This window comes from Cupressus sempervirens, chromosome 7 (genome assembly GCF_028749045.1).
Source record: "Cupressus sempervirens isolate cs-2001-9-10 chromosome 7, ASM2874904v1, whole genome shotgun sequence".
In the NCBI taxonomy this organism is placed as follows: domain Eukaryota; kingdom Viridiplantae; phylum Streptophyta; class Pinopsida; order Cupressales; family Cupressaceae; genus Cupressus; species Cupressus sempervirens.
In genome coordinates, this window is record NC_143124.1 from 467901044 (window position 1) to 467973132 (window position 72089).

Consider the following 72089-nt stretch of genomic DNA (forward strand, 5'->3'; position numbering starts at 1 on the left):
TCACCCTCGGCCTCACCCTCCACTATCTCTTCATATTTGAAGAGCTTTATATAAATCACTAGATGCAATCTATGTATGTAGGGTATTTCGTATTAAATAAAAAAATGATTCCCTACATAAGAGTGGATGTAGGAAATTGCAAATTAGTTTAAAATTGTGTCTCTTTATTTTCTTTTGATTTTTTATTTTAATTTTTGTTTCTTTGCTTGTTTTAAATGGAATTTCTAAGTACTTTTAGGGATAGAGTCTTGCAATAGAATTTCTCTCTACCTTCTTATTCCACTCAATATTTTCAAACTCTTCTAATGCTTTCATTCAACAATTTTAGAATAATATTGGTTTGTAAATTTCTTTAACTTTTTTAATGTATTGTAAGAAGAATGGTAAAGAAAAGTTATTGGTTTTATTGGTTTTATATGCTCAAATGTCTTATCCAAGCTTGATCATAGTATTTGGCACATCTTTATTTTTTATTTACTAAAATAAATTAGGTATAAGATCCTCCTTACTAGGTATACCTCATTTACACATCTATGTGTAGTTCATCACCATTACCAGTTACAGTTGAATCAACTTGAGAGATCTACTTTGGTGGCTCCTATTTCTAGTGATAAGAGTGTTGCTGCAAGAAATTCAAACAACTTTGCTAAATCTAATCATTTTATCAAAATCAAGTTAACAAATATAGTTGATGATCAAGTGGATATTACATCTAGAATTACAACTAGTTTTTCCTCTATACTTCATCTTAAGCATCAGTATACTCATACATATGAGCCTTTGGTAGGGTGACGAGTAAGTTGATTAATGGTCATGGTCTGAATATTCCTCTTCTTTGTCCTATTGACCCTATTTAATCTTTGACTAAGTATTTTGATTAAAATAATTTCTATCAATATCACCATCAACTAGGTCATGATACTTAAAGGTGTTATGGTTTGAATAATTATATTCAGGACCTTATTGATTCTTAGGGTGTATCTATTAATGCTCAATTTAATAACATGAATAAATATCTCCCTCATTAGAATTTATAGATTTACACTAATCCTTTAACTTCTTACTTAACAATGTTATTCATCAACCTTCTTCTTTTGATCACCAAATTATTTATGATAAGAAGATACAAGAAGAAAATCAAGTTGGAATTCTTTATAATAACTAACGAGGTGAGGGGGGGTAAGTGAATAAGTTATCCAAGATCCAAATGTACAAATAAAACTTTTCAATGCTTAGTAGACCCATACCAATAAAACCTTAACATACATGCATCCATTTGATCATACAATCAATCAACTTTGTAGATTACTATCCTAATAACTTTCCAAAAATGTGAACATGAAATACCATAAGAACATTCACACAATTTGACACAAGGATTTTACATGGAAATCCAATTTGGGAAAACCCACCATTAACATGCTACTAAGTCTCACTCTTCTAAAGTGATGCCCTGTGAAAAGCTAACCCTATTAAAGGTTACAACGCACACTATTAAATATGACCTAGTTAGAGGATTTAGTCATCCTATTAGGAGTGAGCCTAGTTAGAGGACTTTAGAAAATTCCATTAGAATGTCACCTTGTTAGAGGATTTACAAATAACTATTAGGTCAACCTTAGTCCAAAGGATTTATCTACACTGATGCAGTTGTTAGAAATAAACAACAAGATTTGATTTGATAATACACTTGCAAATTACAAATTTCTATTTTAATCCTCCATTTTTCTTTGCATTCATACACTTCAGCTCTAATAGCTTGTTCACCCTTTAAGCATTCATTCCCTTCAGCCTTCTCACTTTGTATGCCAACTATAGTCTCATCTATTCGGCCACTACATGAAGCAATAGACTTTCCAGTAACATGCTACTAAGTCTCACTCTTCTAAAGTGATGTCCTATGAAAGATAAACCCTATTAAAGGTTACAATGCAGACTATTAAATGCAACCTACTTAGAGGATTTAATCACCTTGTTAGGAGTGAGACTTGTTAGAGGACTTTAGAATATTCCATTAGAATGTCACTTTGTTAGAGGATTTACAAATGACTGTTAGGTCAGCCTTAGTCCAAAGGATTTATCCACACTGATATAATTTTTAGAAAGAAACAATAGGATTTGATCTGATAAAACACTTACAACTCACTTGCAGATTACAGATCTCTATTTTTCTTGGCATTCATACACTTCATCTCTAGTAACTTGTTCACCCTTCAAGAATTCATTCATTTCATCCCTTTCTCTTTGTATGCCAACTATTGTCTATACTATTCAGCCACTACATGAAGCAATACACTAGACGTGTTGTCTTCCTTAGGTTCCCACACATGAAAACTATTGATTTTGGCTAGCCATCTTTATAAATAGAGAATTTAGATCTTTTTTCATTTAACAATGATTGTCCATTTTAGGGGTAGGTAGGATTAGGTAGGATTCAATAAATCTACCCAATTTTTGATTTGGTTCCTCTAGAAAATTCTTCTACAATCTTTCTTGAATTCACCTCAAAATGGTCTAACTTGAAATTTATGCCACAAGCTCATCACAGTTATCTTCCACATGCTTTATACAATTTCAAAAAACAAATTAGTCAGATCAAATTCATCAAATCTTCGATCAAAATTGTTTTGCTATCACTTGTAATCAACATGTTGTCACTCTACATAAACATGCTATCACTCAACACTCACAATTTTCTATCATTCGGCCAACACTAGTTCACCCAATGACCACTAAAGTTTGTTGATGCTCGGCACCAACAAAACTTTACTTAGTATATACTAACATTTACTCAACTTGTACTTCTTTCCTTCTTCACCTGGCATCTATTGATTTTAACTTGACTTCCACTATTTTCTACTCAACTTTCACTAATTTCTTAGCAAGGCTTGGTAGACTCTATTCTCACTTGATATTCTTCCAACCTTTTCTTGAGTAATATTTCATTCCAGACTTTAGTAGACAAACAATATACTATAGTATCAATGTCTTACTTGGTCTTCATGCTCTGTTTATATACTAAATAACTCAACCTTTCTCTAGGTGCTCCTATTATCTTCTCTTTTCAAATCTTATTCATCAATTAACTAAATGATATCTTTCAAACCAAAAAGAAATTATCTCACCAACAAGTAGAAGGCTTGACATCATTGAAAAAATAATGATTGTTTCATTACAAATTACATACTTCAAAACAATCTCTTTCCAACAATCTCCTTCTTTGGCATTGATGGCAAACCAATACCAACAAAAATACCAAAAGGAAATTAATATCTTAAAAAATTTCTCCCTCTATCAATAATGTAAGAATTTTCAATCTCCATTGAAATGTATCCTCTCCCTCTGACTTATTACTCCCTTTTTGATAATTATCTTTATCTGATTTTCTTTCTCATTTAATTTCTCCCTCATAGATATTTCTCCCTCTTTAGCTTACTTGTCCCTCATATATATTTCTCCCTCTTTAGGTTACTTATCCCTCTTTGACAACAATGTCAAAGACTTGACATCTGTTCATGTAGATATAATCAATTCAGGTTCTCCCTCTATCACCTTGCATGTGACTGTAACTCTTCTAATTTAGATCCTTAATTACTTTAGGCAGCTCCTAAAATAAGATCCATAACATCAAGTTGTAAGATACAACATTTAGCTTGGTTGGTGCAAGACACTACTCATGCTTCTTAAGTAGCTTTGGATAGGGGTATCATCCCTTATTTAACTCTAATATATTCATGTGCATACTTAGGTAAAGATTTTGTGAATATATTAGTTATATGTTCTTTTGTATTCACATATTTCATCCTTACTTCTTTGTCTTGAACCAACTCTCTCAAGTAAAGATACTTGATTGCAATGTGCTTTGTCTTTGTGTGCATCACAGGGCTCTTTGATATATTTATAGCACTTGTATTATCACAATAAAGTACCACTTGTTCAGTAATTTCTTCCTTCATACCTTTTAGTAGTTATTTGATCCAAAATATATTTGTACAATTTACTGTAGTAACCACATATTTAGCTTCAGTAGTAGATTGAGATATGTAATTTTGTTTTTTGTTGATCCATGTGACCAATCTCATTCCCAAGAAAAATGCTCCACCACTTTTACTTTTTCTATCATCAATGTTTCCAGCCGAATTAGCATCTGTATAGGCTCTTAACTCAAATTTGTTACTTTTCCTATAGTATAGACCATAATCCTTTATTCCTTTCAAATATCTCATAATTCTCTCAACAACCATCAAATGATTCTCCTTAGGATTGCTAGAAGACCTTGTAACAATCTCAATAACCAATGCAATGTCAAGTCTTCTAGATGTACAACATATTGTAACTTACTAATCATAGACTTGTACAATGTTTGATTTACTTTAGTAGAGTTGTCAGACTTAGAAAGTTTGTGTCCTTTCACTATGGGAGTGCTAATTGGTTTTGGATCTTCCAAACCAAAAAAATTCAGTATTTCCTTTACATACGTAGAATGAGTGATTTAAATACCATATTTCATCTCATATACTTGTCAACCAACAATGAACTTGATCTCTCCAAACATAGACATCTCAAGTTCTTTCTTCATTTCATTTGCAAATGACTTACATAATGTATTTTGACCTCCAAATATGATATCCTCTACAAAAATCTCAGCTAGTAATATACATTTACCTCCTTTTGTCTTCAAGTACAAATTATTGTTATCATCAGTCTTCTCAAAACCAATCTTCACAAGATAATTGTGAACCCTCTCATATCATGCTCTTGGGGTTTATTTAAACCATATAAAGTTTTGTGTAATCTAAATACCATGTTCTTGATGTTTGGATCAAAAAATCCTTCAAGTTGTTCTATGTAAACCTATTCTTCTAATATACCATTTAGAAATGTTGACTTCACATTCATTTGATAAACTTTGAAACCTTCGTATGCAAAGTTTAAAAGTAGAGTTCTTACTCCTTCCAATCTTGCAACTGGGGAAAATGTTTCTCCATAATCAATTCCTTTTTCTTGTGCATACCCCTTGAAAACTAGTCTTTCCTTATTCCTTATGACTTCACCAATTTCATCTAACTTGTTTCTATACACCCACTTGGTTCCAATCATGTTCTTGTTCTTTGGTCTAGGTACTAGAGTCATGTTTTTTTCTTCTCAATCTAGTCAATCTCTTCTTTCATGACTTTACTCTAGTCTTCATTCTCTAATGCATCTTTTATTGAGTTAGGCTCATGCATGCTAAATAAACATGTGTCAATTCTCAACTTATTCCTAGTCATTAGTTTGGCATCTTTATCTCCAAGAATTTATTCAGTAGGGTGATGTCTTCTAACATATTTTGACAATCTTGGTTCTCCTCTTTTATCTTTAATTAGTCTATCAACTTTAGAATCTCTATGTACTTCTCTATCAAGTAGATTGACATTATTTTCATGTACACTTATTTAAGAATCAGAATGTACCTTAGCTTCTATCTACAACTCGGCTCCTAAATGCAGCTTAGTTCATGAATACAACTCAACATCTATTGCATGTGACTCGATAGTCATTGATACTTGTTGTTGTGTATTTAAATCTTGGTTAATAGAACCTTCATCAACATGCATATTTTCATAAAAGTATATAAAGGATTTTTATTCTTCAAGTTCCTTCATAGGTTTAGTTTCATGTACCTCTGTATATTCGTCAAACTTCACATTTGCACTTCCCACAACTTTGTTAATATTAGTATTTAAACACTAATAAGCTTTGCTTCTTGTGGAATAACCAAGGGATATACCTTCTTCACTTTTACCATCTAGTTTACCATTCCTAAAATCCTTAAGAATATAGCACTTGCTTCCAAATACCTTAAAATATTTTACATTAGGTGAGTATCTATACCCTAATCAAAAAGGTGTTGAATGAGTACCTTTCTTGATTGTACTTGAATTAGGGTGTAGACAGTTGTACCTATATCTTCTCTCCAGTATTTCAAAGCAACATTCTTCTCCATCATGAGTGTTCTAGCATAGTCTATTATAGATCTATTCCTCCTTTGAACAATCCCATTTTGTGGAGGGGTCCTAGGTACAAAAGTTCATCTCTTGATTCCTCTATCATTATAGAATATTCCAAACTCATTTGATATAAATTCTCCACCTTTGTTAGATCTCAAACATTTGAAACTTTTGTCAATCTCCTTTTCAACCCTTTCCAAGTACCACTTAAACATTTGGAAAGCATCAAATTTATGTTTTAGAAACATAACTGTCATCATCCTCAATTAATCAACAACAAATAGGATAATTTACTTGTCACCTTTTTTATCTTTTCACATCAATTTATCCACACAAATCAATATGAACTAATTCTAGAATTTCTTTAGAGAGGTGAGTCTTATCTTTAAAACTAGACTTTTTCAATTTGCCTAATTGGCATTGTTTGTAAATCACATTATTATGTTTCTTCAGTTTAGGAAAACCTCTGACTCTTTTCAAGTTACTGATATTGACTAAGTTATCAGAGTTAACATGACATGACCTTTTGTGCCATAACCACAATCATCTAATTATACAACAAGACAAGTAGCATCATTCATGTTAAGATAAAATAAAATACCTTTAGTCTGATCACCTTTCCAATTAGTTTCTCATCAGTGTCATCGATCTTTTCTTTCTTGTTCTCAAATTCAACTTTGCAACCTAAACTATTTAGTTGTAACACACTTAACAAATTATAGTTAAGAGCTTCTACATAATAAAAATTGTCTCACATTATCTTTTCTATTAGTTTGATTGATCATTTACCTTTTATTAGACAAGATGCATCATTACCAAATCTTACACTATTTCCATTGTAATAATCAAGGGTAATGCACTTACTCTTATCTCTAGTCATATGATGTGACTATACACTCAAGTCATCTATCTAGTTCATGCCAAATAGGTAACATACACTGAGCACAATATAAAAGAGAGAGTATGTCTAGTAAACAATGAGTATTGAGTCACTCGTGTTGAGTCACTCAAGTACCGAGCAGATAGTATATGCTGAGTGATTCAGGAACTGAGTAAGCAGTGCATGCCAAGTCATTCAGATGTCAAGTGACAATATTGAAGTTAGTATATGTGCAAAGCACTAGGGACTTCAATTGGCAAGTAACACAGTTTTGTCATAGTTCTTTGTATTGGCACAAACTACTATGTAAACCATTTTTGAGCCAACTTTAAGATTGAATTATGATATTTTGGTCACAAGGATGAATCTTAAGTTGGAATCCCTATGCATCCAATCAGGTAAAGGGAAGGTCCAAGCTACAATATGGGTAAATCTTAGTTGTTGATTCATACCTAACCCTCAGTCACCCAAGTCTTCTTAAGGAGGAAAAACCCTAAACTTTTAAAGCACATGAAAGGGAATGAATGAATGATCAAGGAGAGTTTTGCATGTGCAAACTAGGAAATTCATGGTGACCAAGGTATTATGATCTAAATTGTATTGCAAAATTAGTTAAAGGAGAATAGAGGAACAAAATAGTGAGCAACAGAGAGACATCTGGTCAAGAAGGATCAAGCATACATTAGTTTAGAGGTTATCTATCATCAAGCATAAGAGTGCTAACTGCAAGATCATTCTTGAGACATTCTAACAGGTGAATTAGTTAAATCTCTTAATAGAGTAGTCCTAATAGGTTGCATTGAAATCCTCTAACAAGGTGCTTACTTAATTGTGAGTCAAATTCCTCTAACCAGGCACACTTCTAATAGGGTGTTGAAATCCTTTAATAGGGTAAGACCTAGTAGACTTTGTAAGATTTTAATAGGGTAGACCTTTCATAGAGTAGATCAAGGTTCATGATCAAACATTGTAAACTTTATTGGATACACTTTATTACTACAACAATGAAGATTTTTGGGTGTCATCCCCACCCCAATTTTACCTTCTCATTGGAGGGTTTCTAGGTAGTCATATCTAGTGTCATATATGTATGGATGCTTAGTTGTTTACATGATTTAGATGTATTTCCTTTATATGGTATTTTAGTTTTTTTTTTGAATGTATGAGATGGATGTGTGGTGAATGTTTGATCAGTCAAAGTTTAAAGCACTAATTCACACCCCCCCTCTCAAAAATTTAGCTTTCCTATTGTAATTCCAATAATGGGTATCAAAGCTTACTTCTCTAAAAGAGAAGCTTTGCAGCTTTGCAGAAAGATCTTGGAAATGGAAGTCTACAAGCTGGGAAAGATTATTGAGAACTAGGAGATTGAAATACATCTTTTTCCACATCAATTGAATGAATCAAGAGAAGATCTAAAGAAATCATTAAAGAGAAGGAAGGAAATTTCTATTCAAGAGAATGGAACACAATACAAAGAGATAGACACTACTAAGGTATTTGCAAATCAAAACTCTAATGAATTTGATGCAATAGTTGCAGATGTAATGGAAAAGAATAGAATTCAAGTTGAAGAAATTAGAAATCTCAAGTTAGAGAAAGAATCACAAGCCATACTGCTATGTGAGGTGACTGAATAGAAAAATAAAGCTATGGAAGAGAAAGTCACGATCGAAGATGAAAAAAGAGTTTTGACTAGTAGACTGGAAGAGAAATTATCAGAGGTAACTAGGATTGCTCACATGCAGTTGGAAACTTTGGGTTGAATGATGAATGTCAACCATGAATTGAATGGCAAGGAAATTGAGGTAACAACACTGAAGTTGCAAAATGAACAGTTGAGAAATGACCTAAAAAAGGAGAAGGAATTTGCTAAAAGTTTCAATAAACCAAATGAAGCTATCAAGTACTTTGAACAATTGATTAGATCCCCTAGATCTAAAATGATACATCTGGACTGGGATACACAAGTACTAAAGAAAGGAGTAACAAAGGTAAGAATTCCAAACCTACTTGTCATAATTTTGATAAGAAAGGACATACTACTAATGTGTGTAGGAGTAAGACTATAAATTAGAATGTAAAGTAGAAGAGCATGGGTGACCATCACAAGTGTAACAAATAGGGTCATCATTCATATTAATGTAAAACCAAGACCATGCACACTCAAAGATTTGAAGGACTTTGTTATAACTATTAGAAGTATGGATATATAGCTTTCAATTGCAAATCTAATCTAATGTAGTCATCAAACAAGCAAAAAAAGGAAAAGAAAAATGGTAACTTTTATAATTGGGATTATAATATAACTTTCATTAATATCAAGAGTATGGACATGTTCCTAAGAACTATATTAGAACACACTTTAGGAGTGACTACAAAATATGGTTGAGTCAAACCACATGTTTTCTAGTTGTTTGAAGACTAGTCACATCAGTCGATATTTTCCAACAAGGTCAAAGGCACCAAGTTGTGAGTTCAACAAAGGCAAAGGCAAGGCATATATTGAGAATGTCAAAGATGAGATGAACAAGACATGGAAGAGAAAGGAGGATTGCAGCACATCAAGTGGAGAAGGGATCACTTCACCCAATGGGTCAAGTGATCACACCTCATCAAACTAAGCAATCAAGAGGTCTATGGGACTGATATTTAAAAAGGATGCATTATACATTAGTTACAAGTATTTAGTTCTGAAAAGATTACATAAGAATGAATAAATATGCACAGTTTTATTAGGAATCAAAGAAAAATCTTTAAGTTTTTCATGTTACTACCAAGCATGAAAAGTTTTCTATAGTTGTCGAGTGAAATGCTAGTGGATATCGAGCTAATAGATTGGCTAGTTGATGCTGAGCTCATAATGGTTATCGAGCAAATGGAAAGACAATTGGATGCTAAGTGAGTTAGAAATTTGTTGATATCAAGCTTACAGTTGTGTAAGAATTTTTCATTAGCTACAGTATTTTAAAGGGTTATTTGATTGATTTCTTCTCATTTAACATCATTTGAATTCAAGAGAGAGGAGGAAGAGATAAAGGTGATCTGGAAATTTCATCAGAAGTGTTTGCAAGAGATTTGAGAAGCCATTTGACATCATTTCACCAAGATTTGCAAGGCATTTATAGTATGTCAAACTACGTTGTTTCAAATTTTGTAAACCCTAGATTTATATAATGGCATCTACTTCTTAGAAAGCAAAAGGTGTAGAGGAAAAGGAGGTTTTGAATGTTTATCTAGTTAGCAATGAGATAAAACCACCTATTTTCAAGGCCATTCCAGACATTGCATACAAACAAGATCCCTCTAGTGCATTATCTATGATACCACCACAAGTTTTAATGATTCAAGATGTCAACATGTGTTATAACTATAAGATTGGGAGATTGGTGACATGGAAATTAGAGAGGATTATGGAAGATTATGTGAAAATGGTGTGTTGAGGGAAAAATTAAAAATTGTAGAAAAGAAAGGGTTAACTTGTGCCCTGGATTTCACTAACATTTTCAAAATTGAGTGGATCGAGATTATTTTAAGCAGAATTCATGATAGCTTAGTGTGGTTAGATAATGAGCCAATCAGAATCACAAAGAGGATAATTCATAGGGTAATAGGGTATCCAACCCTAGATCAGCCAAAGACTATGAGAAGTGAATCCAAAGAAGTTATTAAGGGGAATGACCATAGACATTATCATAGATCCTCTCGTAGCTTTTCTAGTAAGGGTAATTGCACATAATTTTTATAAATTAAGTAGATTGAATAGTGTACCGTGCATTATAGTAGATATGGGCTACAAGATTGTGAATAAGGATCATACATATGATCTTGCCGAGTTATAGCTACAACAATTGATTGAAAATCTGGTAGCAATAAGGAAATCAAAGAGTGCTTAGTGTAAATTAGGATCTATTTTGGTATGTATCTTCTTTTATGTACATAACACATTTCCCACATTTGGTAATGTTGCATGGAAGACAAATAGATCTATTGCAGTTCAAATAGGAGAATTCATTGAACAGTTAGGTGATAACTTTGAGTCAATAATAACTAGTTATTTTGAGGACTTCAAACATTCCATGAAGAAGAGATTAAGGATTCCAGTATCATTAATGGAAAAATATTATGATGATGCTTATTTCCTAGTTGATGTTAATCACACATTTGTACAAGTAGCTATTCCTAGAGTGAGATGGCTAAGGCCATTAGGTTATGAGATTAATATTGATGAGGCCTCTGTAGCAATCACAACATTACTTGCAAAAAAAGTGGACAAAGATGCCAAAGCTTTTAGGAACTATGATTTGGCCAAATCAAAGATTACCATGGAGTTGAAGACTACTTCTATGATTAAGAAGAATGATAAATTGGTAAAGAAACTTAAAGAGAAATTTGGTGAAGGTGGCGAGCAGGATGAAGAAGAGGAAGAGGATGAAGAGCAAGAAGACATTTGGATTCAAGCACCTCTAGCATTGACTCAAGGATAGGGTGAGGATCAGCAAGAGGAAGAAACAAAGATTACAGAAGGTGTTGAGGGAGAAGAAGCTAAGGAAGAACCTATTCCTACTAATCAGAAGAAGAGAAAGGCCAAGACACAAGCAATGAAAAGACCTAAAAAGGTTGCTAAATGAAGCTAGCCTAAACCAATAGCACCTACCACAAGGACCAGAAGATGAGTCATTGCACAAAAGGCTGAAGAGAAAGCCAAGTCTATAGAGCAAGAAGGTAGAGCATAGAAAAGACCAAGAAGAAAATATGTTGCTCAAGCTAAAACTGATAAGGAAATGACAAAATCTAATGACAACACCCAATTCCAAGTGGTGATTCATAATCCATCCTCAGATCTAGACAACTTATGTGAGAATATCAGAATCAATGTAGATTTAATAGGTTTCTCTCACATTGACTTTGATAATCTTGGAAAAGTTGAGAAGAATCAAGTGGAGGAGACAATATATGACATGATTGCTACTTTCAAGAAGGCTCCTCTAGAGGCTGCCAACTCCATACCTAAAAGTCTATAAAAAGTCTTGAGAAAAAATGGCATTACTGTTTGAACTTAGAAAGGAAAATTAGGGAGACATCCCCTGCCCAAGTTATGCCAGAACTTAGCAAGGTGAAAATATCCAAAGCCATAAAGAAATATTCTATTAGATTTGCTCCTAAGTATAGGGCATTTAGCATGCTACAAAACAACATAGAGGGTGTTTTAGAGAAGTCCAAACAAATATGGAAGATCACATATGGACTAGCCATAGTTGAAGAAAGTGAACAAGAACCTATTGAGGTCAAATATGATGAAGATAATGACAATGAAGAAGGCACAACTAAGGGATGCACTAATATGTACATAAATGATCAAGCAATAGCTGAGGGAGAGCAACAAGATGAGAGTGTAAAAGATACCAAAATGTTAAGTGCCAGCCCTCCAGAGGTCACAAGTGTAAATAAGGAAACTTTTACAATAAAGGATGTTTCTGATCTTACTACGTAGAACATCAATCTCCTATTAGAGGAAGATTTGAAAAAGATACTTGACCAATCTACACTACAAGCCAAATTATGTGACAACCTTGTATTGGCAAGTATAGATGAAATTTAAAAATTAGTGGCTATAACTACAAGGGAGGAGGTGAAAACACAAGGACTACATATCATCACTCCTCAAGTCAAAAATGCACCAAAAGTTGTAACAGATAAGGTTGAGACAATCAGAGAGGATAAGGTGGAGATATAGTATCAAATAGATCAGGTCGATGTACCTATACCTACAGCACAAGATCAAGGTGTAGCTGAAGTCAAAAAGGTAGAAAAGGACAAGCCTAAAGAGACATATTTGATAACCAAGCCAGAGATGATAGAAGCACTTCAAGCATTGGTAACTTTACTAGTATCTAGCACTCCTATTCAAACTCTTTAGAGGCTAGGCACAGATGCAACACCTTTACAATTCTTAGTGCTAAGTCCTAGTTCATCAAAGGAAGAAGACATAATAACCTATGGAGATGTTATCCTAGATGAATAAATTGTTTTTCCTAAGTATGATTATGCAACAATAACAATTGAGCAGATGGGTATACTTCAAGAAGCCCTAGCAAGAAAGAAACATCAAGAACTGCTCAAAAGGGAGGATAGGAAGAAGTAATCTTTGCTTTATATCAAAGAGATCTTCTTAGATGCATTCATTCTACCTACTCCAAATGGAACAAAGCCAATTATTGAACAACTAACCAACATAGTGGAAAAAATAAGTGATACTGATCTAGATACAAATGCAAAATTATTAGAATCATCTAAGAAAAAATATCAAAGTAAATGAGAAGATATGCAATGAAATAACACTTACACAAGTTGCATTGGCAACTAAGATAGACAGTGTGAAGAAGATACTAGAGAATATTTTCTCTCTGTATACTAAACTATGTAATCCTACACTCTTCACACAAGAAACAAGGAATCATATCCTAAGCTTGGAGAGTCAAATGAGCTCATTAGGTGCAAAATTTCCCATGACTCCAATTCAAAGTGAGAAACATTTCAAGACCCTATTGCAAACCCAAAGTTAGTTAGCAAGACTATCTACAATAGAAGATAACATAAGGGCTAAACTGATAAGCATCTAGACTACATTGACTCCTTGCATGGAAATTTTACACAAGGAGTTAGACTATACAGAAACACTAATGAAGAAAGACCCTAATCTTTCTACGTTAGATGGACTAGTACACCTTGCTATTGAGTTGGCCATCCAAATTAAGCCTTTGGAGGTAGCTTATGAGAATTGGGATGCTACTCTTCAAATTATTCTTGAGGTCCATAAATCATTTTTGGACAAATGCACTATTAGTGTATGTGCCATTGATGTTAGTGTCAAAAAAGGGGAGAAAGAGATGAGAACGAGTGGAGAAAAAGCTAAGACCTAAGGTGGAGAAAGAGCTAAGGGAGAGAAAGCATGGGAGAGAAAGAGCAACGGGAAGTAAGAATAACAATCAAGTGAAAGAGTATTAGTTGAGGCAAATCTACTCAGCAGGAGAGATTTTGAGTATAGAACAAATCAAACAACTCAGAGGGATTTTAATATTTTGAGGTATAAGTTGTTGCAAAATTTTGATATTTTGAAATTTTGTATAGAAGTCAAATAAGAAGTTTATGTTACGCTCATAAGAATAAGAGTATAATTGTATGACCAAGTGCTTTTGACATTCATGTCAAAGGAGGAGATTGTTACAATCTTAGATAGGTTTTGACTAGTGAGTGTATGCACAACATACAAGAGTGAATATGTTGAGTAAATAGTGAGTGTCGAGTCACTCATGTGCTAAGTCACTCAAGTACTAAGCTGACAGTATATGTTGAGCGATTCAAGAACCAAGAAAGAAGTGCATGTCGAGTCATTTAGATGTTGAGTGATAGTATTGAAGTCTGTATATGCCAAGCACCAAGGATTTCAATTTCCAAGTAACATAGTTTTGTCATAGTTGTTTGTATCGGCACAAACTACTATGTAAACCATTTTTGAGCCAACTTAAAGACTGAATTATGATATTTTGGTGATAAGGATGAATCTTAAGTTGGAATCCCTATGCATTACATGCATCCAATCAGGTAAAGGGAAGGTTTAAGTGGCAATATGGGTAAATCTTAGCCATTGGTTCATACGTAACCCTAAGTCACCTAGGTCTTCTTAAGGAGGAAAAACCGTAAAGTTTTAGAGAGCATGAAGGGGAATGAATGAATGATCAATGAGATTTTTTGCATGCACAAAGTAGGACATTCTTGGTGACCAATGTATTATGATCTAAATTGCATTGTAGAATCGGTTAACGGAGAACAAATGAAGGAAATAGTGAACAACAGAGAGACAACTGATCAAGAAGGATCAAGCATATATTAGTTTAGAGGTGATCTGTCATCAAGCATAAGAGTGCTAATCACAGGATCATTGCTAAGACATTCTAACAGGTGACTCAGTTAAATATCTTAATAGAGTAGTCCTAATAGATTGTATTGAAATCCTCTAAGAAGGTGCTTACTTAATTATGAGTTAAAGTCCTCTAACTAGGCACTCTTTTAATAGGGCATTGATATCCCTTAACAGGGTAAGACCTAACAATCTTTGTAAGCTTTTAACAAGGAAGACCTTTCATAGGGTAGATCATGGTTCATGATCAAACATTATAACCTTTATTGGATAGACTTAATTATTGCAGTAGTGAATATTTGTGGGTGTCATCCCCACCCCAGTTTTACCTTCTCATTAGAGGGTTTTTGGGTAACCACATATGGTGTCATACATGCATGAATTCTTACTTGTTTACATGGTTTAGATTATATAATTTATATGGTATTTCAATTTATTTGTTGAATGTATGAGATGGATGTGCAGTGAATATGTGATGGGTCAAAGTTTAAAGCACTGATTCAACCACCCCCAGAAGACTTCCAGAGGAAGTCGATAGCTAGGGGGGGAGAATGTAAGACCCACACTAGTACCCTATTTTAGATTTAATAAAATGAATGTGATTAGGAGTTAATTAGATTATGATGGACATTTTTGTTATTAAGAATTATTTATGAGATCCTATTAGAGACTAAGAAGACTTTGGTTATGATAAGTGTAATAACCATTAAATAACTTTAGATGGAATAACTAAGATCACCTGAAAATGAAACTCTGTATGTTCAATCTAGGGACTCAATCAAAGGATTTACAGAACAGTTCACTAGCCAAATTAGGGAAGATGAATTAACATTTTCTCTTCTAGGAGATAACAATGAATGTAGGTTAAAATGACAACAAGACATATGATTACATTTGAAACTTGGGGTTAAAGTATGATGACACAATTATGAAAACATTCTAACAGATTGAGGAATTATCCCTAGAAACTTACTCACAAACCCCTCATAATGGGATAAAGGAATATTGTTAGGAATGTCGATATGTTTAACTTGATGGAAAGGATACTAGTTAACAAGTCTGCATATTAGTGATTTTCACTTAAGACATATATACTAAAATCCATTCCATATGTTTTGATTGTTTAATGGTTATAAGAATGGTGATAGTACTTAGAACGGTAATTTCGTTATGATAAGAAAGATAAATGTTAATACCCATATGTTGATATTGCAATGTTTTGAATATGGATCAAATGAAAGTTAATTATATATGTACTTACACGAAAGTTAAATGAATATGACATTTCAATGCTTCTTTTTATAGTAGTTAGAATAGAAATGATTAGATGAAGTTAAATGTATATATTAACGTGAATTATGAGACATTGGCTTCATTCTGCATTTATCTGTATGTATTTGTATATTATTTTATTGGGCTGCTAATGTTTAAGTTGAGTGTGCAGGAAAGATGAACCATGGAGATAAATGGGGGAAACAAGGTTCAATCTTATGTGAACATAGTAAAGCCAAGGTGAATCTTTGAAAGATTCAAAACCTCGTTGTAGTGTGTTTATTTCTTAATGTGATTGTGCATGAGTGTTATAGTTAGAGAGTATGATTAACTAGAGACATGTCATCGTGATGTGTAACATTTTTTAATGTGTGTGTGTGTGTGTGTGTGTGTGTGTGTGTGTGTGTGTGTGTGTGTGTGTGTGTGATTTGACACTTGTATTGTCTATGTGTAAATTGTAGGATTTGAGCAAATAAGCCAATCAAATCCACAAAGCCTTCGAATCCCTGCATGCAAAAACCTATCACAGAAGAAAAAGACAAGAGGAGGCAAAGGGTTTTTCTCTGAAAAATATGCTAATGTATTTTCAGAAATGGAAAAGATAATTGAATACAAAGGAGATCAATCCTTATAAAAGGGGATCAAAACCCTAAAAAGGGTAACCTAAAGCCTAAAAAAGCTAGGTTGCACAATATAATTAATAAAATATTAATTATATGCACCTACAAGATAGCTTAAGCAAACTAGAGTAATAGGCAACTTAATTAATTAAATCAAAGTGATTTAATTAATAAGTGCAAACAAATAATTACTCTAACATAAATGACATGTCAAATAGGATTCTTTGGTATGAAGTCACTTAACCTAAGCCAAATCCTCATTATGAAATCAATTCACCCACCTTGGAGAGCGTTAAGAAGAGTCAACTTCTTGACAGAATTCAAGTTATAATTTGATAGGAACTTTAGAGAGCCTAAAGTGATTTCCAAGTGTTAATTTTGTGAAAATAAGTTACCCACATGGTAATAGTATGGGTTGGGGGTTTAAATATAATCATAAGTTGGTCTAAGGAACCTAGGAGACCCTCAAAAATAGTCATTCCCAAGCCAATTCGAAAATTAGAGTGATATATGATCTCTTTCCTCATTTCACCACTTAGGTAAGTTCCTATTGGAAGAAAGGTACACAAGGATAATAGGGGTAGGTGAGGATGGAAGTGGAGGTCTTTTTAGGGAGCTTGTGCCAAACTTAGTGGGTTCACCCACTCTCTAATGATAGAGACAGAAGGTTTTGGAAGAAGAAGCTTAGAAGCCAAAGAAGGGAAGAGATCTCCATCACCATTCCATAGCCATAGCTTATAAGGAGGTTAGTGCTTCATGCCATGCTTCTTCATTTCATGTAGTTGAAACTGGTAATTGTAAGAGTGCTTCTTGTAGGTTTATGTGAGTGATATGGTGTCATGTATTGTTGTGAAATCTTTGTGTTGTGTTGTGTTGTGATTGTGTATATTGTTTCATGAATTTTCTTGGGGGGTTTCTTTTGGGTTTCCTTGTTTGGATTGAATGTTGAAATTTGCTCATGGGTGTGAAGGCTTCACCCACCCTTGGGAGGGAAGAGCAAGCCTTGGGTGAAGGGGTTAGTCGGGCTTGAGATATAGTTGAGAACCTTGGAGTATGGGCTCCATTGTATGCCTTATTCATTCATAACTTGTTTTGGGTAATAAGGAGAATGATGGTGTAGTAAGGAGGTTTATGGAGTATGGAATTCCAAGGATGTTTTAGTTGATGGTAGTATGATTGGAGGGTGTTTGTGAAAGCCCCGAAAGGGCATGAAAACTATTGTTACAGAATTGGTATGTTGAGGCAAGTCTCCTAATTGAAAGCCCACCTTCACCCAATGTTTACGATTCCATTTGTGAATCATTGTGCAAACCTTGGTTGGGGTTGTAAATGTGTTGCAAAATGTGGTGATCTTGGTAATTCATGTTGTTGTGATGATGTTTGGATGTATTCCGGATGAGCCTTGTTTCCCCTAGTGCGGGGGTGGTCTCCTTGAGGCCTAGGTTGGGAGGTGAGCCTCCATGGTTCATTATTTTTTTGCTCTCATGTGCAGGTCCTTAATGGATGATCTTGAAATCTTGAAGCTTTCATTGTCTTTCAATGTGCATAGAGGACTAAGATATTCTTTGTGGTATTTGAATTGAGGCTATGAGAAAACTCCATCTTGATGTGTGTAGCTAAATGCATTGCAAGAGTAGTGTCATTGTTTCTCTTTGGCAATGAGATTTTGTTTGTGAAACATCTATGGTTAGTGAAAGCATTTCCTTTGTCTTATCATATTATGAAGATGTCACCACCTTTCTAAGTATCTTAAGAGTTATTGAAGAAAGCATGTAATCAGTACAGGTGGATAAGCTATCTTGGTTCTTAAGATTATTGTGCTCCTTCATTATATGTAGATTGCTAGAATGGATTTAATTTGCATGGAAGAATTGTGATGTTGGAAGAACTCATCCATAGTAGTTATTATCATTTTAGCTCTAATGTATCATAGTAGAATCTTGCATGAGAATACATTATTAGTTTTCTATAAATTGTTCGAAATTTCATTATCCATTAGTAAGGTGAAACCATTAGTTTCATTCATGTTTTGTAGTGAACAGCACATATGCATTTTTGTTTGAGTAAATGTTCATATGTTAGAAGAATTCATTTAGATTATACGTAACATGTTAATAACTTCCAAGATCATGGCAATAGCATACAAAGACTACCTTAGAGTATGGGTAGAAAATCAATAAATAACATAGAATGTAAAAGTGTATAAGGAATAAGCTTGCTATAGATGCAAATCTAATTCTCTGGTTTTTGTATGGAAGAGTAAGAAATAAATTAAATATAACTCCAAGCTATTACAGTGGAATAAAATAATAAGACACGTAACTAGACTTTATGACTCACAAGAAATAATAATTTAAAAAAAAAGCTAACATGTCTAATCCCAAGGTCAACATGGGAACACTAAGGCAACCTAAATGTGCTCGTAATACTGCTTTACAAAATATCTTAGAACATAGGGAGGCCGAAGAACTTCTTGGGAAAGTGAACAAAAAATATATATATATGTATTTAATTAAATGCTTTATGGACATCTACCTTGTCTAAGCGAACCATACACCAAACAAAAGAATGGCTAAGTCGAAAACTAAGGTTTAAAGGACAAGGAGGACAGGTGGTTTCCATCAAGTCATGGCGCCAACTTCCTTTGACCTCAACAATTATGCATGGGACTTACATGTCTTCTGACATGTGACAGGCGCAATAAAATGGCTTCCCATTCTTGTTTGAAACAATCAAAACCCAACTTAATGTTGAGATGACCCATGGTAGGCGCCAAGAGGTGTGGTAGGTCAAGTCAAAGCGCTTGGTAAAAGGATGGAAATTGCATGCTCATGTAATAAATGCCTTGGTCTTGACAAGACTGCTTGGCGATGAGGTAGAAACCAGCGCAACTTTTGAAGAGACTAAAAAAAACAAAGTGCCACGTGTGTGGGGAAAGGCTAATGAGTTAGTGGGGATATTAGGTAGTTAAAGTAGTATGTGCAGCAAGTAATTATTTGTAGATAGGATAGATGGAGTTAGTAGTACAGTTGTATGGAGTGGCAAAATAGTTTGTCATTTAGGTCAAAATTAGAGGAGTATATTAAGATAGTATTAGAAATAACATGTTACTAGGTGTGTCCATAGTTTATATTATTTATGCATAGGAACAATATGTATATGTATATTCTTGTTATTTTAATGATTGTTTAGCTTTATTAAATGCTTAAAAGGTATAGATTTTATGGCTTAGTATATGTGTCAAACTTGATATAGGTGTTAAGTATTGAATATTTATTATAGGATATGTTGACTCATGTTAATTAGTATGTCGAGTAAATTGAAATATAGTTAGTTAATTTGATATGATTACGATGGTTAGTTAAGTTTAGAGTATTTAAATAATAGGTAACCATAGATAATAATACATGATTGAATGGTAAATGTACATCAATTGTGTTGATAGGTTACTCTTATTATATTCTCTATATGTTCCAGATCAAAGAAGGAAAACAATAACATAGTTACACTGGAACTCTTGTATTTAAGAATTCGGAGTTTAACCACATTTAAGTTAACAAATTTTGCTAGATTATTGATTCGTAGGTAGTTTGAGTTATTAATTTGTGATATTAGTCTATGCAATTAAAAACTAGTGAGTGGCAAGAAAGAGTCTAATTTTAAATGTAGGGAATTAGTATTTCATGATAGTCATCTAATTCGTTTACTTTAAATAACCATCACTTCAGTAGAATGAAGTTATGTGTTACAAGAAAGATGCGACGTTTATAGGAGAGGAAGATATAGGATTATATGATAGTATTATCAAATAATTATATGTCATTAGGCAGTTTAGTAATTTTAATATATTAATAAATAATCATTATTTTGAAAGATTAAAATTCAAAATATATATGTATATACTAAGAATGGTAAGTATAAGTATCTTTTAAAATAATAATATTAATGCCCATAAAATAAAATGGTAGTAACAATAGTTATAAATAAATTAATAAATTAATAAATTAAAAAAGGAAACAAAAATAAATAAATTCGTGGATGTGTCTCCTTGTAAAATTAGGGCATGACAAGATCTCTCTAAACTACTAATATTTTGGGATTCTCAATCAATTTTTTAGACCTTTTTTTGACTACTAATAGTTTGGGAAGCCTTGTCTTGTTTTGATCCCTTAAAGAAGCACACACTTGTTGGACCATTAAATGCCATCCCCATTTGTAGAGACATTTCCCCCTTTCTCCTTTTTCTTATGTGGTTCATAATAAGGTACAAAAAACTTATTGAGAAAGTAACTACACCCCTTTTTTGTACCACTTATATCTCTTATTACAATTCTAGATGTGACAAATACTCAAGTCTTTTGGAGGCTTGATGATTTTTTTTCCTCCTAAATCATTATAATAATTATTATTTTTCTCTTCATTTACTTTGGGGACTTCATAATGCATTATTTTGATCATGGATATGCATGTACTTGATCTCCCTTTCCCTCCTCCTCTTGTTCATCTTTTCCACCTTATTCTTTCTAGCACCTACGCCTTCATTCTAGAGTACCTAGACCTAACCTCTAGGATCAAGTCAACCTAGTTCAACTTTGACTAAACTAGGTCAACCTAGGTTTACTTAGTCCTCTTAGGTTGACCTATTCCATTGTGATTTTGTGTCTTTGGTACTGAAAGGCCTTGGGGGTTTAATTTTTTTTCTTGTGTTCTCCCATTGGGTTGTATTTTTTTCCCACCCAAAAACTCATATATAAGGAGACTTGGAGTTTTTATTTTCATATTAATTTATGTTATAAATCTCATTTATTCATAATCTCAAGATCTTTGTCTAATTCATTCAAAATGTACAATAATTTTGTAAGTGGTCCTCGATAAAAAATTCAATGTTAGACATTTGCAAATTTCTTAAAACCTTAATACACTGTGGACAAGTGTTTAATTGGTTTCAAATAGTCACCCAATATCTTTTGATATTCAGTGAATAATAAAAAAATATATGCATCACATATTGGGAACTTATGTCTAAGGGTCAAATAAATGTTCATTCACCCTTAGCCCCTCCCCCACCATCTCTTCGAATTTGAAGAGCTTTATATAAATTTCTAGATGCAATCTATGTATGTTGGGTATTGTGTGTTGAATAATAAAATGATTTGCTACATAATATTGTATGTCATCAATTGGAAAATCATTGTAAAATTGTGTCTCTTTGTTTTGTTTTGATTTTCTATTTTAATTTGTATTTTTTTTTTTTTTTTTTTTAAATTTAAAGTTAGTATCAAGTCCTAGGGAGATTGACTAGAGATGCAAGAAAATAAAGTTAATTCTCTAATTGATGAGTTTCTTAGCATTTGAGAAAAGAGATGTTGTGTATGAAAAAGTTGGAAACAAATGTCATATATGTAGGTGGGATAGTTTGAAAAAAAAGGAGGATTCACCTGAAAAAAGGCAATGTTGGGTATATTTCTTACTCTAGTACAAACGTAGCTATGACATATATTCAAAAGAAGAGATGGACAAGTGTGAGATGAGTTTCAAGCTTATTTTTCTTGTGTATAAGTTGGAGATAGTTTATGCTTTTGAGAATAGAGAAGCTTTAGAGAATTTGTTGTCAGAGACTAAGTCAAATTTTTTGTGGAGTTTGTCTCCCAAGTTGAGGGGGATTTTGATATTTAAGAAATGGTTGGAAACATAATATCTTGTGAGAATCAAGTACCTATGATATCAACATTCAATTTCTAGAAAAACTTGCAAAAACTCAAAAGAGTTGTATGCAAACCAATAGCCATCATATTATTTGAAAATGTAAGAATGTATACAATGATGGAATATCAAAAATTGCCATAGCCATGAATTTGAAAAGTATATGTGGCTATATTAAAATCAACAATATTTAACTAAAACTATTCAAAACTAGATGTTTATTTATGCCAACTTGTTGGGTTCATAACTTTTGACCTAGAGATCGGAACTCAAAACTATTTATAATGTTCGAAAGAAGAACTAAAAATCTAATTTCGTTCCCTAAAATAGTGAGCTTTTGGCTTGCCAATTTCAAGGATGAGTAAAAGTTTTAATTTGAAATTTTGAGCAGAAGACCTCTGAAAAAGACAATTAAAAAGGCCTAGAAAAGCTTTTTAAAAATATGAAAATGTTTCAAACATTTGATCATTTTGGATAATTTGGATTAGATGCAATTTTTGAACAAGCGATCAAACACACAGTCTTGGTGGAGGTTGAAAGGAGAGGCTTGTATATCAACTAGGAAGAGGGTTAATAGGCCAAATTATTTTCATATATTGGAGATGAGGAAGTACATAATTTGTTGATTTTTTATTTTAAAGAAGGAAGAAGTCAAAGTGAGTGACTTGATCTCACAAGTGATTCATAAGTGAGAGTTTTCAATTCGTTTAATTCACCTTAAAATATGGAAGATGATGAGCTTGAATTGAAAATTTGAAGGATATGAAGAAGTTAAGACGATGGCCATGGAATTTGGCATTATAGAATTTGAAATAAAATTACCATGAATACAAGTGATGATGGAAATGCTCACATTGAATAAAACCTCTCTTAGATGGTCCCTTCAAATCAACCAATTCAGTCTAACATTTTTTATTACATAGCACTACAAAATTAATTATCCCCATGTCAATTTGAAATAATGACAAATCATGGTTTGATACCCATGGATATGTACAACTCAAGAGAACATTATGGGAGAATGCAACCAATGAACTCCCTTGTTCATGAATTGGGAAATTCAATTGCACCATGTTCAAACCACAACAAGCAACATAGTTTTAATAGCATGATGTGTGGTAGTTAAATGATGTTTTCTATCTTGGAGAAAACTATTTTTTCATAGGTTGAAGCTGAGATAAAGAATATGTGGTGGAGATGGAGAAACTTAAGAATAGAATGTCTGAACTTGATTTGCATTTTAGAAGGTAGGAAGATTTTGCTATCAAAGTAATTCATGCGCCAATGACCACCCTCAAGCTATTAGAATAGGAGAAAGTGGATGGTAAAGAAGAGGTGGATACTAACAATTTTTGGAAAGTCTAAACAAGTTTCTCATTGATGATTGGCTTCATGTGCTACTATCAAAATGAACCCATATGAGGAAAAGGTTAAATGAGGGTTTAACCTTATTCTATACTGATTACTTTTTGTTGTTATTTTATTTTATTCTCCATTTTTAGCTATGCATAGTTGTTATTTGGATTATGGAAATGTTTATTATTAAGGAAGTCTATAATACTAGCTTAGTTTGTTATAATTTAATTACTATCTTCTATTGGTGGTTAAATAGTTGGTTATCAAACTCTCATACTATTGTGGATTTTATTTTAAACATGGGTGGCTAGTGTGTTTTTTCTTGGTATGTGGGCTTCTTCTTAGCTGATAGTGATTGTGTCACTTTGTTAACTCGTTGGGCCAGTCACCCAATTTTGACATCTTTTAATTTCAAAAACATGATATTTGGCATCAATGTCATACACTAATTGAAGAGTGGGAAGTGGAGTATTAGCCTCATTGAATTAGCTACAAATATTTAGCTATTGTAACTCAAGGGTTTGGAGAGATGGAAATCTTAATGTTTGGAGGTTTTGGGAAGGTTTACAAAGAAATAGTTCCTAGTAATGGACCCTGTGTATAATGTCCCCACTATTAGGGTTAATTTGAGACAAGTAATTCCTGCAAAATAATGGCTAGAATCACAACAATAACAAAACTAACTATATTACTCTACCCTCTAATTTAACCCCAACCTTAAGGATGTCTCCAAGTCAGGCTTCCTAGCTCATAGCTACATTCTCATCTTCCCAAGAGTGCACCCCTTAAGATTCTTCATGGACAAGCATCTTCTATCCAAGGCTACTCACATAAGCATATGTTGACAACTTCAATATATTCTGGTAGGTCAATTATCGGCCATGAAAAACTATGGAAATCTTAAATATCTCACATGCTCCATGCTACGAGTAGCATTGGTAACCATGGTATTAACCTCATAGGTTAACACAATATTATCCATAATTATGATTCATTAATATAAATAAATTCATAAATATAATTAAACAAATATAATCCATAAACATACCTTCTTCTTTCCTTGGTCCATGTGGCTCTAACCTGAGTTGGCTCTTCAATGAATTATTCCTTCTAGATTATCTCAACTCTATATTTACTTTCCAAAAAATTCATTTTCTAATTATAAGGAAAGGACAAAATATACTATTTTGTTTCTCTTTTTCCAAGAGACACAACCTTTCATAATACAAATCATTTGAAAAGACACAAGACTTCATCATTATAATCCTTTCAAAAAGTCATGACACTTCATAACTAAAATCTTTTGGAAAAATCCAAATACTTTATAATGAAAATATTTTTGAAGAGTCACAACTATTGATAATTATGACCCTTTCAAAGATTGGCATCCTTTCAATACCATTGATACCTCTTTAGAAAGACACTTCCTTATTTTCTTCATATTAGTTTTCTCTTCCATTTTTCCTCTTTGAACTCCTCTCTTCTTCTCTTCCCTTTTTTTTCTCCTCCTTTTATATCTTAATTTTAAGGAGTCATGTCTATTTGTTAAACATCTCTTAACTTTTTATTAGATTTAGTTAATTTATATTATTCTATGTTATATTATTTATTTACTTACTTATTTGTGTTTATTTTATTTATTATTAAATTCTTTTTAGAAAGTTAACATACTTTCTACAATATTGTCTCTTTATTTAATTTTATTTATTTCTATACTCATTAAAATTTTATTATTTTTTAATTATTTAAAATTTCATACTAAATTTTATTTTATTAATAATATAGATTTAATAAATATAATTTTCTTATTTTATATTTTAGTATTAGTTTTAATATAACTTTATTATTTATTTAATAACATTGTATTATCTAATAATTATTAAAATTCTATCTTAAAATGGGGATATGACATCATGTGACTCTAAAATTTATCCTTTTAGAAACCAATGAAGGAATGAAGGAATTCATATAAGATATTTCAAATATTTGAAAGAATTTTGTTTGAGAATATTTCATTTAAGTGATGATTGTTATTATTTTTTAATTTTTTTATGTGAGATCAGGGATTACATATACTTATAGAGGACCCTTTAGATACTTTCTCTTCCTAAGTCCTTGACACAATCCTTGAAGAATATTTTGTATCTCTTTCCTTTGATACATGAATTGAGGGCATTTTGTTATTGTCCTTACTTTTTCTAGGTATCTTCCTTCCTACAAAAAGTATTCTATGTAGTTCTAGTTAAATCCATGAGGTTGTGTGTATAATGTTTGAGATTGTTTCTTAAGCTTAAAATATTTGTCTCTTCTTTATACTTTTGAATCTTATTTTTGATAAGAATATCAAACATTCATATTTATTTTATAATTGTAAATCTACATAGTAAATCTATTTTCAACTTCATAAACTTTGATTTTAAGAAAATATCATAGACATTTAGATTGTTCATTTCAAAAAAGAAATATCAATAACAATTTTATTCTTAAACAAAAATATAATTATAAAATATTAAATTGCCTTTTTTTTTAAAATGATGTACATTATAGAGATTATAGAAATGTTAGTTCAACTCCTTTTAAATAAAGACTTTACATATTTTAAAAAATGATTTTCTATTTATGATGGCTTGATCAACAATATATGTCAACTTAAGAAAATTTTTAACTTTATATTTTGCATTCTAATATTTTTAGTTGCTACCATAGACATGAATACTATTGCATTCATTAGATGCAATAAAAAATTATAAAATATGTTAATTTAACCAATTATATTCAAGAATCTTTTTAGGTCCTAAGTTTTTTTATAAAGTTTGAACATTTTTACTATGTCTTAAAATGAAAAAAAGTTATTTAACTGAAATCTTATTGGCTCTCACTAAAAATAGTAAGGAAGAAAATTAATTTTTAAAACCAAAAAATCAAGAAAAATTTAAAGCTCTAACTTTTAGCATTAATTGTGACACTACACTTTAATATTATTGAAAATATCATACAAGATGATGCGACACCACATTTTACTTTTTCATTTCAAGAATTTGAATTTTGAAATTCTTTTTAAGTTTGAACATTTTTTATTTTATTTTTTGAAAAACAAGAATACTATTTAATCAAAATCTTATTGGGGCTTGCTAAATAGTAATGGAGAAAATCAAATTTTAAAAAAATATATATAAAGAAAATTTAAATTTTGACTTTTTGCATTAATTGTGCAATTAATATAATTATTATAAAAGATATCTCACACCACACTTTACTTTATCATTAGTCAAATTAATCATAATAGAATACTAACTCATAAAATTTTGATTTATTTTGTCCTTAAAGCATTATCTTTTAAAACTATTAAATGTAATAAAAATTAGATAATGTAACAAATAATTTTTAAAATAAAAACTAAATAATGTAACAAAGAATTAGAAAAAAAAAAACTAAATAATATAACAAAGAATTTTAAAATGGTAGTTATTGTATGAAGAATTATGTCTATGTATTTAAAATTTAAAATATCTTATATCATTTTTGGGTGTCAATTTGTTGATTACATACTTTTTATAAATAAAAATTGTGTGTGTATGTATATATATATAACTATTTAATGTTAAATATTTGTAAAAAAAAATTTTATTTGGCAATTTTCAATTTCTCAAAGACACAAAAAAGAATAAGCAATTTAAATTGTGGATATCTTTTGTATATGTAGAATTTAGTTATAATATGCTTATGCTTTTGTTAGGGTTTTGGTTGGTATTGTTTAACCTTGCACAAGATCTCTATGATCCATTTGTTCACAACACCTTACAAGACATTTATCACAGCTTTATAAACATTGTGATTGCATTGAAACTAATATTGTAGAATTTTTATTTATTATCTCAAGACTTCTTATGGAAAAGCCAATGATGCAAAAAATCTATGGCCTGTAATGTATGCTTTATTTTTTTAGTGAAATTGAAAAACATTTTTTGAGGTTTATGAAGATGCTTTCTAGTCTCAAAAATTTTGAAGTTAAATAATTTCATTTTGTTTTAAAATTCTTATACACTTTTCAGTTTTCTACAACAGAGTTTAGATTTTCTTATTTTCTTAATTAAATTGTGTCAGTGGAATTTATAATGCTCTTTAAATTTCTTCTCTTCATATATGTATAGAGTATAGTAGCTTATTTTAAGAAACCATGATTCATTGTGATGAATTTCAAAGTAGACCGAAAGTATGACCCATCTTGTTTGGTTTATAATAAAAAAATCAATATTTTTGTTGTTTAGTTATTCTACAAAAGCATTCCTAACACCACATTACAATATGAAAACTAAACCTTGTATTATGTTGAGCATGCTATTCATGGAGAAAATAAAAGAGGAATTGCTTATTTTAGAGTTGGCCTTAGTAGAGCCCACTACTCCTTGCATGTCTTATTTCCTTATATTGGATATTTCCTTCATGCGTATAATTATACAATATCATTTATTATCTACTCCTCTTAACCAATTTTGAACTTGTAACTTTTTCTTAAAGGCATTGATGTTAAAATGCTAATGACACAATGAAGTAAAAGAATTACAATTTTGCACTTGGTAACAGCTACATGTTATCTACTCCAATTCAACTACAAACATTAATGAAAAATGTAATTGTCTTTGTTTCTCCATTGTCTTTAGGTTCTATGTACAACTACAATTAATTTTTATATTGTTTAAAGATAGTTCAGCCTCCAAAAGATTAAAGAATGTAAAGAATGTTGTTCTAATGCATTTTACATTCTTTCATACCAAAAAGTTTATTCCTCCATCTCAACCCTTTATTATCACACTCTACAGTACTATAATCATGACACATATGACAAGAACTATTATTTAAATTGACAAAACAAGTTCATGTAATGAATTTTGAGAATTTAAAATTTTCAACCTATCATATAACTCTCAAAAGTGAAAACATGGTCAATAGAGTATCAATTTACAAATTTCAGGCCTGCTTGGGACAATGGTAGATAAGAAAAACATTTTTCTAGACTATTGTTAGATATATATACACCACTTTTAAACACGTGCTACTTTCAGGTGAGCCGAACAGCGGGTAGATAGGAGTTTTATTGGTTTCAAACAGGCCAAAATGGCGCTTCTCAACCCTCCCTGTCTTCTGATTCTCATTAAAAAGTGAATAAATATATGTCTCAATTGTCCTTCCAGGTCTCTTTGGCGTTCCTGCATTGGACAGAACATGCTTCATCAGATTAGTGTTGTATGTTCGAGCATTATCGACGGTAGCCACATCGGCACCTGCACAAGGCCACCCGGTTTCAGTTACCACAACTGGTATATTGGGATGTCCCTCTTTTTCCATAGCAGATATAAAGCTGTCGACCAAAGCATCAAACAAGTTGTTATACTCTAAAACGCCATCAGTCACCACAGCGCTTGTTGATCTAAACAGCGCATAGTCTGCAGAAATTGGATTCGAGGAGGTTCTGTAGGTGTGGTATGGATGGATATTAACCATGAAAGGGGAGTCGTTATCTGACAGAAACTGTAGTATACCACCCATGACATCTTCACTCTCACCAAATGTTCCCTCCGAAGGAGGAAATGACTTGGACAGCGCGGCCACTGCGTGGGGTGTGGAAACCTTGATTTTGCTCTGTAGATTGGCGTTGCTCAATGCCCTCTGAATGTTTTCCATCGCAGGAATGAGATACGAAACGTATTTTCGAGTTCCATCTGCAAATATCTTGTTTCCCACTGCAATGTATTTGATGCTGACAGAAGGATAGAATGCTGTGATGTTCTCTGTCACCCATCTGTTTGCTGCATCTTGGTCACTTGCAATGTTCTCGAGCTCAGCGTTTTTAATTCCCACAATCACTTCGATTCCAGAACTCCTCAGGGCCTGCAACACCGACTGATTTGGTTCATATAATCTTACCCTTCCTATGTTGTTTGACTGCAACAGATTCACGACCTCACTGGGAGAAGGCAAACTCTCTGAAACCATTCCGTAGCAAACTCCTATCTTTTCACCATATGCTGGACATAAAAGATAAAGGACTTGTCTAATTAATAGAAGATTTATCAACACTTGATCAATATATTTATTTTTATATATATTTAATTGGCATAGCAACTATATCACTGATGAGCCCTGTCCACCATCAGCACGTGCTGTGCTTTTGGTGTGATGGCAAAGTCTTCTTTTAATTTAGTTCAATTGATCTTTATTTAGTTTAGTTCAATTGATGGTATGAAGTTAATGTATGGAGTTTTATTAACGGATATAGGAAAATGCGTTAAGTTCTCAAGGAATGACTTTGTCTTGTTAAATATGGCCTCATAGCTATAAAAATATTCCCTCTGTAGTTTCCATTTTAAAGAACTGTGTCTGCTATAGTCTCTGACCGACTCTGTAAACAAATTAGGATTCTAATTTTCCTTTTCATCTAATTAAAAGAAAAACAATAGTAATCAACAGATAATATAGTAGAATAAGAAAAACACTACCAAAACACAGGGCAATTGTGAAGCTATCCAATCAATGATTAAAGCCCTATATAAACTCCACTGATCGAAACTGCAACCGATTCGATTGAGAGAACCCCTGCCTCATCTAACCCATGAAATATAAAGCATTCAATCCCCTTCACCCTACACACTGTATCTAATTAAAGACCCACCTCTTCATTTGACAAGTAACCCAGTATCCCATTGTACTAGAAGCCCCTGCTTTTTAAATTTGCAAAGGGCATATATTGTGGGAGAAGTTGAACATTTTCCTAACTGGTTTATGAGTTTCTGAAGTTAAAAAAACTCTAATGCTGACAATGAATGATATCTTATTGAACTACCATATAGATCTATACAATTTCTACTTCATTTGGCAATACTGTTGGTAACAGAATTATTTGAACTATCAATTGTTGGAGATTCCTATTTTAAGCCCATCCAAAATTCATCAGACTAGTACCATAAAATATTTCTAAAGGTTTTCGTACATGCTCAAAATATTACTTTGTCTGCTAGGATAATGTGAATTTAAACATATGAAGAAGATGGCAATTCTGATTTCTTCCCAGTAGGAATGAAGCTCACCTGCATAGATTGTGTAGAATGAAGCGACAGTGAGTAGTGAGTAGAGCCAGAGCATAGAAATCCTTATTTCCTTTCCGGGAAGCCATGCAGACAGATCCTCCAGGCTCAAACACATATGTTTTGGTTATTACTGTTCTGTAATTATAGAGAACAGAACTAACATTACATAAGTCACTTAAGTCAAGATTCTTCGCCGGTGGATCAACAGCAATCGCCCGCAATCGACGATATTATTGAAAAGTTGAAAAACTCATCCTCATATAGGACTCGAACGCGTATTGTTGGGGACCGAAAATTACGGAGACAAATTTAAATCACGCACTATACTTTATTCGCTTTCTTTCTGTAAGGATCGTACGCTTTCAATGGATTCCAATTTAAAACAATTAAAAATTTAATCGATTAAGCAAAGTCATCTGAATTTAGAATATTCATAGAAAACGTATATACTAACTTTTTTATTGAGAAATATCTAAGGGGAAAAAAATTTAACCGTTCTTTTTTCTTCCTCTTATGTCAAGTATAAAACTAAAAATTACAATGATCTTATGATAAAATTCATAAGTTTTATTTTCATCTAAAATTGTAAATGTTAAATAAGTCAACTATTCCCTCTGAGATTAGAATGCATTTATTAGTCCCTGCACCCATAGGTGGGGAAAGTGTTAAAACAACCCCATAAAATCCACTTTCTTGTGTTTATCATTATTTTCCCTCTAACATCTCGTCCATTTCTATTGGTTGGGGGCAATTTTCACAATAGTCTTTTTATTTTGTTACCATAAAACTCAATTTTAAAAAGGTGTGTTCTTCCACATGTTCTTTGCATAACCTACAAATGTGCCTTTTACAAGCTTAACTAACATTCCTGAGTCTTCTTATTTCTGTGACCCCTTCTTGTTTGCTCAAAATACGTGTTGATGATGGAGGATCCTTTATTATCATAGGCTTTGATTTACCATGGCATAAAATCCCTTCTCTTCTCAGTTGTTGATAATTAGGTATGTCTTTCTGACTTCTCTAATTGGTCATTTTATTTTCATCCCCTTGTTCTTACTATGCATTAGAATGGCACATTTTCTTAGCTCTCTTTAGAGTAAATGAAAATCATAATCTGTCTTTTGACTTCTTGTATTTCACATTTTGTTTGAAGGCTTTTTTCCCAAATCTTTTTTTCCAAGTTGTTTTTCTTTACCTCACATGTAAAACCCCACACAATAGAAATCAAGTCTATGTGATTAGCCTTGCATGAGGTTCGTTGTCACATTTTTTATGGCAATAATTCAACTTGTTTAGGTGTGAGCATTTTTCCAATATTCTGAAGTCATATCAGGGATCACAACTACAAAATATATAGTGGGATTTTTATTTTGCAGAAAAATGGGTCTAAATTTGGGCTTGAAAGTGATTAGGGAAACATTTACAAAGTCTACTTTCTTGGAATCATTTTTCGGTTTTCTTTTGTTCTAACATACATATCAATGATTTTGTTGGCATTTCTTCTTCTTATTTTGTAATATGTATTCAATCTCTTGATTTTGACTATTTTACTTTTCCCTAATTTGTCTACCCTAATTTTTAGTGCTCCCTATTTTCCAAATTATGTAGTTATGTGTTTCTCCTATAGGATAAATGTCTCCTTTTTTAGGCTGGTGTTTTTCTTTTTCTTGAAACAAATTGGAGATAATCTTTTTTCATATAACAAAAAAATTGGAGAAGAATCTTCCACCAAGGAGTTCTAGAAAGTGAAAACATAAGAACTACTTCTAATTTTTTAGTTGACTAAATTGATTTAGCTTGAAACCTAGCTCATGGAACAAATCCCAACTACCAAAATTTTACACTTTCTTGTGGCATTCTAGAGAGTTGTGTGTGGGCCTTGTGTCTATGCTTCCAAATATTGAATAAATGCATCAAATAAGATTTTAACAAGAATATGATGTGAGTGGATCATATATTAGAAGGAAAACAAGCCAAAGAGATGACATGTCAGCTCTCTCTTTTTTATAGCAAAAACAATAAACTAGAAACCATTAGTAATTTGGGAATTTAGTTGCCTACAAAAAAAACTTCAACGGAATTAGGGAAATTTTGGTCTAGGCTAGAAATTATGGATCTTGGTAAACATTGTGATTGCATTTTCTTTCTTTTCCTAAAAGCCCAGAAATGTTCAAGAAGGAAGTGACTAACACTAGCTGGAAGTTGTTGGACTTGGACTATTTAAAACACCTAAAACCATTATTTCCCTAGGTTCTTTCCTATATATGTGTTTTATGAAAGTAATTTGAACTCCCATTTAATTAATGGTTACGTGTAATAAATAGTAACTGATTACATAAAACCTTCTTAAGTTTGATAATCCCTAGTGCAGTCGGTAGGGTTTCAAATATATGCTCCATATTTCATACTTTCCTAGTTTGGGAAAGCTCTTTGTTCTAGCAGGAAAAAGGATTAGATAGGAAGTGAATGGAAATCTAATTGAAGAAATAAATAAGCACTATGATTTTCTACAACACTACTCCACATGTCTCAAGATTACCATGAGGTTCATGTCTTTATAAGTATTAGCACTTGTTCACTTTGTAAGTTATCTTAGACCATTTGGTGACAATCCAACCTTCCATTATGACCAATGCTTGTTCCTTCTTCTCTACATTAGTATAATACCAAAAATTACATTTGTTTCAATCCCCAAAATTTTGATTTATAAAATTGGAAAGTAAGAGTTTATCAACTATGAAGTGATAAAATATCTAAAACATTCTTTTGCAACTAGAGGTTAAATTTTTTCATGTACAATAGCAGGGTTAGTAGGGTTTTTTCATAGAGTTTTTAACATTATATTTAAGTCAATGTATTTGGAGGAAAAATCAGTCTCATCCATGGCCTCTATTTGTGAGATTTCTTCATATGAGCATTTTTTCACTATCCCTCATTGTGTCGAAGACTATATTCAAGGGAAAACTACTAGAAATGAAATTTTGGTCTATTGCAGCTTCTGACAACCTACTATTTGTTGGAAATAAAGATAGTAACTAAAAGGGGAGGGGTGAATTAGTTACTAAAAAATAATTCCTAGTCCCTAGATGTCAAATAAAACTTTTCGCAAATAATGCAATATTGTCCTGCTTGGTTATAATTAAGTTATTGCTATAACTTGGTTAACAAAGAAGTCTTATGAATATTAATTTGTTTTAACCTTTAGTGCCTTAGTTGTTTAAACATAAAGCATAAATAAAATAAAATGAACATAGATGACACCAAGATTTAACATGGAAATGAAATTTGGGAAAACCACCATGCCACTAGTTATATTATTTTTCACTTTTTTTAAATTAGCCCTATTAGAACCCAACCTTGTTAAAGTTTACAAAACATACTATTAAGTATGACCTTGTTAGAGTATTTAGATCACCTTGTTAGGAGTGGCCTGGTTAGAGGTCTTCAAACACTTCAATTTTGAAATGTCGCCTTGCTAAAGGATTTACAACATGGCTATAAAGTCAACTCTGTTAAGAGATTTCTTCACTGCTACAATAGTTAGAGGGTAACACTAGTTTGACCTAATTTACGACGCAACTTCTTTTGCAAACTTAGATCTCTGTTCTAGCTTGACTTCAAGATCCTTACTGATCAAAATACTCTTTGCAACATATCTTTCACACTTTCCTACTTAGCCTTTTCCTTCATTCACATATCCATCATATTCCATGTATTGCACTTTCACCTTTCATCCTCACTTCTTGGATTTTCTTATATATCTTTCACACTTTCCTACTTAGCCTTTTCCTTCATTCACATATCCATCGTATTCCATGTATTCCACTTTCACCTCTCATCCTCACTTCTTGGCTTTTCTTATATATCATTAGTTTTGAAAAGTCATCTTGAATACCCTTTCAAATAATCATTAAACATCCAAATAGTCAGCCTCAAACAATTAATTATTAGACAAGTATATTATGTTGTTACTTGGTCAATACTAAGATTGATCACTTGGTTAACACTAGAAGTCCTTTGATGCCCAACCACTCAGTTAATACTATAAGCTTGATATCCTTCATTGCTCAACTATTCAGTGAACACTACAATGTTCTTCATTTCCTGATTGCTCGGTGAATACTGAATATTCTTAGTTAATACTACAAGTTCTTTGTTTCTCAATTAATACTGACATTTGTGTAACATCAATGGCAAAATAAAATTTGATTTTTTTTCCACAATCTATCTTTTTGGCATTGATGGAAACACAACATATCAACATAAAATGATAAAACTATGAGAAATTTGATAATATCCTTAGTTTCACTTTGATTCTCATCCATACTAACTCCCTCTATGATTCTTCCTGGATTTGTCTCATCTGCTTCCAAATGATTTCTCCCTCTTACATCTATCATCACTTTGTTGTGTACTTTTGTCATTTTCTTCCTCTTTGTTGTAAATTCAATCATCTAAATACTTTCCTTCTTAGATAAAAAAAGCTCTCCCTCTTCCTCTTTGACATCAAATCTTCCTTTTTGACAGTAAGCACTCCCTCTTTGTCATCAAATTCTAAAGGATGCAAAATTTGAAGTTACTATGCACCCTTTGTATGGATTCATATGAAATATGCTTTGTATTTCACTCCTGACATGTGATCATCTGCATCAACTTGATAGATCTTCAATGGAACTTGGTTGATGCACCACTATCTTGTCCTTTAGTGAGAATCACATAGGGGAAACCCCCTAGTTTATCTCATAGATACATAAATGTATCCTTAGGTAATGCCTTAGTAAATATGTCTACTATCTAGTCCTTGGTGTTCACATATTCCAATCTAACCTCTTTGTCTTGAAACAATTCCCTTCGGTAATGATAATTAATTGCAATGTTTTTTGTATAAATGTGTGTATCACAAGGTTTATGGATGGGTAAAATCACAAACTTGTGTCACCCTTTTTCAAAGGAAAATGCTAACAAAAGTATAATTGTTCACCTTCAATGACATAAAACTGATATTATTATTTAGAATTTGAAAATGAATTAAACTAATGAAATATGTAGAAATGGATGAAGTTTAGTATTATAATTTTTAATAATTATTTGGAATAAGAAATGATATAGTTTCCTATTTTTTAATGATAACTTTTTAGTTGCTGAAAAATGTTGGAAATTAGGGCTCTAGCTCCCAACACAAAACTACATGGAAATAAACTTATTTCCCTTTGATCTCATATTATTTTATAGATAACATATGTAGCTAGAACAATCAAAAATAAAAATTGTCTTTAGACCTATATTTTCTCTTTTATAATGATTCAAAATTCAACTTATTCAAATCAATACTTTTCATCTCCCACCATATTTTCAAAATAATTGCATTCCAACCAAAAGAAAACTTATAGATTCTGAAAGAGGGCTCTCTCCTCTAGAACATCATATAATTTTTATTTTTTATTGATTTGATTTAATATTTTTTTCTTTCTCAAAATCAACATCTTCTAGAATATTAAAATACATACTTGTAGAATTTTTTAATTATAAAATACTATATCTAATTAAAATAGTATGAGCTCTATATGTGAATATTCTTGACTTTGAGCTCTATAAAATGGTTTTTATATGTTATTAAAAAAACATCATAAAAATAGTAAGAGTTATTGAAACATTAATTTTCTAAAATAATTGTATTTCTTTAGTAATTGGATACTAACTAGTATAAAACATGCATTTAATAGATATTTCCAATTGGAAAAGTGTGAGACCATATATAACTTAGCTAGAATAAATTTATCAAGGTCATATGTTTGAAAAAAAATTAAGTTTTAGATAAAAATAATCAAATTTAGTCGTTCTGATAAGTTAGCCTAAAAAGGTGACACAACTTTGTACTTTTACCCAAATATATTGATTGCACTTGTGTAACATAGTAGACAACCATTGGTTCCTTAATTCCCTCCTTCATTCATAATAGTAATATCTTGATCCATATTATGTTCGAACAATTGAGTATTACAGAAACACGTGGCCTCTATTGTTGATTGAGAATTATAACTCTACTTCTTTCTTGTCCAAGATACTAATCTCTTTCAAAGAAAGAAAGCTCCTCTGCTAGTGTTTTTTCTATCATCAATTCTTCCTGCTCAATCTGAATCAGTATAGGTTCTTAGCTCAATATTTCCTCCTTTCTTATACCATGAACCAAATTCTTCAATTCCTTTTAGGTACCTCAGAATTCTTTTTACTGTCATCATGTGATTTTCTTTAGGATTTCTAGAAAAACTTTTCAACTATGCCAACTGCCAATGTACTATTAGGTTCGATGTTTACCACATACAAAAGTTTTCGAAATCATTGATATGTAGGTAGTCTTATTCACCTCTTTTGAATCATCATTCTTTGAAATCTTGTCTAGTAGACATAGGTGTCCAACTAGTTTGAAATCTTCTATTCCAAATGCTTTCAATATTACTTTGATGTATTTTGACTGAGTGATGAATATGTCATCCTTCATTTGATAAAATTGTAGAAAAACAAATAATTTCATCTCTCCAAACATGGACCTTTGAAATTGATTCCTCATTTCTTCAGTGAAGGGTTTGCATAATATCTAATGTTCTTTAAATATGATATCATCTACAAATAATTCTACTAGCAATATGTTGTCTTATGGTCCTTCCTTTATATATAAATTACTATTATCATTTGTCTTTTGAAAGTGAATTCTTATCATATATCAATGTAGCCTTTCATACCATCCTCTAGGAGCTTGTTTTAGTCCATATAGAGCTTTGTGAAGTTTACATACCATATCTCTATTTTTTGGATCAATGAGACCTTTAGGTTGTTCAATGTATACTTCTTCTTCTAGGATTGTATTTAAGAAAGTTGATTTTAAATCCATCTCATATACTTTGAATCCCTTCTGTGTAGCATATGCTATAAGTATTATGACTCCTTCAAGTCTTGTAGTAGGGGCAAATGTTTCTCCATAGTTAATACATTCTTCTTGTGCATAACCTTTGCATACTAGCCTTGCCTTGTTCCTTTTTACTTCTCCTTTCTAATTTAACTTATTTATGAATATCCATTTTGTACCAATCACATTCTTATCCTTAGGTCTAGATACAATAGTCCAAGTTTTATTCTTTTCTTTTTTCTTTATTTCTTCATTCATTGCCTCTATCCAAGCTTAATTTTCCAAAGCATCTTTTATAGATCTAGGTTCAAATTCTCTAAGTGAACATGTAACTTTTAATTTGTTCCTCATCAGTATGCAATATGTCTCTCCTCCAATTATTTGTTTAGGCACATAATGTCTTCTAACATATTTTGCAAGTCTTGGATTTTTCTTTCTTGATTTTGAACCTAGTTTGTGATCAAACAACTAAAATAAATACCATAAATAATTTAAATAATTTTTTTTTAATAAAAAAAATTATATATAATACTTTAATAAAATTTATTTTTTAAAATAAATTGACAACACTTCTAAAATAAATTTAAAATTTTTAAATATATATATATATTGAAAATTAAAAATTGACTAGAAAATAAATTAACAAAATAAATATAATGCAAAAAAAGTAAAATAAAGCATATGAAAATAATTAACAAATAAAAAATATTTTTGAAAAACCTTTTGAAAACATCATCTAAAAAAAATTACATTTTTCAATTTTTACACTTTGTTTAAGTGGTTGGAAGGGCATGCGACCAGGTTGGACGTAGGCAAAGTCCAACTGAACCTAGTTTGGCTGAAACTAATTTGAACTTAATTGTCTACATATCATCCTAGGTGGCATTATATATACAAAAAACCAATTTTGCAATACCATAGACTTCTAGGACCTATTTCAATATCAAAATTGAACTTTATAAAATAAAATTATAAATATCACTTGATAGAGCCAAGAGTCAGAATTATGCTCATGTGCTTTTATTAATTTTTTATTAGATATTGAATCTTATTTCATTAAAATATATTATAGGTAGGTATTTCAACACTCTAGAAGATCCACATTCAAGAAAGACAACAGATATTAAGTGATACAAAAAAAAAAAATCATTAATTGTGAAAGAGGAGAGAGTCCTCTTCAAGAATATATAAGTAATATATTGACAAACATATATTTTCTATGGAAATTATGGTGAGAATCATAAATTCTAGAAAGTCAAACTTTGAACAGTTTGAATAGGCTTTATATACATCAAAATTGAATCTTACTCTTTAATATTGCTAGCTACATATGTCATCTAAAATATACTTTAAAATTAGATGAGAAATTTTTAATTTATATTTATTTTACTATGCAAACTATAACCCCTGATTTGGAGTACTTTTTAGCAACTCAATAATGGCTATTGAAAATAAAAAATATTTACTTTGCTTAACAATAATAATAATAACCATAAAATTCATCTGTTTATACAAATTTCATCAATTCACACCATCTTAATATTTGAAACATAAATATCTCTTTTTTGACATTAAAGTTTAACACTCTTTATGATGTTAGCCTTATCCTTTGTAAAAGGGTGACAGATGTTTGTAGGTTTACCTAATTTTCCCTGCGGACCAAGGGTTTCCACATAAAAATTATTTGTGTTGTGTGTTGTTGATGTTTGAGTTACTTTGCCTTTTTGTTATAGTTTCTATTTCATGTTGGATATTATTGAGGATAATTGAGATCTATGGTTACACTAATTCAAAATCTTCTTGCAACTTCATAAATTTTATTTTTTCAAGGAAGCCTACAAATATTAACGTAGTTCTTTTTAATGTTCTCATCTAGAAAATTTCTTCTCTTAATATATCATTGAACTGTTCTTCTAGATTGAGTAACTCAAAAATTTCTTAAACATGCTTTCTCTATGGTAAGTTCCTTTTAGTAATCATAGCAATCAATTCTCTATGTGCATTACTTAAATCATCCACTCGATTTGTGTTATCAATAGCATTAAATTTTCAACTATTTTATCTTTGACATGATCACTAGAGTCTTTTCTTATTGTTGACACCCAGTAACTAGAAAATAGGAGTCATTTATCATTTCTTGAATAACCAAAAAATGAGTTGAGCTTTACAAATAAGATATTTTTTCTAAAATATTGCTCCCTCATTTTTTTGAGATGTAGTTTAATTGTAGTCTTAGGTACCATATGTTTAAATGATTCAACTTGACTAAAAAGAGATTACCCATCCATCTCCATAAATTTTTCCAAGTCATGGGTAGAATTTGTAGATTTCCACTATATGGAGCTTGAACATGATCGTGAACTTCAATCAATGACTCTATAATACATTGTGTACATCCTTTCTACCCCATTACAAAAAAACATGAAAGAGGGATCTTCAAATCACTTGCATACAAACGACTTCAATTTGATTTACATACAAAATAGTAGATCATAGACAATAGTAAAAAGCTCATAAAGTATATTACAATTTTTCTTTTTAAAATTTAGAGCTAAATATCAGTCCCTAAAAAAATCAGAGCTCTAAGATAAATTGGTTGCATGAAAGGTGTTATATTTTGTTGGCTGAACAAAATATAAGAAAATGAATTGGTCAAGTTTTCTATACTTATATTAAAATTTTGATTAAATAAATTAATAAATTTAACCCAAATAACTAAAACACTTTCCACTAAATTAAATTAAATAAAAAAAATAAAAAAAAGACTAAGATGAATTGGTTAGATGAGGCTCCTACATTTTGTTGTATGAATAAAATATAATAAAATCATTAAGTATATTATAAGTCTTTTAATTAAATCAACTTTTGAATTCCCTTTTTTAAATGAATAAAATAGTTGATTTAAAGATAGGAATTGATTTAAGTCAAATAAAGAATTTAAATAATTGATTAAAATGAAACAACTGATTTAAATATTCTAATTATTTGGATTAAGAAACTAAAGTAAATACCATAATTGATTTAAATAAATTAACTCATTTAAATAACCTAATTTTTAATAATTTATATCAAATAATTATTTTGAAAGAACAATTAAAATAAATAGAGTAATTGATTGAAATTAATTAATTTTAATTAATTATATATTGTAAAATACTTTAATAAATTCAATATAATTAAATTTTTTTAAATAAATTGAGAATACTTATCAAATAAATATAAAATAAGCCTAAAATTGTTGAAAATTAAATAGTATGTAAAAGCACTTAACAAATAAAATACACATAAAAAGAATTAACAAATAAAAAATATATTTCAAAAAATATAAATGTCATTTTACTTTTAAAAAATGACATTTTCATTTTTTTACCTTGTTTAAGTAGTTGGCATAGTGGGGGGGGGGGTCACTTGTGACTAGGTTGGACTTTGGTGGAATTCGGCTAGCCCTGGTTTGGCTAAAACTAGTTCGACCATAATAGTCTATGTGCCATCCTAAGTGGCTCTTTATATATATAAAAATTGTAATTTTGCAATACCATAGACTTCTAGGACCTATTTCAACATCAAAATTAAAGTTTAAGAAAAACTTTAAAATACCACTTGATAGAACTTAGAGTTAGAATTATGCCCATTTATTTTATTTTAAGCTTTAAGTAAATATCATATATTGTAATAAAAATATATTGTAAGTAGGTATTTCAACAGTCAAGAAGATCCACATTTTAAAAAAAAAGACCAAAAATATTAGGCAATACCCAAAAAAATAGAAAAAATATCAATTTTGCTAAAGGATAGAGTATTCTTTTAGAATGTATAAGTAATTTATTGACTGGCATAGATTTTCTAGGAAAAATATGGTGAGAACCATAAATTCTAGGCAGTCAAACTTTCAATAGCTTTAATAGGTGAAATATATATCAAAATAGAATCTTTCTCTTAATAGTGCTAGCTACATATGTCATCTAAAATATGTACTTGAAAATTAGATTAAAAAAACCTTTATTTATTTTTATTTTGTTGTGAGAACTATAACCCCTAATTTGTAGTACATTTTAACAAATAAAAAATGGTCATTAAAGGTTAAAAATATATAATTTTTAAAACAATAATAATGATAGGAATGACCATCTATTTATACAAATATCATCAGTTTATACCATCTTACAATTTGAAACACAAATATCACACTTTTATGTCATTAAAGTTTAACAATTTTTATGGTGTTAGCATTATCCTTTCTAAAAGGGTGACAGATGTATGTAATTTTACCTAATTTTTCTCTCATACCGAGGGTTTTCACATGAAAATTCTTGATGTTCTTGTGTAACATGTTGTAGATATTTGAGTTACTTATCCTTTGTGTTATAGTTTTTATTTCATGTTGTGTATTATTGAAGATAATTGATAAAGCTTTTAGATCTTTTCTTATTGTTGACACCCAGTGGCTACAAAATAGGAGTCATTTATCATTTCTTGAATAACGAAAAAATGAATTGAGCTTTACAAATAAGATGGTAACCCTATCCTTATCCTGGATGAACAAGTCAATGAAGTCATATAACGTCTTCAAATGCTTTGCCATCTGACAGGACACACCCTGTGGATCCACAGACTCAAACAGGGGATAAAAGTCCGACAAATTAGGCGTTCCCAAAAGCTTCATTATATTCCCAATTGTATCCTTGAGACCCAAAGAAGCTGAATTTTATGGATCCATCAAACTTGTGCTGAAGATTATCTTGCCTAATACATTCATAACAGTGAAGAATGCCATTTGCTCAATATTTACAGCCTTTCCCTTGCTCTCAAAAATCAGCCAAACTGTATGAAATACCTCGGCTCTCCTGAGATGTTGTCGAGCTTTCATTCTTTGGGGGCTAAAAAGTTCAACAGTAGTCACTCGTCTGAGATAGCGCCAGTGAGGTCCGTAGTCACCCCACACAAAGGAGGACTTGTTGTGGGAAAAGACTTTGGCAGCTTCTATCACTGTCCTCCCAACAAAGATGTGGTCGTGGGTTTTGAGAATCTCCTTCGCCATGGCAGGAGATGAGGCCACTGCTATTGTTTTCATGCCCAGACGAAAACTTATGAGCGGTCCGTATTTCGCAGAAAATTGAGAGAGTCATACATGAGGCCTTTTCACCAGTCGAAATACGTTTCCTACGATATGCCAGGCAGTAGGTCCGGGTGGAAGAGGAAGAGTTGCCACCCGTTTCCTCTTCCATTGGAACCAAAATAATGCGGGAAGAATGATTAAAATCACAGAGAACCACCAAAGTTGTAGCCTATTCATTAGAGCAGGAAAAAAAAGGAGTGAACAAATGCAAGGCTATTCAGTCTCCATAGGTTCTCAACTATTTGGAGTCTAATAACGATACTAATATTTTGATTGGAGAAAATAGGCTAGTTTGCAGTACGTACATTTGACCAAAATAATTGGATATAAAAATTAATTTCCAAATTTACGTGACAATATATATTCTTCAGCACTTCCAAATTTTTGAAATTTCCTACTTTAGTAATCTATGGAGCCTTGGTCAATTCTGACACCTTCTGGAGAAGAAAGGACTGTGTCTTTGTCGAGAATATTGAAATCTTTTGGAGTATTAGTTGAAAATTGGAGATAGTTTAGTTAGAGGTCATTTTCAAAATAAAATATTGACGAGGTCAATTTAAATTAGGAAGCTATCTATTTTGAAACTATTGAGTCTTGAAATATTTAAGAAGAAAAATAAATTTAAAAGTGTAGACTTGATTCAAATAATAAATAGAAAAATAATTCAAATACTTTAAAAGATATTTCAAATAGTTTAAAAGATATTCTAAATAATTTTTTTTTTTAATGAATTGTTAAATATCAAAATTAATATGCTTAGAGATCTAAAATTTTAATTACTTATAATTATAATTAATTATAGTGGAAAATAGTCACAAAATATAAATCTAGCAATTTTATTTTCAATTTGTTACATAAACCTTTTGAAAAACATAAGGTGTGAAAAATATCAACACATTGAATATTGCAATTTGACTTTTGATTCCATTAATCATGACCAAGTTGTAGTCATACTTGATGTTTTATTTATCGATATGAATTTTTTAGTTTTCTTTTCTTTTCTTTTTATGATAATTTGAGGAGTTCATCTTTATATGGGTTCCAATTATATTATTTTTGAGGTTACACACTTCTTTGATCATCCTTTGAAGCATCATTATATACATACATACATACACACACACATACATACATACATATACATATACATATATACATATATATATACTTATACATATACATATATATATATATGTATATACATATATATATGTATATATATGTATATACATATATATATATGTATATACATGTATATATATACATGTATATACATATATATATCTATATATATATACATGTATATACATATATATATCTATATATATATACATGTATATACATATATATATATATATATATACATATATATACATATATATACATATATATATATCTATACACATATATACATATATATACATATGTATATACATATATATACATATATATACATACATAGATATATATATATACATATATATACATACATATATATACATATATATACATACATATATATACATATATATACATACATATATATACATATATATACATATATATATATATACATATATAAACATATATATACATATGTATATACATATATGTATACATATATACATTTATGTATATACATGTATATACATAAATGTATATATGTATACATATATGTATATACATATATATATATATATGTATGTATGTATATATATATGTATATATATACATATATGCATATATGTATATATGTATATACATATATGCATATATATACGTATACGTATATATATACATACATATATGCATATATATACGTATACGTATATATATATACATATATGGGAATATATATGTATACGTATATATATGCATACATACACACAGATATATATATATATATATATATATATTTATTTTCTAGTTGCATCAGTTTTAAATGGCCACTTTGACATTGGGCCAACTGAACTAGAACTTCATACCATTTTGTGCAAATAACAACAAAAGTGTTTTGAAAGAAATCAAAACCCTATAATATGTATCGAAGTAAAAAAATTAATTAATTAAAAGATATTATAAAATAAATAAAACCTCAAACTATCTTTTGGAAATATTTGAAAAAAGTGACATAAATTGAATTTTGAATTGATAAATATTTTAGTTTTAGCTCTCCTTCACATTAAAAAAAAAAAATTAGTAAAATTATTTTGTCAAGGCTTCACATTTGAGAAAACAATCAATGAACCTAAAGAACAAATGGTAGCTTGGAAGGAAATTAACCTCATTTATTTGTCAAGAGACTATAGTTAGACTGACATTAGATTAAAGTAGTGAAATAGAGTAAAGTACCTTTCTTGTTTGATGAAAATGTTAATATTTAGAGTGGCATTAGATAAAAGTACTACAATTGAGTCAACTATTTCAATTGTTTCATATTATTAATGATATATACAATAATGTTTATGAATCTAGTGAACTTGATAAAGAATAAGGTGAAGAACCTATAATGCACATGAGGTGGTTAGCTTGTGCAAAGGCACTGTGTCCTGCAATTATATCCAATTTTTGGTTTTTGCGTTGTTTTATAATGTTTTATGTAAATAGGATCATTTTGAATAATTAGAAGTCATCTAGGACCATTTAAGTTTTTATGTCATTCCAAAATAATTTACATAAGTTTCTTAAAACATGTCAATACTGTCATGACAATTTTTACATTGAAATGAATTTTTTTTTAAAGTTGTTAAAAGAAACATTGGCCTAAGTTGGAGGTTAAAAATAAATTGATGTGCTTTTGGAGTAGTTGGTGTAGTGTTACTAGGGCTAAGTATATACAGGGTGAAGAATTACACCAATAACTTTAGACTATAACGCTCCCCCCATGATCAAAAATTTGGTACAATATTGTAAAAACATGTTAAATAATGAAGAAGCATGCTCATTGGGTGGTGGGGAATGGAAAAAAGTTGACTTCTTAGAAGATCATTAGCTACATGGTAGCCCCCTCATGAATACCAAGTTCCAACCTCTAAGAGATTCATGTACCAGGCTCCATGGTACTTATGTTTGTAACTATATTGACCTTGAGAAGGAATGGAAAAGAATTTATAATTAGGATAACCCTGGAATGAGGTTGCTTATGGAATTTCAGGAGATGTTACAAAATTATTGTATCCCCTTTGTGCTATTGGAGGATACTTTGATATGGAAACTTACCGCCTTTGGAGAGTTCATGGTGAAATATGCTTATGCTTGTTGTCTTGAGGGAGGTGAAGCCCTAAAGTAATGGATTTTTTTTTGGTTCCCCTAGATCCTACCATAGATGATTTTATTTTGGTGGACAATGCTACATGGGGCAATCCTTACCATTCATAATCTACAAAAGAGATGATTATAGTTGGCTAATTATGATTTATTATGTTATAATGCAACGAAATCCATTCAACACCTCCTCATACATTTTCCCTCTATTGTGGAGGTTTGGAGGGAGGTTCTTTCCTTGTGGGAGGCTAAGTGGTGCTTCAATGAGAAACTTCATTAGTTTTTTTGTTGGGATGGTCCCTCTAACTAGCCATACCTCAAAACCTTCTAGAGAATCATCCCCCTTATGTGATGTGGAAGATATGGAAGGAACAAAACAATCACATTTTTTAGGAAAAGGTTGTTCCTAGTGAGGTGGTGGCCCAACAAATGTTCAAGCTATTGAAAGAATGCAATGAGATCTGGTGCTAGAAACCCCCTCCACCTCTCGACACACCACCCCCTCCCCCCCCCTTCAAACCCCCTATGTGACCAAGATATGAGATGGGCCAATTATTTGTACTTAGGTCTAAAGGTGGCAATATTTAACAACTCTAAAGGCATTTCTAGACATAATAATATTTAGCACACCTCGCCTCCCTCTCCCCCCCCCACCTTGAAAATTAGTTGAAACTTAACTTTGATGGGTTCACAATTATAGGGTGGAAGATAGGTAGTGGTTTTATTTGGGATAATATTGGTAAGGTGGTGGTGGCCAATATTGGGAACTATGAGGGTGAGGGGGAACAAAGAATGAAGCAGAAGCCTTGGCCCTAATTTGGGGAATGAGGATAGCGAGAGCTAGAAGAATTAATAAACTAGTTGTGAAGGATGAAGTTCATAGGTGTAACTGGAAGAAAAAAGTGACAATAGAGGAAATACACAACCTATTAAATGGGCTACCTAAAGTCCATGTGGATCACATATATCAAAAAGGAAATGGCATCATAGATGACCTGGCCAAAGTGGGTGACAATATTAAAGGAATTATAGTATGGGATGATGTCAGGAAAACTTCACCTTCCAAAGAAATGATGATGGAAAATGAACATGTCCTATGAGGTGAAATATAATGAAGTACATAAAATAGTGTAATGATGTGGATCCAAGTGAGTGAGATGTTGTGATGTGGAGCCTAATCAGACTTGCAGGTTTATTTTGCACAATTTTCCTCTAGATTGTTTCTATGGAGGTTTGGAGGCAGCACCCCCAACATGGAGCCAAGGGGTAGTATGCCTGTGGGGTCTTGGGGTAGCACCCTATGTGCGCTCCCTATTGTAGTACATCATGGTGTCGAACGACAATGCCCCCAAAGGGGTTTTCAAGAGTAGTGCCCCCAAATCCAAAAATGACCTTATATTGTAAAAGGTGTCATATACTAGTTTTCTATTATTCTAGCCCTAAATTTGTAAGTGGAAAAAGCTTGTAGAAAAAGGGCTTAGGGTTATTGATTTTCATAATGTGTGATGCGAAAATTGGTTCTTGTGGCAGTATTGAGTTGTAAGGGATTATAGATTGTAATGAGGTCGTAATCACTAGATAATAATAATATTGGACCTATTGTTGGTGGACATAGCCCAAGGATTGCGTGAACCATGTTAAATCATGGTGTCTTGTGTTCTCTTCTATGTGATCTATTATTTTTTGATATCAGTTATATTTGCATGTAACTATTAAATCTATCTGAGGTTAATCCTAAGAAGTGGTATCAGAGCCAAATTGTTGTCATTTTCTTTTAGCTAGATTGTTGTCATTTTTTCTTTAGCTAGATTGTCTTCATTTTCTTTTTTAGCGATCCTCTCTAGGGAGGTTCACAATTAAATGGGAGTCTCGTAGTTGAGTGGGAGCAATGGAAAATGAGAGTAAGTTGAGGCTTGAAAAGTTTAACGGGTAGACCTTTTAGTTATCGAAGATGCAAATGGAAGACTATCTCTATTAGAAGGATTTATGGAAGCTATTGGTAGGAAAAATTAAAAACTAGGGAACTATGACAAATGAGGAATGAGAGATTTTAGATAGAAAGGCACTTGGAAGCATTTGATTATTCCTAGCACCATCGATGACATTTAATATTACAAAAGAAAATACAATAGAAGAGTTGATGGAAACCCTAGCAAAATTGTATGAAAAGCTATCCACTTCAAATAAGGTATTTCTCATGAAATGTTTATTTAATATGAAGATGGCAGAAGCTGGATCTGTTGAAGATCATTGAATGAGTTTAATACTATTACTACTCAATTATCTTCTATGGATATTAATTTTGATGAAGAAATTAGGGCTCTCTTGATTTTGTGTTCTTTGCCTGAAATCTGGAATGGCTTGGTGATGACTATGAGTAATTTTATTTATGGATCTAATACCCTAAAATATAATGATATAATTGGTATTATTTTGAGTGAGGAAACATGTAGGAAAACTTTAGGTGGATCTACATCAAGAAGTGATTTGAATGCACAAAGCAGAGGTAGAACAATTGAGAGAGGAAATAATTTTGAAAATCATGGAAAATCAAGAGGAAAGTCAAAGGGGAGGAGGTCTCAATACAAAGGACTAAGAGATTATTGGTACTATGGTAAATCAAGGCATAACAAGAAAGATTGTTGGACTTGAAAGAACAATGAAGGAGACAAACCATAAAGGGAACAAGGAGGAAAATGTGCTAAGTAAGAAATCTGAAGAGGATTCTTTTCTTCTATCTTTAAAAAGTGTTGATGATTCATGGGTTTTAGATTTTGGTGCTTCATTTCATACTACACCTCATAGAGGTTATTTTATTGATTATGTCCAAGGGGATTTTGGACTTGTTTATTTGGGGGACAATGAACCCTATTAGATTGTTGGAAAAAGAAAATTTAAGATTAAGTTGCAGAATGGGAATCATTGCCTACTACATGCCTACTACATGAGGTAAGACATGTTCCAAGGTTAAGTAGGAATTTAATTTCAGTGGGACAACTCGGTGATGAGGGTTGTCTACTAAATTTTTATGATAAAAATTGGACGGTTTCAAAAGGTTCCCTTGTAGTAGCAAAAAGTGTGAATGTAGGCACCTTATACATTTGTATAGGTCATATTGTTCCTTCTACTTTGATTGTTTCAGAGAAAAATGAATGTTCAGGAACAATTGCTATAGTTGAGCAGGGAGAACAAATAGCTACTATAGATTTTGATACAATGTTGTGGCACAACAGACTTGGGCACATGAGTGAAAAAGTTATGAAATTACTTCATTCAAAGAAAGTCTTACCAAGTCTTAAATGTGTTAATATGGATTTATGTGAAAGTTGTGTGTATGAAAAACACAAGAGAGTGAGTTTTATGAATACTAGGAAGGAAAATGAAAGTGAGAAATTAGAGCTTGTGCATACAAATGTATGGGGACTAGCTTAGGTATCTTCCCTTGGTGGCTCTCATTATTATGTTACATTTATTGATGATGCAACTAGAAAAGTATGGTTTTATTTCCTTAGATAGAAATTTGATGTATTTCAAACTTTTGAGAAATTGAAACGCTTGGTTGAAAATGAGACTGGTAAGAAATTCAAATGTCTCCTATCTAATAATGGTGGTGACTATTATAGTCATGAATTTGAAGATTATTGCTCCGCTAATGGTATTTGTAGATAGAAAGATGTTCCAAGTACTCCATAGGAAAATGGAGTGGCTAAACGCATGAATAGGACAATAATGGAGCGTGCAAGAAGCATGAGGTTGCATGTAGAGTTACCATTTAAAATGTCAAAGGAGACTATCAATACTACTATATATTTAATTAATAGAGGTCCCTCTACTCCTTTGGGTTCTGGTATTCTAGAGGAAGCATGGCCTGGTAAGAAGGTGTGTTATTCTTTTCTCAAGGCCTTTAGTTTTGAAGCATTTGCTCGTATAGATTTTGAAAATAAAACAAAGTTAGAAGTTAAGTCAAAGAAATGTGTATTTGTTAAATATGGCATTAATGAATTTGGTTATAGGCTTTAGGATTTTTAAAATCATAAAATTGTAAGAATAAGGGATGTCATATTCAATCAGAAAGTGTTGTACAAAAATTAGTTGCAACAACATGAGAATAAAGAAGATGATTATGTAGTGCTAGATGATACTCTAAAAGCTAATGTTCCAAAAATTCCTCATGATCTGTAACAATCGCAACAACAAATACCACACACCCTAGTGAATGTGAGATAGTCAACAAGGATAAGTAGACCTCTAGAAATATATTCTCCTTCTTTGTACTCTATTTTACAAATAGATGCTGGTGAACCTGAATGTTATGATGAAGCTATGTAGGTGGATACAAAGAACTAGTGGAATTCTGCAATGAAAGAAGAAATTGACTCTTTGCTAAAAAATAAGACATGGGATTTATGCAAGTTTCTTGCAGGTAAAAAGGATTTACAAAATAAATGGATTTAAAGGCTAAAAGAAGATGATGGAGGTAAGAAAAGATTTAAAGCTAGGTTAGTGGTAAAAGGATTTGCATAGAAAAAGGGCATTGATTTTGATGAGATATTTTCTTAATGACTTTTATTCATACTATTTTAAATATTGGGGCTACTAAAGATTTTTATTTGGAGTAGCTTGATGTTAAAAAAACCTTTCTTCATGGTGATTTAGATGAAGAGATATATATGGCATAGCCATAGAGATTTGAGGTCAAAGGTAAAGAGAAGTTAGTGTGCAGATTGAAGAAAAGTTTATATGGCTTAAAGCAAGCACCTCGCCAAAGGTATCTAAAATTTGATAGGTTTATGCATGAGCATGGATATAGTAGGTGTCATTTAGATCATTATGTTTAATTTAAGAGGTTGGATGATGACATCTACATTATTTTATGTTTATATGTTGATAATATGCTTGTAGCTAGTTCTAACATGGATCATATTAAGGGGTTGAAACACTAGTTCGCACACACATTTTCTATGAAGGGTTTGGAGGTAGCAAAAAAAATCCTTTGTATAAAGATTTATAGATATAGGAAGAATAGGAAATTGACATTATATCAGGCTAATTATATTGCAAAGGTGTTGTAGCATTTCTCTATGGAGAATACTAAAGCTGTCAACACACCTTTACCTAGTCATTTGAAGTTGACTAAGGAGATGTGTCCAAAGACACAAGAAGAGGAGGATAAGATATCCAAGGTACCTTATGCTTCAAATGTAGGAAGCTTGATGTATGCAATGATATGTACTAGGCTAGATATTGCACATGTAGTGGGAGTTTTTAGCAGGTATACAAGTCATCTAGGAATTGAGCATTGGAATTTAGTTAAATGGATTGTCAAATATTTGAGAGGTACATCTAGTAAGTGTTTACACTTTGGGGTATATACTAATGATTTAATGGGCTATATTGACTCATTTTTGGCAAGAGATATTGATACTAGGAAGAGTACTACAATTTATATATTTACTATTGGTGGAGCAATAGTGAGTTGGGTTTCTAGGTTATAAAAGGTTAATGATTTATCCACTACAAAGGTAGAGTATGTTGCTGCTATAGAGGCAACCAAGGAGATGATATGGCTTTAGTTCTTTATGGAAGAATTGGGACACCCATAGAGGGATAATTATTTTTTCAAAGATAGTTAGAGTGTCATTCATCTTGCAAAGAATTCAACTCTACATTCAAAGACAAAACACATACAATTGTGGTACCATTTCATTTGATCAATTTTGGATGATGGATAGTTAAAGCTAGAGAAGATACATACAAATGATAATCCAACAGATATATTTACAAAGGTTGTGACAAGGGAGAAGTTGAATTCCTCTTTAGCTTTGGTTGGTCTTTTAGATTGATCAAAATAAAAGAACAATAGAGTCCAGGGTGGTTTGATATTCTAATGGGAGCTATCGATTTAGTAGTGCTATGATTAGTCTACAAGTGGGAGATTATTGTGATGTGGAGCCTAATTAGACTTAGAGGTTGTAATCGCTAGATAACAATAATATTGGACCTTTTGTTGGTGGATGTAGCCCAGGGATTGGGTGAACCATGTTAAATCTTGGTGTCTTGTGTTCTCTTCTGTGTGATCTATTATTTTTTGATATTGGTTAAATTTGCATGTAACTATTAAATCTATTTGAGGTTAATCCTAACATGGGAGAATCCAAGAGGGAAAAATCATAGCATCAAGAATATTTGGAAAGATTTTGTTTTTGTGTTAATTTTCTGATCCATCATCATGAGCATTAAGTGTTGTGATGAAAAGATGATCCATGTGGACTTAATCAAAATAATAAATCTGCTAAAGACAAGAGATGTATATAATAATAATGGCAATTCCTGCTAAAAGGTGCTAGCTCATCTAGTTTAGAGTGTAGGCTTGAGGTTGTGGGTTACCCCCATGGTCCTAGGTTCAAAACTCTCTGTAGTTTAATTGATGTGACCATAGTATGAGCCTGTGCCCCTACCCACAAAGGATTAGTCTTGCCCCAACTCACCTCTTCTAGGCTCCAACTTGGTAGTTTTTAAGCCCAAAGTAAAGGCTAGTTGGGCAATGGGTTGGGTCATAAGGATGGCTTTGTAGTAAAAAAATAATTAAAAATGGCAATTCCCTTATGCTACACTCAATGCATGGATAGCAATAGATAAATTTGATGGGAAAAGTACTGTTCACACATGTTCAAGTCAGATGGGGATTGGAAAATGTGAAACCTTATTATTTTAGGAGGAGAATCAATTTTTTCCTCAAATTCATTGTTAACATTATGTCTTTAAATGACACTAGGTTCTGAGTTTTGTCCTGCTACAAGAGAATGCCAGAGCATACTGAGGATTTGGTGATTGAACTTGGTGAAGACATGGGTGCTAGCAACTGCATTGAACCAAACAAGATTGAACACTGTATCAAGTAGAGTGAGGATGCATGGGTTTATCTATGTGAAGGTGGTTTGTTGTCATTAATGGAGGGTATTAAAGGGTATGATGAGCATGTGTCCCTTCAATTCATCAACATTTATAGTAATGGGAAGGTGAACATTATTGGGGTGAATAATAGGAAGTTGAATAGTAGTAACCCATTTGAGATAGCACTATTATGGTCCATGTTCACCCGACACTAAGGAGGATTTGTTGTGGAAAAACACATTGGCCACTTCTATCAGTGTCTGCATAATAAATATATGGTTGTGGAATTTGATAATATCCTTCTCCATGGTAAAGGATGATTCCACTACTATTTTTTTCATTCCTAGATGAAAATCCATGAGTGGTTTGTATTTGACAAAAAATTCAAAGAGAGATATGGGAGGCCTTTTGGCAAGCTAAAATATGTTTCCTACAATATGCCAGGAAATAGATCTGAGTGGAAGAGGAAGAGCTTCCACCCTTTTCCTCTTCCATATGGAACCAAAATAATGTGGGAAGAATGATAAAAATCCTAGAGGAGACCAAGGTTGTACCCTATTCATTAGAAAGGAAATAAAAAGAGTGACCAAATACAAGGCTATGAAATTTCCATTGGTTCTCAACTATTTGGAGTCTAGTATTGATACAAATATTTTGATTGGGGAAACCGTGAGAAATAGGATAGTTTGTAGTACATACATTTGACCAAAATAATTAGTAATAAGAATTGATGCTCAAATGCATGTGACAATATGTATTCTTTAGCACTTCCAAATTTTTGAAATTCCTACTATAGTAATCTATGAAGTCTTGGTCAATTGTGACACCTTCAAGAGAAGAAAGGGAACTTTATTGTTGAGAATGTTTAAATATTTTGGAGTATTAGATGAAAATTGGAGATATTTTAGTTATAGGCAATATAAAATGTCATATTGTTCCTTCTACTTTGATTGTTTTAAAGAAAAATGAATGTTAAAAAATAGTTGTTGCAATTGAGCAAGGAGAACAAATAGCTAATGTAGATTTTGATACAATGTTGTGGCACAACAGACTTGGGCACATGAGTGACAAGTTATGAAAGTACTTCATTCAAAGAAAATTTTACCAGGTCTTAAATGTGTTAATATGGATCAATGTGAAAGTTGTGTGTATGGAAAAGAAATGAGAGTGAGTTTTATGAAGATTGGGAGGGAAAATAAAAGTGAGAAATTAGAGATTGTGCACATAGATATATGGGGAAAAGCTCAAGTATCTTACCTTGGTGGCTCTCATTATTATGTTACATTTATAGATGATGCAACTAGAATAGTATGGGTTTATTTCCTTAGACAAAAATCTGATGTATTTCAAAATTTTAAGAAATGGAAATGCTTGGTTTAAAATGAGACTAGTAAGAAATTAAAATGTCTCATATCTAATAATGGTGGTGATTACTATAGTCATGAATTTGAAGATTATTGCTTCACTAATGGTATTTGTAGATACAAAAATGTTCGAAGAACTCCACAGGAAAATGAAGTGGTTGAATGCATGAACGGGACAATAATGGAGCATGCAAGAAGCATGAGGTTCCATGCAGGGTTTCCTTTAAAAATGTGGGTGGAGGCTATCAATACTGCTATATATTTAATTAATAGAGATCACTATGCTCCTTTAGGTTGTGGTATTCTAGAGGAAGCATGGAGAAGGTGAGTTATTCTTTTCTCAAGACCTTTGGTTGTGAAGCATTTGCTCATATAAATTCTAAAAATAGAACAAAGCTAGAAGCTAAGTCAAAGAAATGTGTATTTGTTGGATATGGCATTAATGAATTTGGTTTTTGGCTTTGGGATTTTGAAAATCATAAAATTGTAAGAAGTAGGGATGTCATATTCAATGAGAAAGTGGTTTACAAAGATTTTTTGCACCAACGTAAGAAGAAAGAAGATGATTATGTAGTGCTAAATGATACTCCAAAAGCTGATGTTTGAACAATTGCTCATGATCTACAATAACTGCAACAACAAATACCACACAACCCAGTGAATGTTAGACGATCAACAAGGATAAGCAAACCTCCAAATATATTTTCTCCTTCTTTGTACTCTATTTTACTAACAGATGTCAGTGAACCTGAATGTTATGATAAAGCTATGTAGGTGGATATAAAGATTTAGTGGGAGTTTGCAATGAAAGAAGACATTGACTCTTTGCTGAAAAATAAGACATGGGATTTATGCAAGTTTTCTATGGCTAAAATGGCTTTTTAGAATAATTGTATTCACAAGTTAAAAGAAGAGGATGGAGGTAAGAAAAGATTTAAAGCTAGGTTAGTGGTAAAAGGATTTGCATAGAAAAAGGACATCGATTTTGATGAGATATTTTTTTCCTGTTGTTAAAATGACTTTTATTCACACTGTTTTAAGTTGTATGGCTACAAAAGATTTACATTTGGAGTATTTTGATGTTAAAACAACCTTCTTTCATGGTGATTTAGATGAAGAGATATATATGGTACATCCATAGGGATTTGAAGTCAAAGGTAAGGAGAACTTAGTGTGCAGATTGAAGAAAAGTTTATATGGCTTGAAGCAAGCACCTAACCAATGGTATTTGAAATTTGATAGGTTTATGCATGAGCATGGATATAGTAGATTTCATTCAAATCATTATGTTTAATTTAAGAGGTTGGATGATGATAGCTACATTATTTTATGTTTAAATGTTGATGATATGCTTGTAGTTGGTTCTAACATGGATCATATTAAGGGGTTGAAACACCAATTAGCACATGCATTTGCTATGAAGGATTTAGGGGTAGAAAAAAAAATCTTTGGTATGAAGATTTATAGAGATAGGAAGAATAGAAAATTGATATTATTTTAGGCTGATTATATTGTGAAGATGTTGAAACATTTCTCTATGGAGAATGCTAAAGCTATTAGAAAATCTTTACCTGGCCATTTGAAGTTGACTAAGGAGATGTGTCCAAAGACACAAGAAGAGGAGAATAAGATATCCAAAGTACCTTATGCTTATGCTATAGGAAGCTTGATGTATGCTATGGTATGTACTACACTAGATATTGCACATGCAATAGGAGTTGTTAGCAGGTATATGAGTCATCCAGGAATTGAGCATTGGAATGCAATTAAATGGATTCTTAGATATTTGAGAGGTACATCTAGTAAGTGTTTACACTTTGGGGGATATACTACTAATTTACAAGGCTATGGTGACTCATATTTAGTAGGAGATATTGATACTAGGTGGAGTACTACAAGTTGTATTCATTGTTGGTGGAGTAGTAGTGAGCTATGTTTCTAGGTTATAGAAGGTTAATGCTTTGTCCACTACAAAGGCAGAGTATGTTGCTACTACAGAGGCAGCCAAGGAGATGATATAGTTTTAGTTCTTCATGGAAGAATTAGGACACTTATAGAGGGATAATTACTTTTTCAAAGATAGTCAAAGTACCATTCATCTTGTAAAGAATTCAGCTTTGCATTCAAAGACAAAATACATACATTTGTGGTACCATTTCATTCAATCAATTTTGGATGATGGACAATTAAAGCTAGAGAAGATACATACAAATGATAATCTAGTAGATTTGTTTATAAAGGTTTTGACAAGGGAGAAGTTGAATTCCTCTTCAACTTCGGTTGGTCTTCTAGGTTGATCAAAATAAAATAACAACAAAGTCTAGGGTGGTTTGATATTCTACTGGGAGCTACCAGTTTAACATGGCTATGACCAGTCTCTAAGTGGGAGGTTACTATTATGGATTCTGATTAGTCTCCAAGTGAGATATTGTTGTGATGTGGAGAATAATTAGACTTAGAGGTTGTAATCACTAGATAATAATAATATTGGACCTAATGTTGGTCGATGTAGCCCAGGGATTGGGTGAACCATGTTAAATCTTGGTGTCTTTTGTTCTCTTCTGTGTGATCTATTATTTTCTGATACTGGTTATATTTGCATGTAACTATTAAATCTATCTGAGCCTAATCCTAACATGAGAGAATCCAACAAGGAAAAATCATAACATCAAGAATATTTGGAAAGATTTTGTGTTTGTGTTAATTTGGGATCAATCATTGTGAGCATTAAGTGTTATGATGAAAAGACAATCCACAGAGATTTAATCAAAATAATAAATCTACCAAAGACAAGAGATGTGTATAATAATAATGGCAATTCCCTTATGCTACACTCAATGCATAGTGAGTAACAATTAACTTTGATGGGAAAAGTACTACTCACACTTGTTCAAGTCAAACCAAGATTGGAAAATGTGAAACCTTATGATTTTAGGAGGAGAATCAATTTTTTTCTCAAATTCATTGTTAACATTATGTCTTTAAATGACCCTAGCTTTTGAGTTTTGTCTTGCTACAAGAGGATGTTAGTGCATACTGAGGATTTGGTGATTGAACATGGTCAAGATATGGGTTCTATCAGCTATATTGAACCAAACAAGATTGAATACTATATCAGTAAGAGGAAGGATGCGTGGGTTTATCTATTTGAAGGTTGTTTTTTGTTGTTAATGGAGGGTATTAAAGGGTATGATTAGCATGGGTACCTTCAATTCATCGACACTTATAGTAATAGGAAGGTGAAAACTATTAGGGTGAATAATAGGAAGGTGAATAGTAGTAACTTGTTTCAGATAGCACTATTATGGTCTATATTCACCCGACACTAATGAGGATTTGTTGTGGGAAAACATATTGGCCGCTTCTATTACTATCCACACAGAAAATATATGGGCATGGATTTTGATAATATCCTTCTCCATGGTAGAAGATGATTCCACTACTATTATTTTCATTCCCAGATGAAAACGCATGAGTAGTTTTTATTTCATAGAAAATTCAAAGAGACATATGTAAGGCCTTTTGGTAAGCTAAAATATGTTTCCTATGATATGCCAAGAAATAAGTTCGTGTGGAAGAGGAAGAGCTTCCACCCTTTTCCTCTTGAACCAAAATAATGTTCAAAGAATGACAGAAGTCCCAGAGGACACCAAAGTTGTACCCTATTCATTAAAAAAGAATAAAAAAAGGAGTGAACAAATACAAGGCTATGTAATTCCATTGGTTCTCAACTATTTCGAGTCTAGTAATGATACTAATATTTTGATGGGAGAAACCATTAGAAATAGGCTAGTTTGTAGTACATACATTTGACCAAAATAATTAGTAATAAAAATTGACGCTCAAATGCATGTGACAATATATATTCTTCAGCACTTCCAAATTTTTGAAATTCCTAGTATAGAAATCTATGAAGTCTTGGTCAATCTTGGCACCTTCAGGAGAAGAAAGGGAACTTTATTGTTGAGAATGTTTAAATATTTTGGAGTATTAGTTGAAAATTGGAGATATTTGAGTTATAGGAAATATAAAATGTTTACTTAAGTAAGTTTTCAAAATAAAATATTGAAGAGGTCAACTTAAATTGGGAAACTGTCTATTTTGAAATTATGAAGTGTTGAAATATTTAAGAAGATTTTTTTTTTCAAAAGTGTACACTTGATTCAAATAATAAATAGAAAAATAATTCAAATAGTATAAAATATATTTCATGTAATTAATTCAAACAATTTAACATATATTTCAAATAAGTTTCTTTCTTTTTGATGAATAAGGGTTACTGTTAGAGTAAGGGTTATAGTTAGGGTTAGAGTTAGGTATAGTGTTAGGATTATAGTTAGGATTAGGTTTAGCATTAGGGTTAGGGTTAGGGTTAGTGTTAGTGTTAGTGTTAGTGTTAGTGTTAGTGTTAGTTTAAGAGTTAGAGTTAGAGTTAGAAATAGAGTTAGAGTTAGAGTTGGGTTCAAGGTTGGGGATAGGGTTAGGGTTAAGGTTAGAATTAGAGTTTGAGTTAGGGTTCAAGTTAGACTTAGAGTTAAAGTTAGATATATAGTTGGGGTTATGATTAGATTTAGGGTTAGGGTAAGAGTTAGGATTAGAGTAAGAGTTAGTGTTAGAATTAGGGTTGGGGTTAGGATTAGAATTAGGGTAAGGGTTTGAGTAAGAGTTATATATAGTGTTAGGGTTAGTATTAGGGGTAGGGTTATGGTTAGGGTTACTATTAGGATTAGGGTTACAATTAGGGTGAGAATTATAGTTAGAGTTAGGGTTAGAATTGGGGTTAGCATTAGAATTAGAGTTAGAATTAGGGTTAGAATTAGGGTTGGGGTTAGAGTTAGAATTAGAGATAGAGTTAGGGTTAGAATTAGTGTTAGAGTTAGGGTTAGAGTGAGAATTAGAATTAGAGTTAGGTTAGGGTTAGAGTTAGGATTAGAGTTAAAGTTCAGGTTATAATTAGGTTAAGGTTAGGGCTAGAATTGAAGTTAGGGAGAGAATTAGGATTAGAGTTAAGGTTATATAGGGTTAGGGTTAGAGTTAGGGTTAGGGTTAGGGATAGAATTAGAGTTAGAGTTAGGGTTAGGGTAAGGGTAAGAATTATGGTTAGGAATAGAATTAGGGTTACAAAAATAGTTAGGGTTAGAATTAGGGTTAGGGTTAGGGTTAGGATTAGGGTTAGAGTTAGAGTTAGAGTTAGAGTTAGAGTTAGAGTTAGAGTTAGCATTAGTGCTAGGGTTATGGTTAGTGTTAGGGTTATCATTAGGGTTAAGGTTATAATTAGAGTTATAGTGTTAGTGTTAGTGTTAGTATTAGTGTTAGAATAAGGATTAGAGTTAGTGTTAGTGTTAGAGTTAGGGTTAAAATTGGGGTTAGAGTTGGTGTTAGTGTTAGGGTTACAGTTAGGATTAGCATTAGTATTAAGATGCGTTTACAATTAAAGTTAGAGTTAAATTTAGAGGTAGTATTAGTGTTAGTGTCAGTATAAGTGTTAGTATTAGTGTTAGTTTAAGAGTTAGAGATAGAGATAGGGTTAGAGTAAGGATTAGGGTTGGGGTTAGCATTAGAGTTAGGGTTAGGATTAGAATTAGAGTTCAAGTTAGGTTTCAAGATAGAGTTAGAGTTTAATTTAGAGATATAGTTGGGGTTAGAGTTAGATTTAGGGTTAGGGATAGAGCAAGAGTTAGGGATAGACTTAGGGTTATGGTTAGGTTTAGTGTTAGGGTTAGGGTTACAATTAGAGTTAGAGTTATAGTTGGAGTTAGGGTTAGAATCAGGGTTAGGGTTAGAATTAGAGATAGAGTTGGGGTTAGGGTTAGGGTTAGAGTTAGAGTTAGATTTAGGTTTAGAATTAGGGTTAGGGTTAGGGTTAGGGTTAGAGATAGAGTTATGGTTAGACCTAGTGTTAGAGTTAAGCTTAGGGTGAAAACTAGAGTTAGAGTTAGAGTTAGAGTTAGGGTTAAGATTACAGTTATAGTTAGGGTTATAAATGGGTTAGGGTTAGGGCTAGAATCCGGGTTAAGGGTTAGAATTAAGATTAGAGTTAGGCCTATAGGGTTAGGGTTACAATTAGAGGTATAATTAGAGTTAGAGTTAGAGTAAGGGTTAGGGTTAGAATTAGGGTTACAAATATTACTAGGTTTAAAGTTAGAGTTAGGGTTAGGGTAAGAATAAGAATTATGGTTAGGGATAGAATTAGGATTATAAATATAGTTAGGGTTAAAATTAGGGTTAGGGTTAGAATTAAAGTTAGGGTTATAGTTATAGTTATAGTTAGAGTTAGAGTTAGAGTTAGAGTCAGAGTTAGAGTCAGAGTTAGAGATAGAGTTAGAGTTATAATTAGCATTATAGTTAGGTTTAGAATAAGGATTAGGGTTAGAATTAGGCTTAGAGTTAGGGCTAGCACTAGGGTTATGGTTAGAGTTAGGGTTAACATTAGGGTTAGGGTTACAATTAAAGTTATAGTGTTAGTGTTAGTGTTAGAGTTAGAATTAGGGTTAGAATTAGAGTTAGAGTTAGGGTTCAAGTTAGAGAGAGTTATAGTTAGGGTTAGAATTAGGGTAATGGTAAGAATGAGGGTTAGGGTTAGAATTAGGGTTACAAATAAATTAGGGTTAGGGTAAGGTTTAGAATTAGAGTTAGGGTTTGAGTTAGAGTTAGAGTTAGAATTAGAGTGAGAATAAGGGTTAGAGTTAGAGTTAGGGTTAGAATTTGGGTTAGAGTTAGGGTTAGTGTTAGGGTTATAGTTAGGATTAGGGTTAATATTAGGGTTAAGGTTATAATTAGAGTTAGAGTTAGTATTAGTGTTAGTGTTAGTGTTAGTGTTAGTGTTAGGGTTATGGTTAGACTTAGAATTAGGGTTAGAATTAGAGTTAGAGTTAGGGTTAGAGTTAGGATAAGGGTAAGAATGAGGGTTATGCTTAGAATTAGGTTTACAAATACAATTAGGGTTAAGGTAAGGTTTAGAATTAGAATTAGAGTTTGAATTCGAGTTAGAGTTAGAGTTAGAGTTAGAATTAGAGTGAGAATAAGGGTTAGAGTTGTAATTAGGGTTAGAATTGGGGTTAGAGTCAGGGTTAATGTTAGGGTTACAGCTAGGATTATGGTTAGCATTAGGGTTAGGGTTAAAATTAGAGTTACAGTTAGTGTTAGTGTTAGTGTTAGTATTAGTGTTAGTGTTAGTGTTAGTGTTAGTGTTAGTGTTAGCGTTAGTGTTACTTTTATTGTTAATATTAGTGTTAGTTTAAGAGTTATAGTTATAGTTACAGTAATAGTTGCAATTATAGCTACAGTTACAATTACAGTTATAGTTACAGTTATAGTTATAGTTATAGTTATATTTATCATTACATTTATAGTTAGAGTTGGGGTGAGGTTTGGGGTTAGTGTGAAGGTTAGGGTTAGAATTAGAATTTGAGTTAGAGTTTAATTTAGAGTTAGAGTTAAAGTTAGAGATATAGTTTGGGTTACAATTAGAATTAGGGTTAGGGTTAGAGTTAGGATTAGAGTAAGTGTTAGGGTTAGAATAAAGATTGGGGTTAGGATTAGAATTAGGGTTAGTGTTAGAGTTAGAGTTATATATAGTGTTTGGTTTATGATTAGGGGTATGGTGAGGGTTAGACTTAGGGTTATGGTTAGTGTTAGGGTCAAGGTTACAATTAGAGTTAGAGTTATAATTAGAGTTAGGGTTAGAGTTAGGGTTAGAATTTGGTGTAGTGTTAGAATTAGAGATATAGTTAGAGTTAGGATTAAAGTTAGAGTTAGATTTAGGGTTAGAATTAGGGTTAAGGTTAGAATTAACATTATAGATAGAGTTAGGGTTAGGGAGAGAATTAGAGTTAGAGTTAGAGTTAGGGTTAGAGTTAGGATCAGAGTTATAGTTTGGGTTATAATTAGGTTAAGGTTAGAGTTAGAATTGTGGTGAGGGTTAGAATTAGGATTAGATTTAGGGTTATATAGTGTTAGGGTTAGGTGTAGAATTACAGTTAGGGTTAGTGTAAGGGTAAGAATTATAGTTAGGAATAGAATTAGGGTTTAAAAATAGTTAGGGTTAGATTTAGGGTTATGGTTATGGTTAGGATTAGGGTTACAGTTAGAACTAGAGTTAGGGTTAGAGTTAGAGTTAGAGTTAAAGTTAGAGTTAGGGTTAGAATTAGGGATAGAGTTAGTGTTAGCACTAGGGTTACAGTTAGGGTCGAGGTTAGCATTAGGGTTAGGGTTATAATTAGAGTTACAATATTAGTGTTATTATTAGTGTTAGTGTTAGTGTTAGTGTTAGTATTAGCATTAGCATTAGCATTAGCATTAGCATTAGTGTTAGCATTAGCATTAGCATTAGTGTTAGTGTTAGTGTTAGTGTTAGTGTTAGTGCTAGTGCTAGTGGTAGTGTTAGTGTTAGTGTTAGTGGTACTGCTAGTGTTAGTGTTAGTGTTAGTATTAGTGTTAGTGTCAAGGTTAGGGTCAAAATTGGTGCTAGGGTTAGGGTTAGGGTCAAGGTTAGAATTAGGGTTACAATTAGAGTTAGAATTATAGTTCAAATTTGATTTAGAGTTAAAGTTGGAAATAAAGTTTTGATTAATGTTAGATTTAGGGTTAGGGTTAGTGTTATATTTAGGGTTAGAGTTAGAGGTAGAGTTAGAATTAGGGTTGGGGTTAGGATTATAAATAGGGTTAGGGTTAGAGTTAGAGTTATATATAGTGTTAGGGTTAGGATAAGGGGTAGGGTTAGGGTTAGAGTTATGGTTAGGGTTAGTGTTAGGGTTAGGGTTACAAGTAGAGTTATAGTTATAGTTATAGTTAGGGTTAGAGTTAGAGTTAGAATTAGGGTTCAAATTAGAGGTAGTGTTAGGGTTAGAATTAGATATAGAGTTAGAGTCAGGGTTAGAGTTAGCATTAGAGTTAGAATTAGAGTTTAAACTAGGGTTAGGGTTAGGGCTAGAATTGGGGTTGGGGTTAGAATTAGTATTAGAGTTAGGATTATATAGGGTTAGGGTTAGGGTTAGGGGTAAAATTAGAGTTAGAGTTAGAGTGAGAGTTAGGGCTAGGCTTAGAATTAGGGTTAGGGTTACAATGGGAGTTAGAGTTAGAGTTAGAGTTATAGTCAAAGTTAGAGTTAGAGATAGAGATAGAGTAAGAGTTAGAGTTCAAGTTAGAGTTAGAGTTAGAGTTAGAGTTAGAGTTAGAGTTAGAGTTAGAGTTAGAGTTAGAGTTAGAGTTAGAGTTAGAATTAGAGTTAGAGTTATTGCAATTAAGTTTATTTTTGGGGTTACTAGTCATATTATAGTTGATGTTAGTGCTATTATTACACTTTATCTTAGTGTTAGGGAATTTTTCAAGTTCAAATTTTATGTGGGTTAGTAATAATATTATTTAGAGTTAGAGTTAGAGTGAGAGTTAGGGTTAGGGTTAGAATTAGTGCTCGGGGTACAATTAGAGTTAGAGTTAGAGTTAGGATTTATGTTATTATTATGGTTAAGGTCATTTTTGGGGATACTAATCATATTATAGCATATGATAGTGCTATTATTACACTTTATATTAATGTTACGGTAACTATCAGCTTAAATATTTATGTGGGTTAGTCCTATTATAATGCCCATGATTAGTGCTATTATGACATGTTATTAACTTTTTATAATGTACTCTCTCTCTAGATATACCATCATATGACTATCTTTTTCCTTAACTCTAATCTCTCTCTCTCTCTCTCTCTCTCTCTCTCTCTCTCTCTCTCTCTCTCTCTCTCTCTCTCTCTCTCTCTCTCTCTCTCTCTCTCTACTAAAAATATGTCGTGCTATAAGAAACATAATATGAGCCCAATGTTGTCTCTAGATATGCTCCCAATCTCTCTCTTGCTCTCTATGTGTGTGTGTGTGTGTGTGTGTGTGTGTGTATAGGTGTGGGTGTGTGTACACACACACACACACACACATATTCCCACTTATAAAAAATATAATATTACTTCTAGTTAGTAGTACATATAGGGTTAGGATAAGGTATATAATTTACTAAATTCTTAGTACAGTCACATATTGAGTAAGAGTTAGACTAAGAATCTAAGATTTACAATTTTATTTATATGACACTTAGTGTTATCATTAGGGTTAATAAATGGTTAAATTTTGCGCTAAAATAAAGGACATGATTAAGGGAAGTATGAGATTTAGGTGTAGTGTTGGAGTATTTGGAGTATAACTATGGTCAAAATTTGGATATAGGTTTCAATTATGATTCAAATAGTGGAAATTATAAGTCCCAACACAAGTTTTAGATGATGTAAAACCTATGAAAGAATAGATAATAATCAATTTTATGGAAATCATTTATCTATGATGATGTGAGAACATTATATATTGTTGAATTTTTAATAATGCTAATGCAAGTTTTATTGCAATGATTAAGAAATGTAATCAATAAATATACCTATCATTAAGGATACCTATTTAGACTTATGATTTTATTTCTTAATTAACATATTTGGTAACTACATCCATTGAAGAAATCTTTTGTAAAAAAATAAATTTATTTTTTCTTGTTCTCTTCTTCATGAAAGTTACATAGAAAAATGTGGAAACAAAACTCCCAATACAACTAATTAGAAGTAAAATTTTGAAATCAAAGACAAGAATGAACTATATACAAAAAGAAATCTCTATAATGGTGTAAATACATGTCACATTCTTCAATGGTTAGGATTCCTTTGCAACGTTTATTTGAATAATGATTTTGAAAGACTTCTTTCATCATTAAGTGAAACCCATCTACTTTTGTAGATGTGTCATGCAGGAATTTTTTTGCATCTTTCATCTGCATTACTTCCATTTCCTCAGCATAGTCAATTGACAATATTGCATTCTCAACAACTTTAATTATAGTTGTGCATGACTCTTTAATTATTTGTAGGCATTTTTCAAAATCAGTCTCAAAGAAATCATTTGAGGTCATTCAAGTAGTAAGGTTAGTATTAATAATGTTTGATTCTTTGTTCAAGACATTTATAACTCAAATACTAACATGCAAACTTGTGAACAAACATCAATATATAGAAATTATGAGAATAAAAAAGTATTAATAATTAACATAAATTCTTTCAAATGAACAATTTTCAAAATAAGATAAATAAAAATGAAAACTATTTTAAATGAAATATTTAGATTGCAATGTTTTAAATATGGTGGCATTGCCTTCCACTTTTCAAACATTACAAATATAAATATTAATAAAAATCTATATATACTATGAAAAATATTTAAATAAAACACATATATAATATAATTAAATAATGAGAAAACATAAACTAAATATATGATTTGTCTATTTTAAATTAATTATTAACTTTAGTAAATAAAAATTTTATTGTTATGGCAACCTTGCCATCCACATTAAGAATAAAATTTAATTATAAAACATACAAATCTAAAACATGCAAACCAAAATAATTTTGAAATATGCAAATCTAAACTAATATGAAACATGCAAATCTAAAACTAAATTGAAACATGCACATTAAAAATGTGCAAATGATAAGTATTATCCAATATATAAATCAAATAGATTTTGAATTCAATTCAAATTCTAAATCTAAATCTTAGATGAAACTAATTGAAATTATTGCTAAACTATTACATGCAAATCTAAACAATTTTAAATGCAATTCTACATCTAAGATGAAATTAATTAAAATTGAAATCTAAATCAAAGTAGAATATTATAACTAATTTTGAAACTAAATCTACTTCTAAATTTAAATACATAACTAAATTTAAATCTAAATACAAAAGTAAATAAAAAATAAAAAATAGAAATAGAAATCTCTCCTGCAAAAAAATTACTCCAAAATTTTAATCTACTCTTCAAAAACTCCAATCTACTCTAATAATCTCCACCTCATCCTCCCTACAAAAACACCAAATGAAAATGAAATAAGGAGCAATTTTTTTATAACCTATAAGAGGCCCCTCATATCCCCCAATAGATGTCTCTTGACATTCCATGGATTTGTTTCAAATTCTCCCACTCCCCTTTAAAAATAAGCAAAAATATATTTAACAAAAAAAAAAACGTTTCATATTTAAAATTTTAATGAAATTATTTCAACCCTATTTTTTTGGGCATATTTTTCCACAGGCCCTATTTTTTTAGTCTCTATTATTTTGGCTTGAATTTGACTTCTTATTCTTAATGTAAGATAAACTTATATATTGTAGTTGTTAATAAAAATGGTTTTAAATTTATTCCAAAATTAATTGGTGCTTCATTTAAAAGTAGATTTTATATTTATAAAATATTTTTATTTTTTAATCATTTAAATATTTTTACTAAATGCCAATCAATTAACATTTTCTCATTAAATAAATTTTAAATTCTAAAATATTTGAATGAATCATCAAATATCTTTAAAATAAATTTAAAACTAAAGCCTAGATTTCAATAGAATCATTTTATATTTTTCTAAATATTTTATGAATATTTCTAGTCTTGTTTTATATTTTGCATACAAAAGATTCTATTTTTTTCTAATTAAACAAAACAAATCTTACTTTCTAAATATTATAGAAAAACTATGTTTTATTTCCATTCAATCTTTGATATAACAAAAACATTCAACTAAAATTCTATATTACATGTTATTATGAATAATAGTATCATTGAATGATATATATTATTGTATAACAATTATTTTTTATGTAGTATTATAGTAATTAGGATTATTTAATTTTTAAATTTATTTCTACGTTCATTGTTGTTTTTTATTTTCTCAATTTTTTGGGGTTCTATTATTCTGACCTTTTTATTTGGTATGATCATTTGCCACCCTATTATTTTGGGGCCCATTATTTTGGGATGGCCATGTCTCACCCTATTATTTTGGGATGACCATGTGTCACCCTATTGTTTTGGGATGGCCACATGTTGCCCTATCATTTTGGGGTGTATTATTTTAGGAATAAACTTATGTTCTATTATTTTATTAGGTGCCACATGGCCATGGTGAAATAAAATGCATTTATTCAATCCCTTTTAATTAAATTAGTGTACAACCTCTCTGATTTCTTTTTTATTGATGGAGATCTAGTGCTAGATTTGCCTATGTACTCCCATCGTATAGAATGCCTCTCGATGGAAAAATAATTAATTGTGCTAGAGGAGAGAATCCTCTTCAAGAATATATAAGTAATTTATTGACAAACATATATTTTCTAGGGAAAATATGGTGAGAACCATAAATTCTAGAAAGTCAAACTTTGAACAGTTTGAATAGGCTTTATATACATAAAAATTGAATCTTTCTCTTTAATAGTGCTAGCTACATATGTCATCTAAAATATACTTTAAAATTAGATGAAAAAACCTTTATTTATATTTATTTTGTTGTGGGAATTATACCCTTGATTTGGAGTACTTTTTAGCAACTCAATAATGAGCATTGAAAATTAAAAATATTTACTTTTATAAATATTAATAATTATAAACATAAACTTCATCTATTTATTCAAATTTCATTAGTTTACACCATCTTAATATTTGAAACACAAATATCACTTTTATGTCATTAAAGTTTAACACTTTTTATGGTGTTAGCCTTATCCTTTGCAAAACGGTGATAGATGTTTGTAGCTTTACCTAATTTTTCCCTTAGACTAAGGGTTTCCACATAAAAATTATTGGTGTGGTTGTGTTGCATCTTGTTGATGTTTGAGTTACTTTTCCTTTTTGTTATAGTTTCTATTTCATGTCGGATATTATTGAGGATAATTGCTAAAGCTTTTAGATTTGTGGTTACACTGATTCAAAATCTTCTTACATATTCATAAATTCTATTTTTTCAAGGAAGCCTAAAAATATTAATGTAGTTTTTTTCAATGTTCTCATCTAGAAAATTTCTCCTCCTAATATATCTTTGAACCATTATTCTAGATTGAGTAATTCAAAAATTGATTGATCATGCTTTCTCTATCATAAGTTCATTTTAGTAATCATACCAATCAATTCTCTATGTGGATTACTTAAATCATTCACTCAATTTTTGTTATCTATAGCATTTAATTCATCTATCAAATTTTGAACTATTATATCTTTGACATGATCGTCAGAGGCTTTTCATATTGTTGACACCAAGTAACTACAAAATAGGAGTCATTTATCATTTCGTGAATAACCAAAAAATGAATTGAGCTTTACCAATAAGACATTTTTTCCAAAATATTGCTCCAACATTTTTTTTAGTTGTAGTTAAATTGTACTTTTAGGTACCATAAGTTTAAATGATTCAATTTGACTAAAAAGAGATTATCCATCCATCTCCATAAATTTTTCCAAGTCACAGGTAGAATTTGTAGATTTTTACCTTTATGGAGCTTCAACATGATCTTGAATTGTAATTAATGACTCTGTAATAGATTTTGCTCATCCTTTCTTTTTCTCATTTCTTACTTGATCATATATTTTTTCTCTTTTATTTTCTACCCCATTGCAGAAAAACATGAAAGAGAGATCTTCAAATCACCTACATACAAAAGACTTCAATTTAATTTGCATACAAAATAGTAGATCATAGATAACAGAAAAGAGATCATAAAGTATATTACAATTTTTCTTTTCAAAATTTACAGCTAAATATTAGTACCTAAAAAATCAAAGCTCTAAGATAAATTTATTGCATGAACATTGTTATATTTTGTTGGATGAACAAAATATAATAAGATAAGTTGGTTTAATTAAGGTTTTCTATATTTATATCAAAAAATTGATTAAACAAATTAGTAAATTTAAATCAAATAATTAAAACACTTTCAAGGAAGAAAAAAACAAACTAAGATGAATTGGTTGGATGAGGTTGCTACATTTTGTTGTATGAACAAAATATAATAAAATCATTAAGTATATTATAAGTCTTTTAATTAAACCAATTCTTGGATTGACTCTTTTTTTAAAAAATAAATAAAATAGTTGATTTAAAGATTTTAATTGATTTAAGTCAAATAAAAAATTTAAATAATTGATTAAAATGAAACAACTAATTTAAATAGTCTAATTATTTATATCAAGAAACTAAAATAAATACCATAATTGATTTAAATAAATTTACTCATTTAAACAACCTAATTTTTAATAATTTATGTCAAATAATTTATTTTGACAGAATAATTAAAATAAATATAGTAATTGATTGAAATTAAATAATTTTAATTAATTAATTTTAAAAGTATATATATTGTAAAATAAAAAAAATAAAAAATATATGTAAAAAGACATTTTAAAAATGTCATTTTCTTTAAAAAGAATGATATTTTCATTTTTTTACCTTGTTTAAGTAGTTTAGGGGTGAGTTGTGACTAGGTTGGACTTTGGAAGAGTTTGGCTAAACTAGTCCAACCATAATAGTCTATGTGCCATCCTAAGTGGCACTTTATATACAAAAAATTGTAATTCTGCATACCATAGACTTCTAAGACCTATTTCAACATCAAAATTAAAGTTTTAGAAAAAAATTTAAAAACCAGTTGATAGAGCTCAGAGTTAGAATTATGCTTGTATATTTTTTTATTAAGCTTCAGATGAGTAAATATCATATATTGTCTTTCAAATATATTGCAAGTATGCATCTCAATAGTCAATAAGATCTACATTAAAATTTAAAAAAAAACCCAAAACTATTAGGCGATACCAAAAAACTAAAATTTATCAATTGTACTAGAGGAGAGAGTAATCTTTGAGAATATATATAAGTAATTTATTGACTGGCATAGATTTTCTAGGAAAAATATTGTGAGATCCATAAATTCTAGATAGTCAAACCTTCAATAGCTTTAATAGGCAAAATATACATCAAAATTGAATCTTTCTCTTTAATAGTGGTAGCTACATATGTCATCTAAAATATACCTTAAAATTAGATGAAAAAACCTTTATTTATATTTATTTTTCTATGAGAACTATAACCTCTAATTTGCATTACATTTTAGCAAATAAAAAATGGTCATTAAAAATTAAAATTATATAATTTTTAAAGCACTAATAATAATAGGCATGACCTTCATCTATTTATACAAATTTCATCAATTTACACCATCCTAAAATTTTAAACACAAATATCACACTTTTATGTCATTAAAGTTTAACAACTTTTATGGTGTTAGCCTTTTCCTTTGTAAAAGGGTGACACATGTTTGTAGTTTTACCTAATTTTCCCTCAGACCAAGGGTGTCCACATGAAAATTCTTGGTGTTCTTGTGTAGCATGTTGTAGATGTTTGACTTACTTTTCCTTTGTGTTATAGTTTTTATTTCATGTTGGGTATTATTGAGGATAATTGGTAAAGCTTTTAGATCTTTTCTTATTGTTGACACCCAGCAACTACAAAATAAGAGTCATTTATTATTTCTTGAATAACCAAAAAATGAACTGTGCTTTACAAATAAGATATTTTTTCCAAAATAGTGCTCCCACATTTTTTTGAGATGTAGTTTAATTTTACTTTTAGGTACCATAAGTTTAAATGATTCAATTTGACTAAAAAGGAGATTATCCATCCATCTCCATAATTTTTTCCAAGTCACAAGAAAAATTTTCAGATTTCCACTTTATGGAGCTTCAACATGATCTTGAATTTCAATCACTGACTCTATAATACATTTTGTACATCCTTTCTTTTTGTCATTTCTTACTTGATCATATGTTTTCTCTCTCTTTTTTTGTACACCATTGTAGATAAACATCAAAGAGAGATCTTCAAATCACGTTCATACAAAAGACTTTGATTTAATTTACATACAAAATAATAGATCATAGAGAATAGAAAAAATCTCGTAAAGTATATTACAAATTTTCTTTTTAAAATTTAGAGCTAAATATTAGTACCTAAAAAGATCAAAGCTCTAAGATGTATTTGTTGCATGAAGGTTGTTATATTTTGTTGGATGAACAAAATATAATAAGATGAATTGTTTTCATTAAGGTTTTCTATATTTAGATAAAATAATTAATTAAATAAATTAATAAATTTAAGTCAAATAGTTAAAACACTTTCAAGGAAATTTAAAAATAAAAATAAAAAAACAAAGATGAATTAGTTGGATGAGGTTGCTATAATTTTTCGTATGAACAAAATATAATAAAATCATTAAGTATATTATAAATCTTTTAATTAAACCAATTCTTGAATTCTTTTTTCTTTTTTAAATGAATAAAATAGTTTATTTAAAGATAGGAATTGATTTAAGTCAAATAAATAATTTTAGTAATTGATTAAAATGAAATGATTGATTTAAATAGTCTAATTATTTAGATCAAGAAAGTAAAATAAATACCATAATTGATTTAAATTAATTAACTCATTTAAATAACCCAATTTTTAGTAATTTATATCAAATAATTTATTTTGACCAAATATTTAAAATAAATATAGTAATTGATTGAAATTAAATAATTTGAATTCTTTTCTATTAGACATAGAGAGATCAAGAAAAGGTTACACAGTATTCTAAGCACTACAAAAGAGGCAAAGCCTCAAACCAGAGCCATAGTAGCAAAAGACCAGCTAAAGAACATCAAAAACAACAAAAGTCGAACAACACAAGGCTAGTACAAGATATCACAGTAAAAATAAACCCAAGCGGTCCAACCAAATGGGCCTTCCATCCAAACAATAGTCTTTTGTTCCTAAATTTGGGATAGCATAAAGATATCCTCCTTCCTAGCATTATGGTTCCTCGTAATAGCTTGGA

General features: G+C 31.0%; 2 protein-coding genes across 2 annotated transcripts; both read right to left on the reverse strand.

Moving 5' to 3' along the window:
• Positions 1 to 28594: 28594 nt before the first annotated feature.
• LOC149547561 (glucan endo-1,3-beta-glucosidase-like) lies at positions 28595 to 30938 on the reverse strand. The gene is made up of 2 exons (XM_089794763.1): positions 30856 to 30938; positions 28595 to 29768 (listed from the first exon to the last, which is right to left on the reverse strand). Exons 1-2 carry the CDS (start codon positions 30911 to 30913, stop codon positions 28753 to 28755), a joined length of 1074 nt encoding a protein of 357 aa, XP_089650889.1. The 5' UTR covers positions 30914 to 30938; the 3' UTR covers positions 28595 to 28752.
• An 11252-nt stretch (positions 30939 to 42190) lies between these two features.
• On the reverse strand, positions 42191 to 42956 carry LOC149547562 (putative (S)-N-methylcoclaurine 3'-hydroxylase isozyme 2). The gene is made up of 3 exons (XM_089794146.1): positions 42875 to 42956; positions 42482 to 42789; positions 42191 to 42388 (listed from the first exon to the last, which is right to left on the reverse strand). Exons 1-3 carry the CDS (start codon positions 42954 to 42956, stop codon positions 42191 to 42193), a joined length of 588 nt encoding a protein of 195 aa, XP_089650272.1.
• Between the last annotated feature and the right edge of the window lie 29133 nt (positions 42957 to 72089).

What these genes read in the sequence shown, in the direction of transcription:
- LOC149547562 (XM_089794146.1), bottom strand. Translation starts at nt 42,956, where the DNA reads ATGGAAGAGGAAACGGGTGGCAACTCTTCCTCTTCCACCCGGACCTAC. An exon ending in TAGGAAACGTATTTCGACTG is followed by an intron (nt 42,790 to 42,874) that starts GTGAAAAGGCCT and finishes TGAAAACAATAG; the next exon opens with CAGTGGCCTCATCTCCTGCC. An exon ending in CATTCTTCACTGTTATGAAT is followed by an intron (nt 42,389 to 42,481) that starts GTATTAGGCAAG and finishes AATATAATGAAG; the next exon opens with CTTTTGGGAACGCCTAATTT.
- LOC149547561 (XM_089794763.1), bottom strand. Translation starts at nt 30,913, where the DNA reads ATGGCTTCCCGGAAAGGAAATAAGGATTTCTATGCTCTGGCTCTACTC. An exon ending in GGCTCTACTCACTACTCACT is followed by an intron (nt 29,769 to 30,855) that starts GTCGCTTCATTC and finishes TTTTATGTCCAG; the next exon opens with CATATGGTGAAAAGATAGGA.